Genomic DNA, 71710 nt, shown 5'->3' on the forward strand with positions numbered 1-71710 from the left:
TAATTTTTCACCAGGTGTTTTATCAGTACTTCTGCAGATTTTTTATTTTGATGGTGGACATGATATATTGAAGAGACGCATTTTGCATTCTGCTTGCCACAAGCACTCTTCAGTAAAAAATGTAATGTAAAATTTAGTTCCAGGATTTGAGTGATTTTAAAAATAATTTCTTTAAACATTTAAAAGCACAGAACATGATCCCATAAACTTTAGAAATTATAGTAGGATGATTTTCCTACCACTTTGCAGCCAAAATACAATAGTTTAACTTATGATAATTCAGAATTGCATATAAGAACACATATAGAAGCCAAACCAGATAAGGCTGATATATTGTCATTGCTCTAGGTGAGAGAAAAGCAAAATTAAGCAATACCATACAAAACAAATAGGTCAAGTCCTTTCAGTTTTCCCAATCAACAGTTCATCTGATAGAGAAGCTGGAGGATATTTCTTTATCCTGAAGTACCTTTCTAAGAATAAACAATCTGGAAGGATGCAGTACTCTGCTGTAGGTTTATATTATCCTTGGAGATCTGGGTTGCTGTAACATTCTCCAGTGACTCTGGAGAATGGTTTAGCCAAATGTATTGAGCCAAGTCTGCAGTCTGGCTTCAGGTGCAGAGGGTGTGGCATCCAGGCAGTGTGTAAGGCAAGCAAGAAAGGAGCACATTAGACCTGCTGTCAGCAGATGTTCACAAATGAGGGATTTGGAGTTTGTAGGGCTATTTGGAAATCAGGCCTTGGTTTAGGAGTTAACTGCAAATGGAGATAAGTAGTTTTTAAAGGGTCGTGGAGTTAATGTATTTCTAGCCTTAAAATTATGTGAGCTGGGGAAAAAAATTACTGAGGTATACACTTAATTTTTATAATGATGAACTCTAATCATAAAAAATGGATGGAAGGGGAAAAAATAGGGGTGTGAAAGATACGAGATTACATTTTTGAGAATTTCAGCACTTAAGGACTACACCTCTCCCTGCTGTCAGAGGTGATCACCAAGAAAAATGATTCCTTGCACATGGCAGGTGAAGGGAATGTAGAAAATGTGGTCAGTGTAATATAGTGGGATTCCCATCAGCTGATTTACTGCAGATATATTCCTGATAGCAAATGTATTCCAAAATGGAACTGGATTATTTTTTGGCTTGTTGAATAGTTAGTGAATGTGCATGCATTATTTACATATGAATGTTTCTCACTGTGCTACTAATTGAAAATTTGGCACACCAAAAATCCTTTTAAGTGCTAAGTTATAATTTGATTGCAATATTAAACCAACTGCATTGATGATCAAAACATGGAAAAATGTGCAAAGGACACTTGGCTTAAGAATTTGATTAATATTTGAAAATAAGCTACTTTTAGAGTGTTCTGTTATTAAAAAAAAATATTCCAGTTGTGGAGTACTGGAATTTAACCAATGTGTATGTAATATTTAGAATAGCATTTCCAGTAAGACTTCTCTACATCTCAGATAGTAAACCATGTCTTCTGCTGGATGTAATAATTTCTTACAGCAGTAATGCAACATTGTTCAATACAGAACAAAAGCACTGTCTTTACTTTTAAGGAATCTCTGTTGCAGCCTGCATGCCTTGAAAAAAAAAAAAAAAAGTGGTAATAATAATGGAGGGAAGCTTTCAAAGGTGAAAACAATGTTATACCAAAACAAAGAGATTGAATAAAATAGGGAGTAAACTGATCTAAAGGGAAATCTTTTGCTAGAGGTGAATGCTACACGTTGGCAACTAAGGCATAAAGTGTTATTAGTTATTAGTCTGAAATTATTTAAGAAATGGACAGAATGTCAGCAAGCCTAAGGGACCTGCAGAAAATTTTGGAAGACCTCATTTCACCTTGAGAAAAAAAGGACACAAATATTTCAATTTGCATGAAGCAACAACCCCAGATGGGATATGTTGTGAATTCTACAAGCAGTAAGTTATTGGCTTGTGGCATACTAATTTAAAATGTTTCTAGGAAATTGACATTTTCCAGGCAGTATATGAGAGGCAGAAGAAAAATGCATCTGGAAAACACTGTGATTTTATTTCATGGCTGAACAGCTGAAGGAGTTGCTTGTGACTGTGAAGACTGAATCCACCAGCACCTGAGCCAGTCACCCTGGGCCCCACGACAGTGGAGAAAAACAGGCTCACTAGAGCACCATCCTCATTTCAAAGCACATGCTTGTACTTGGTCTGATAAACCCATACACTTGTCTGTAAAAATCCAGAGTTAGAGAAATTGAATCCAGTTATAGATACCAATAAGTTCCTTAAATAGAGAGTAATTTGGCTCAGTGCAAGCAGTTTCAGAGGCTAAGTTAGGTTTCAGATTTTCAATGCACGGGACTGTTAGGCTCCCACAGCCAAAGCTGGAAAGACTGTGTTGATATTTACTCTGGTCCTTGTTCAGAGCACATTTGTGCAAGGTTCTATATGCACAAAACTGAGGAGTAGCACAGAGCTGCAGTTGTCTGGTAGGGCTGACACACATGCACAAATGTACACTTAGCCTTTAAAGGAGCTTCTAAACTCTCCTATGGAAGTCAACCATTGTCCAAAATTACCTTGCTGACTGCAAGTGAGCTGTAAGGCAACATTAGGAATACTCCCAGTCTCTTACACTGCCTTGTCTGTGAGGCTGGAAACAAGGAGAAAGACTTTTCTAAATCTGTTCTTGTGGCAATGGTACCTAAGGCTTATAGACTTTAACCACAGACCCATCTGTGCATAAACAGCTCGCTGACCAAGTCTGTGAAACCCCTCAGTTCAGTTCAGCGATGTCCTTTCTATCTGTTTCCTAACACTCTGTATATTAAACATAGGTTTTTTGTCTCATTGTACTCCAGTGCTGATAACCTTTATTCATACCGTGCCTGGCACTGTGTATGGTTGGTAATCTGTATTCAACCCTCCTTGAAGCTTCTGTTCAAGTCTCCAAAAGCAGCACTCTGGCGCATGCCAAGATGACAAGATTTGTGGCAAATGGCAAGATGACAAGATTCGCAAGTATGTGAGATGCTGCACTTAATAAAAACAACAGAAGTCTGTGGCTGAGCAGAACAACGTGCTGGTGTTTTGACAGCTTACTGCTTTCATTTCCTCTTCAGTGTCTGAGCACTGTTGACACCACTGTGCTTTAAAGAAAAATGCCCACAGAAGAGGTTTGTATTACGAGATTATTATTTACATGCTCAATGTTATCTATCAGATCTGTTTTCCCATGTGCTGGGGCTGATGTAGGACCCCGTGCCCTCCACCCTTTTATCTCCGTGGGGCTGCGTGCCTGCACGTCATTGGGGAAGGCAGGGGCCACCCACAGAGAACAACCCAGAGGGAAAATGTGCCCCTGACAGTGCCCGACCCAGCAGAGTGACCTAGATGGTGTATTGCAGCATCTGACTGCTCAGCTCTCCTGTGCTCTCCAAAATTGGATGAAGAGGATAATCAGAGCACAGGGACAGTTTTTCCATGTTCATGTCTGCAGTTCTTATTCCCTTGCTAGCAGATCTAGGGAAATCTGTAAGTCTGCTCAATACTTTCAACCAAAACATGAAGCAGTAATCAGAAATTCAATATGTGTGTTACAGTTTAATTGGTCTGGTCTGTGTCTCTCAAGATGGTGGGAATTATTGCTTAATCCTCAGTACTAGAAGAAGGGAAGCAGAGTCAATGGGGATTAAATGTGGTAGCCAATAAAAGTCATACCCTATGAAAATATTACAATTAGAAATGAAAGATAGCCTTTCCAGATAGCTTTCCTTGAGCTCTTACAAATGTTTAGACAGCCTAATCTAACCACATATTTAGAACAGCTATTTTCAGAGAGACCCTTGTGAACTGTGCTGTTAGTTAGCATTCTTGGCCCAGGTTAGCAATGGAAAATATTTCTTATCTGATTTGGCTGTATTTATAAGTGAAAGACATGTAATATGTATTTTGTCTTTTGAAATATTTTGATTTAAAAAAAATAACAGTGTTCATAATGTATCAAAAAATTGCCTGTGAACATTTATGTAATAATCTTTGATGCTATTCTGCAAATCTTTTGTAAGCAATTTATGTATAAATAGCAACATATTTTACATATGTAATCTATCTTTGTATAGCTAGCTTTCCCCATTTTTATAAACTGACTTCAGTGTCTGGGACTATAGACAAAATTTTGTCATTTAACCATGAAGACAGCAATTGACAGTCCAGCAACAGACCACAGAAACTACATTTATGTGTAATCAGAAATGATCTTTCGTATCACAACATTGCTGTTTCCAACCATCCCTTTGAAAAGTGAGGAAAGGAAAAATGATCTCATATGAAGTCAGAAGTTCAATATTTTGGCAAAATTGTACTAATGATGTGCAACTTAGAATTCTCAGAAAGGACAGGAGAAAATAAATTCTCCAAGGAGTATATATGCCCTTTATGAAAAAGGCACTATTGATATATTCAAATTTCAGATTACTACATAAAAAATCCTATATGTAGCCTTGAAAAATGGTATTTAATGTTTAAATGGAGATGGAGTGACAGTGAAGACCAGTAGTCTATACAACACCAAAAGATTTTGGGCCATCCTTTATATCTAGTGTTTGAGAAAAGGCTGGTTGCACATATCTGTCTTAAAAGTAGAGAGAAAAAACCTTCTTCCAGCCAACACTAAGAAAGAGTAAATCTGAATGTATTCAAGAGAAAAAACCTGTCTTGTAAGTATTTTAAATGGATTGTAAGAGTAACATAAATATTTCTGAGGAAAAAAAAAATCACAAGTGTTTAGAAAGAACATACAGCCTGATTCATGCATTTGCTTTCTTACTTAAATGTCTGTTTTATTCAAAGATCCTGATGATGCTAAACAAAAACTTGAACTTCGCCAAAGTGTATTGACTGACAATGACTGCTCAGTTTGAGGACAAGATTTTTCTGCCCTAATGATTGTGGTCTGAAGGACATTTCTGAATAAGATTTAAAATGAGGGTTGCTGACATTGTTGCCATAAGCCATAACTGTTGGTTCATCACCTTCCTGACACCTCCTGACACCTCCTGACACCTCCTTGCAGCCTTTGAAGAATAAATTTTCAAACCTATTCTCAGTATTTCTGATCAGAAAGCTCCTAAATATTCCACAATGGTTGTGTCTATCATTAACTGGTCACATTTTTCTTAATTTTTATGATACACATCAATCCTTCAGCCTCTGCATTAGTTTTGAAGTTGGAATTGTAAAAGGGACCTTTTCTTTGATATCACCAGCATTGATTTCACCTGGACAGATAATTTATTTTAAATGTATTTTGCCATTATAAAAATTTAGCTATCCCAGAAAAAAGTACCTTTTCCTAAAAATAGGACAAAAGGACAACAATAATAGGTCTGTAGTTACATTTAACGTGCTAACTATTCTCCAGATACGTTTCTTTTGTGTCTGGCCTAATTTTCCAGCCTTAGGGATCTTCTGTAAGACTGTAACAGGGAAATAGTGTTTCTTTGGGGAAGCAAAGTAGACAGCCTCAGTCGGTCATTATGATTTTTCATGAACCTACATCATGATGAGATCCTCTCACTGTCTCATCTGATCATTTGCTGTGCTCTGCTTCCTTTTATGCTGAATGCTCTTTATTGTAGCAGAAAAACGGTGGATGGGATGTTATGCATGTCAGAGAAATATTCTGACTGTGAAGTCCAGCTTGGCAGAAAGATTCCTAAATAATTATCTATTGAAATGTGTTTATTTGCTTTTTTCCCTCAATGGCAGAAGATAATTAAAATCAGGGAAGTATCAGCAAGTAACATTGCTTGTATCAAAGGCCAGTGAAGATTCAGATCTGCCCAGAACATTCTTAATAGCACATATTTTATAAGCCTCAGCTAGTCCTTTGGACTATTTGTAAGATTTTGGGTAAAAGAAGGACAGGATCTCTCCCTGAGGACAAGACATTTGTGTCCAGAGTGCTTCAGGCCACCCCATCAGGATTGACGACAACTTGTCTGAATATGGGCTATGGAGCATTTGGCCAGAGTTCTCTAAGCTCCATGTGACGTTCCTGTGGCTTTAAGAAATAATTATCCCTTTTAAAAGACTTTTTAAACATTATTATCCTTAATGACTTAATTATTAGGTCATCATTATGCATGTACCATGCCTTGGGGCATGGCAGGAAGACACTTGTGCATGTTTGAAGAAGCACAGCCTGATTGTAAAGCTCAGTGTGAGGGGAATCCCCTTGCTTCAGCCTTGTAAAGAGATCTCTGGAATGATCTATTGCCAGAACCATCCTTGCGTGTTGCCTTGGAGTGAGCTAATTACAGTGGTCCAAAACAGAACCATGGAGCAAGGTAGCTGTGACTTATGGCAGAGGAGCAGAGATCCAGTACTCAACCCTCTGTCACTGCCTCTTTAATTAACAATCTAGAGATATTCTTGGTTCCCAGTCAATACTGAAAAAATAAATTGATTGAACCCTGCTTATTGGATTAAAATCTGCTTTTTAGTGTCTTTCATGGAGCCTGAAAAGATTTTGCAATATCTTCAGCTCTTTAAAATCTTGCCTGCTTGAAGATGGTTACTGAAGATTTTCTGTCAAACTGAAGGGATCAAAAGAGCTAGAATTGAAGGTGTAGGTACATTTAGGTAGAGCACATTATGTGGCTTTTTTCAGTGTTTTAAAACTTGTTGAAAGTTTGATATTAAGTTAGCTATTACTGTTTCTCAACATGTTACAGCAGTGATCTATTCCCAGAGAGCTTTTGAGTAATTAAGGTTTAATTTCCTTTGGACTCATGTCTGCCCATTTTCTTTGCTTATTTATTTATTTTAATTTTTTTTCTTTAAACAATTAACTCCTGTTTCAGTATCTAAATAGTGTTCCCTTTTTTTTATTGGAAATTTTTATATAAAATTTCTCCACTGTGTTTAAAGAATAATACAGCAGTTGATATGGACTTAAGAACAAATGTCTCATTATTTCACTTGGTTCTTGTCTTTCCCCTTTTCTTTTAAGCAGTGCAGGTTTGCTTTCTGTTCTCTGGCTGCCCTCCTGAACTTGGTGTATTTTGTTATGAAAACCTTGGCCAAAAGGCAGTGCTGGAGGCTTAAGTTCATGGCATATTCATCAAATACCAACAATAGGGTAATTCCCAGATGGATAAGGAGGTCTCTCAGAGCTCTTGTGACATTATAAAACACTCTGGTTAAAACCTTACAGGTTTTTTGTGGCCAAGTGAACTCTTCTCTACACCACTGCTCCTGGTGGGGGATCCATCCATCTTTCTGTGCTACCTGAGCAAAAGTGCAGACTCCTACCCTTGTGAGCAGATGTGGGGGCAGCAGTCTCACCCACAGAAAAACAAGTTTGCATTGGGTGTGAGACCAGCAGGCTCCAAGATGAATGAATGTCAGGGCACCTCTGAGCTGTTTGAGGGCACCTCCTGTCCCTTGAGAAGCCTTGAGGGCACCTGAACCCTGAAGCCTGATGTCTGCAGTGGATGGGCATTAGAGAGAAGTAGTCTGTTTCACACAGGTGACTGGCCAGATGATGATGGATCTGAAATGTTCATTGGATCTTGTATGCAGGCAGAGCTGGAGCAGCACAAACAACGTGGGGATGAAAAAACTCTGTAGAAGGGTCAGTTAGCCAAACCACCTTTTATTTTATCTTCAATGGGAAATATAGAGGGTGAGACTGACAAAATGTGTTTATGCTTACACATTATTGATAGCAATAGGATGTAATAAAACCAGGAAATGGTGGGTTTCTTGTAAAAACACAGAACTGCTTTTGTGGTTTAAGTGCCAAAAAATCTTCCTATCAGAGCTAGAGATGAACTTTGCAATATACACACTTTGAAGCATATATTTTCTTATCTAAACATTCAACAGACATCTCATCTATTCTCCCATGCTGATGTCAGGGAGCTGATTTGTCCTTTTATTGGCCTAGAATCTGAGAGTGTCAAAGTAGAAAAACAAAATGTAAATAATACCCATTTCATACTCAAACTCTAAATTGCACCAGAAGTGTTTCATTTTCATATTACTGAACTGTTGTTATCCTAAAGTGTCCTCAGATATGTGTAAGTCCTGAAATTAACTTTCAGTGCTTTGCAATAGCTGTGTGCACACTTTTGGGATGTTCCCTGCAAAGAGAATTATGCTAAACCCTCTACTGGTTCTCTGACCATCTGCTATGTATATACATATTGCTCCAAGGATGTCACTTCAGGATGCTACAGAAGTAAGTAGGGAAATCACCTGTAGAAAATAAAGGTATAAATCCCTTCCTTATCACCTCCTTGCTGTCCTACTTCCCACAATGTTGTTTCAGTTATCCTTGGACTTGTAAAAAAATTTTCTGCCTCTGAATATTTTAACTTCTACTTCTCTGCCTGATTTCTCTGATCACTTAGTAGCTTTTATTTGTGAAAATAGCTATATGAGGAGCAGAAGACTGTGTTTAGGGGAAATTCTGGGTAAAGACAATTGCTTCTATGACTTTTTAATGCTGAAAGTTCCTACAAAAAGCTGCTTTGTGTTCAACAAAGACAAAAAGTGGCAGGGAGGGTGACTATAGGTATCTTTAAGCTGTCTTGTGTGGAGCTTAGCCTTGGAGTTCCTTGCTGGCCTTGAGAGGCAGGATGATTTCACAGCATCTTCTGGCTGGACCCACTGGGTCAAGAGTCGGGGGCTCTGGCACAGAAACTGTTCCCGTGTTTCTTCTTATTTCATGGCCATATCTCCCTGACAGGACATCAGAACTAGGAAGTAAGAAAAATCTGAGCCCTGGAACTTCATCAGGCACTTGAACTTGAAGTATTCTGTGTTGCATTTACCAATAACTTTTTTTTAAGCAGACTGGATATGATTATAAAGTCCAGAAAAAGGCCAAAAAGGTAATTGTGAGTAGATGTGACTGTGAGACGATTTATATTATTCTGTTCTGATAGACAGAACACAGTTCTGTTCTATTAGAAGATAGTTATGCCTACGGTTCCACCAGCTGCTTATGGGAGCCTGTGGCAAATTCTAGCCTGGTGTGTGAAGTGCAAAGATGAAACTAATCTTACATTTTCCACTCCTGTCACAAAGTCTGCCTCATCTTAAGGAGTGTTGTGATGAGATGGGTGAAGCTCTCCAGAAGCACTTGAAGGTGATTGTATGGTAACGACTGCTTCAGAAAAATGTTCTTGCACAAATGTGCTTTAACTCTCTAGTCCCATAACATATACTTGCTTCTTGACCTCTGAGAATGCAACAGTCACTAGAATAAATTAGGATTTTCTCATGTAAAAGATGTTTCCTTGATGTCTTGTAGCTGCTCTTCTGGCACTATCCACTCTACAGTCACTTGGATTAGATTGCTGTGAGACTCTACTGGATGAGAAGTAAATGTTTGAAGTACAAGCTGTAATGTTGCTCTGCTGTGTAGACTTGTTCAAGACATCACCAGAGACTGCAAGGTTAAGGATGTTGATATCACCTGCAGTCACATCTTTTTCTTGAGAAATGCTGGGCTTGATGTGCACAGTGCAACAAATGTCTGTTCAGTTACACAAGTTGGTGCAAGCTGTGCATACCTCAATGCCCAGAATAATTATTCTCCTCCTTATGAGAACCCATGAGTTCATCTGCTTTGCTTGCAACATCTTCAGGATTCAGTAGTCTGAATACTCACTGTGCTTTGCAGTTACCCTTCCCTTTCTTGCTGTACAGTAGCTGAGGATGAAGCCTCAGACTGAATGTAGCCATTGAACTCTGGGTGTTGAATCCATCCTCTTGGTAACTGCTTCCTGCCTTGGCTTTGTGAACTGTTTCAGACCTGACTTGAACAAGTAGTGATCCTCAGATGTATCTGAACACCAACCACAGGGGTCTGGTTACAGTCAGTGGAAGATGCGAAGGATATCATCCAGTCAGAGTTCCTCCTCTCCTTCCTCCTCTCTATTCTATTTCACCTATCCCCTACCTCCCCACCTTTTCCTTTCCCTTTCTTCTCCTTAAATGCAAGACCTGTTTTATCTTTATGTTCAGCTTCTCCAACTTCTCTGTAGAAAGAAATGAGAACTTGTAAAATAACAAGTGAAATAAAGGCTTATGTAAGCTACTACACACCTTTTTAATTAAAGTTTGATTACTGTTTCAGTTGTGCCCTCATTAACAGGTATGTAAACACAGATGGATGTGAAGACAAGCAGACACAGAACTCCCATTATTGAAGATAAATATGAACAACAGGAATCCAGATAAAGGCCTTGCTCTCTGGATCAGGTATCTCTGTGTAGGTTAGACTTCTTAGAAGTTGGAGTTGCCCAAACAGACACAAAGGAAGAACTGAAACAAAAGAAGCACAAGTTTCTTCATACTTGATATAAAGCTGTTGCTCAGCACAGCATCCATCCCCAGAGAGTTTTTCTCTTTCCATGCATTAGATATCACAAATGTGAACTAGTGAAGGGTAACAAGGCAGCTGTGCTCTTCATGAGGTTGAGGCAGTGCCTATTCAAAACCAGAGCAGCTACATGGTGTTTACATCTCTCAAAAGCTCAACAAACAGTGTTTGTTTGTGATTTGTATCTGCTTTTTGCTGGCAGCGCTCCTCCATTAACAAGGGTGTCCCTCCCAGGAGCAGGGGAGGACTGAGCCAGGGGATGCTGTGGAGAGCTGGGAGTATGCCTGCCCTTCAGCCAGGGGTGTGTTGGTAGCCTGTGTAGACATTCCCAGGTGAACTTTCAGCCAGCTAGATGAAGGTGTGGATAGCAGTTTAGCCACGGCAGCCTGGGGCGCAGCAGAGGCCCCCGGTGGGATTTCCCCTCTTCCCCGGCCGGTTTTGCATCCTGCTGTGAGCTCCAGATTTGCTGCAGCAAGCAGACAATTAAATGATCTAATTTAAGGGCAACTAAAGAATACCCTGAGGAGATGAAGCAGTGTTGGGGCTGGTGGGGGGGATGGCTCTGGATCTGGCTCTGTGGTGCTGTCCCCATCACTCTGCTAGCCTAGCTTTGGCAGAGTCTTCTCGTGCTCTGAATCTGAGATTCTGCACATGGGATTTTTCTTGTTTTCCCCTAAATTCTATCAATCCACCTTAGCATTATTGTGTTGTTTCAAGAATTCTGCTATTTCACTGAAATTTCTGATGCCAGTAGCCATTTTAATAAATATTGCTTTATTTCAAAACAAGTTTTTAATTTAATAATTACTTGATAATTAGTTTAATAATGTGCGCTAAGTGACCGGATTGCCATATAACTGCTATGTCAGGAGTGTTTATTAAATCTCAGTTAGATCCTTGTTTGCAATATTTTATAAACTCTCTCAGTTTTTATTTTTCTATGTATTTTTCAAGAAGACATGTTCTTCTGTGTATGGATTAATTAGAGGGAATGTACAGATCTACTTATAGAATCATCTTGAAAATACTTAACGATCTTCATTGGGAATTATGTTATTCTGAACATTGTGCCATACTGAAACTTCTAATTGTGTGGAGTTTTCAAGTCTGAAGTAGCTGCTGAAACAATACTTTGTTTGAAGTAAAGGCTATGAACTTCCTTTATTTATCTCCAATTTCAACTTTGCAAACTGATCAATTTAATTGGAGTTTATTTAGGGCATATCCTCACAAACCTTCCCTGATCTAAGTAGTCCTATTGATTTATGGCTTACTCTTGTGTTAAAAGTCTGAAATCTCTTCCTTTATTGTTTTATTACATTTTTCCAAATGAATATGCTTTTGTTTGTTGGAGGTGTTCCCTTTTATTTTTTTCTGACTAATAATGACACTAGTACGGGCCTTTCTGCAGATCTAAGGTCTTTTCAGGTTACTGAAGGAATTTACTGTCTCACCTGAAAAGATTTCAGCTTGAAGAACATGAGATGTTCAGCACTGTTAAGAAATTCTTCTGTTCCTTGGGTGTGCACACATGCAAGAAATGCATGATTTAAATATGGTGCTGTTTTTTAGTTTTAGTCATCTGTACTGGCCTTATTCCTCTTTATGTGCAGCAAAGTCCAAATATAGAACCCCCAATGCATCATGGTGAGGAGTTCTAGTAAATATATTGCACGTAGTCTGCCTATTCTATCATAAAAGTACCAAGACATGATGATTAATCCATTCATTTACCAAGTTCTGGGTCATTTATAGGTTCTCTTCCATCACAAAAACAGACAATAGGAATCAGTGATTCCAGGTTTCTGTGCAATGTGAGACTATTACTTTGGAAGAAAGACTCATAATTCAACTGTTATTGAAAAAATCATATATAATGCCTATAGATAGAGAGTTTTAAAGTTTTAATCTGTATTGTTCATCCATTTCAGACATCAGTGTTGATCAACATTAGAAACAGATTTAACTAAACAAAATTTTAAGCTCTTCTTGTGAAGAGCTGACTCATTGCCACAGTATTAATGTATTAGCTGCCTACCCAAAGGTGGCATAAATGTTTGAAATTTCAGTTCATTGTGCAGTATTTAGCATTGCTGATGTCTGTGGAGCTGATTATTCAGTTACAAAAGTAATTTAAATAGTCACGTAAATATTATTTAAGACTCTTTTTCGACAGGGCTAGATTTCATAAGTACAAACCCCAAACCCTGCACAAATTTGAGCAGCTAACTGAGATAAAAGAAGAAGAAACGAGAGTGTGTGTATTGTTAACTTATGTTCATAAATTAAATGAAAACAGAGGTGTCTGGCTAGATGGCAAGTCTGTTCACTGCTGTTGCCGGCAGTCTGCAATATAATCTCATCATACTTCTGAGATTCGACCTCCAACAAAAAAGTATTTAAACTGTTCTCAAACACTAGGCAGAAAAATCATAAGAAAGCTGTGTAAGGAGCAGAGCTGAGGTGGTGCTGAAGGGAGAACTGATGCTTATCTGGAACTGAGGAAAGAGACAAGAACTATAGGGAATGGGATGAGCACCGTGGTAGAGATGGTGAAAACATTTTCCCAGAAATTCATTACCAGAGTTTCTCTGCTGTCCTATCAGCTGGTTTCTCTTTCTTTGCCTTTGCTTTCACTAACAGCTTTGAGCCAGCTTTAGAGTCCTCTGCAGTTAACAAAAGGGTTTTTTTCTTTATTTGCTAGTGTTTGTGTCTGAGTGCTAAGGGAGAGACCAGGTACATTTTGTGTTCTGCCTGCAGCATCTGACTTGCTCTTGTATAAACGAGTTTGATTCAGTGCCTGAGGGTCAGTTCAGTTTTCCTGCCGAAAAGCCCCCTGAAGCCAGAGGTGGGTGACCTTTTCTGATGAATGGGTTGCTTTGAGAAAGATACAGGCCTGGTCTTTCCAAACGTGTTTGTAATTCAGAGCTGAATTTGGTAAGTAACAGCGATGAACTACAACATACAGAAAATACTACAGAGGTGTTTCTCTCCAACATTTCCAAACCAAACCGCCTTAATTTTCTAATGCTAGATTGCTTAGAGTCCCTTAAGGGCAATTTGCGGGCATTTGGCACCAGCCCTACCAGGGAACAGAGCAGCTCATCCCTGAACAGTGCTGCAGACAGGCTGTGTAAGGATCCCACTCACCAGGCTTTAAGGTGTGGAGGCATATATTGCTTCTTGACTCTTCCGTGGTTCCAGGTCTGTGCTCCAGATGATCCCATAAATGAGAGGTGAGTATGGCCAGACACTCCCTCCAGTTAACTGCAGGTCAACAGAAAGTTATTTTCATGTAGTCCTGAGCCCACAGAGGTTATTTTTGGTTTGATCCCTTACTCGGAAGCTGTGCATCCGAGGCTGAGGCATTGCCATTCCTTTTAGCAGGCTTTCAGCTCCTACAAGGGGATGGGTATTAATATCAGAAGCCAACCAGAGACATTAAATGAGGTCAAGGTGACCCTACATAAGTGTTAGATAACACAATAATTTAAAATGATGAATGAAATAGTTTAAAGAATGTTAATTATAATCTACAGTACAGACACAGGATGACCCTTGTAGCGTGGGCTGTGCAAAACTGTGTGAATATCTCTGGCAGCTGGGTGCAGGGGAGGTATGGGGGGGAGCAGCAGGTACACTGACAAAGCAGCTTTTTCACTCTTGAGGTGAAATTCCTGCTGTCCTTGTACTAACCAGTGTGGGGTGGGTGGGGGAGGAAGAAAAAGAAAAGAGAAATAGATTGCTTTCACAAATCAAGTGGGAAAAGACAAAGCTAAAAAAGAATTGAGTTACATATATTTTTTTTAAAACCTAATGACAATTAAGAGACAACAACTGGAAAGACTGGATTAAAATAATTTTCTTGCTAAGGTCCATTTGTGGACAATACTTAAGAAGAAATTATTCAATCTAATAAAGGTAGAAACTATTCAACCTATAAAGGTAGAGAAGAGTAACTTGTATTTAAGACAGCACTTGTTTGGACATCAGAGTTAGGAAACCAGGACTTTGAAGTATTATGTACTTGACTGTTTTTACAGCTGTGAAGTCTGATTCTGCAAACACTAAAACCTGTGAGAGTGGAACTAGTCTCCTGAACACAATATATATGAGTACAGCAATATAGATTTAACATATATAATTATTGGGGTCTTTGTCTCCGCTATAATTTTAAATGATTGATCTCTGTTTTTAAATCTTTGTTTTAAACGGCAGGAATATATTGAGAAAATACATGCTTATCTTGGAGCAGAAATGCTGGTTGTGTTTTGTTGCAATAAAAATATATTTTGTCCTTTTATACTGCAGCTTCATGAACTTTCTTTTAAAAAATCAAAATCTTGTTGTCAGAGATAGTTCTTAACTTTGCTTTTTAAAATTTATTCAGAGACCCCTATGACACATGAGATAGAACACATGAAAGAAAAGTCTTTCTCCTTTCTTTTCCCTCCCTCTTTTTTTTTTTTTTTTTTCTTTCAGAGAAGTAACATAAAATATGTGTGTGGTGTAAGAATGTGTGCTAAAGTTTCATGTTTCAGGTAATCTCCTTTAAAATAATGGGAGTCTAGATTGCATCAGTTAGTTTAAAAACTGCTATGCTATTGGTAGGAAGAAAATGGGATTTGAGCCAAAATTTGCCTGTATTACTGCCAAAGTCTGTATCAGATTTAAGACACATGCTTCTGCAAGCTTCCATGAAGGTTGTGAAAAAAGTTTTCATACAGAGTTGGATTACAGCTCTCGGCTCAAAACACTGGCCATTACACTACCATCTTAAAAGCCTGCTGTAACACCGAGCACAGAATCGAGCAGATTTCTTACATTTTCTGGACCACAGATGGATTTTGAATGTCTCCTTGTGTCTTGATGGAAGATATATTAACTTCATTAACTGGAATCCATACCTGATTGTTTGTGAGTGTGTATGTGTATGCATACAGATATGTATCTATTTAAAACCTTATCATGATTTTATTTCAAGTGTATCTAAGATCTGCTCTAAGAAATTACATTCTCTAGAGGAACTTACAATTGTTTTGAGTAGCAAAGAGACAGATATTTACTCTCAGATGTTGGAATCCTTTGTGAGGTAATGAGAGAAATTCTGGAAGCGTTTCTGTGTTGGTGGCAGAGAAATGCCTTTTGAAACAGACACTTCCAGCTGTACAACGACGACTGCGTAGTAACCTGTGGATTTTAAACATCAGAATGTACAAACCGTGGGCAACTGTGAATATTTTCATAATTTCTTTTCTACATCTGCTGCAAGGATCTGACTATGAGAATGGTTCTGTGAAGGTAAGTGAACTTTATTTACTGTGATTCCTAATAATACAAATTTCCAGAATTAGCTACATTTAATGTGCAAGGTAGTAGGTTTATTGCTGTTTTGGTAATTAATTGTTATTTTTTTTGTTTGGTGATGGTTTAGTTGCAGAGATGTTTAGTGGCCATAGAGGAAAACGAATCTACAAGGAATTTAAATCCATATTCTCTGTTTAATATTTTATTACTTCTTTTACTAGTTTTTAAATAGTTATTGTATACTTTGTTCTTGAGTTAAAATTTTAGTTTCAGTCATCGAAAATAAAAGAAAAATCTGAAAAAGAAGCATGAATCAGAGTATTTAGAATATTTGGTAAGTGCACTTTTTTATTTCAGGTATTTATAATTGCAGGAATTAGTATGCTGGCATTGAAATTTTCCCTGTAAAAACACGTGTTTATCAGTTGTTCACTTGTTTGGCAGATATCAGAGAAACATTTTTCTTTTCCTTCATTAGAAAAAGTTATATAGGATTTTAAAATAAACAACAGCTAGTAATAATAGAGCACATTGCCTGGAAATTAACTTTTCTTCTTTATATAGTACATGAAACAAAATTTAAGCCTCACCATGAGAGTAGGATTTTTCAATTTGGCTTTGAGACAATGTGAGAACATCCAGGGCAATCATTTAGAAAAATCAGAACAAAAACTGGAACAAGTCTCTACACATGCGGTCTGTCCAAAAATTATTAATTCAGTGTGTGGTCCAGAACAAATTATTTGTTTTTTGCTAGCAGAGCAAAACAAGCTAATATTTTTTTTCCACTTCAGAAAATCTCCTCACATTGCTTGCTCACAAGCAATGACCACACACTAGTCTGTGAGCCTGCTGCATGCTGACCTGTGCTTTAGGAAAGAAATGCTAAGTTGTGTGCCTAATTGCAGACTGCTGTTGCCAGCCCAGTAAGTCAGCAGTGGTGAGCAGTGTGTGCCTCAGGATGACTGATGCCTGCTGACTGCTCACAAGCTTTTCATTTACAACCTCAGCAATCAATTCTTTGAAGGCATTAGGACCAGAGTAATAAGCCTTGTTTAATACATTAACTTTGTGCACTGCATGACAAATCACTGGTTTTGTACTTGTAGGAATCACTTCATTTAAACCAGAACGTGCTTTATAATACAGAATAGTAACCATTTCATAATTGGCAGGGGTGATAATTCTAGCCACATGTGGGATGCAAGTTTATTCAGCACAAAAGTAAAACCACTAGAAAGCCCTTTAATTGTAAACTTTGAGTCCATGTCCACTTTGCCTAGAATAAATGCAAGAGCTCTTCTTGCTAGCTTATACTAGCTTATAGTTCATTCACTGTGATAGGATTGTCCAATATAGGGTGCAATTGTGATTATTTTCACTGGAATTTGGTTGCCACTGTCAAGCAGCCAGCTTAGCCACAGGCTACTGTTCTTGAAACAACTCACAGAGAGTTTCCAAGACTATCTCAAAGGAATCTTATAGGTCACACTCAAAAAGGTATCACACTCAAATGCTGTTTTTCACTTGCATTGGCTGCTGATTGCCAAAAGGAAAAGACTTCTTGTTCTGGCTCTTTTGGTATAGACAGAGGTTTTTGGCTAAACTGTTTGTTTTTCTTTTAATGTTTTACATAGAGTGTTAGCTCTCTGGGTTGTTTTCTCCTGTATGACCTGTGAGCTTTTGTGTGTGTACACATGTGGAAATACACCACAAAACGTGCTTCATTTTACAGTGTTGGATGGCACACAGGGTTATGATTATTTTTACTATTTGCACCTCAAATTGAATTTGCAGTACACAGAAATGATGTATTGCATTCACTTACCCTACCTTGTTTTTTTAGAGTTCTTTAAGATCAACAGCAGCATTGCCTGGACCATAAGGTCAGGACCCACAACTGATGAGACCTAGGAATGGTTAAGCACCAGCAACCTGCTCTGCCCCCTGTTATATGAATTCAAGTTAGGTGAGCTCTGCCCAGGACACCTGAAATTTTAAAACTCTTTAGACTTCAAACCATCAGGTGGCATCAGTGTGGTATCATGCAAGAGTTTCAGGGGGTTAAGAGTTTAAATTTTCTCTTTTTCCCCTTCAAATATCCTGATTAAAGGCATGAATGTTAAAAAGCTTATGTACAAGCTGCTGTGAGCCAGCATCTCCATGGCAGTTGGCCTTCCCTAACCCTTCAATAACTCCATCCTCTTCTGAGCACATGAATCCCTTTTCCCCACCATGTACATGTATTCCTCACCCGTCAGAGCTCTTCCTTCCTCTCTCCATTCCCTGTTCTCCTCCCAGCACTTGACCTGTGTTCCCTCACCTCCAGGACTCAGGAACTCTGTTTTCCAATTGGTCTCTTTTTTGTGCTATCCAAGTGTCACCCTCTTTCCCACTTGCTTCCTCCTGGATGGGGACATCCTTCTTCTGTCACAGACCCTCAGGAGTTTTGTCCAATTTCCTCAGAGACAGCCCTAATGGACACTTTTGTTTTCCAGTCATCTCTGACCATGGTTTCCCCTTCCCTTCTCCATCCATAGCTTCCTTCTTTGTCCCTGTGGTTTTAACTGCCCCAATTTTCCTTTTCCTGACCCATTTCTTGTTCTGATCTCCAAATATGATCTCAGCCTCCATGGCCAGGCCTTGGCCTCCTCCATGAGTACTCATTTCCTTCCCTTCCCACAGGCAAATCCAGCAGCTTCCTGTCCCTGGATGCCAGACCCCTGTGGCCTGAGGGGGAAGAAGGGCAGGTCCTGTGCTCTCAACCCCATAGCCTGGAGCTGCATCCATGGGTGGCCTGCAGCCATGTCCTGCTCTGCTCCCGAATGGACTGCAACCAGCATAGGACCTGACTGCTGCAAAGCCCTGGGAGGGCTATGTGGACCTTTTTCAAAGATAGCAGTGTACACATCTGAGGCAAAGAAAAGGTTCCTCAGGTGTCAAAAATTTGCATCTGTGATTCACAGTAGGGAAACAAAAAAAATTTTTTGCACAGATGAAGGAGGAGCTTCATCCTCTACTGCGGTCAAACCATTTTGACAGAGAAAGCAGAAAAATTATTAAAATAATTTTGAGGCAGACATCTGGTATGGAAAGTTTCAGCCTGAACATCGAATGTCTGCCAGTCAGAAGCACAACTGGAGCACAGGCTCATGGTGGGAAGCAGTGGGCAGCCTCAGCCTCAGCCACACAGGTGTCCAACAGGACTTGGCTCCAGAGCTGTACTGATGTCAAGGGCAGCCCTTGCCTTCCAGGGGCTTGGTTCAGGATGCCAACCTAATATATAAAGTCCTCATGGAAGAATTAGATTTCCACATGGGTTTTCTGAAGACTGAGAATTATTTTTAAAGGTTTCTTTTCATCAGGAAATGCTTTAATAATTCCTTATTGAAGTTCTTGTTCCGACAGTCTCTTACGTTTTGGAAGGTCTCAGCTAGAGAACCGCAAATTTCACTGTCTCTCTTTCTGTCTCTCCCCCTCAAATTTTTCCTCTCCTAGAGCAGTAACAGACATAAACTACATTTTCCAGAATTTTAAAATTAGATGTGAAGAGCTATGTCCTATATTCATCAGAGCTGAGGCAAATTTTTTGCCAAGAAAAGCCAACGATCCATCAGAGCTGCTTCTGCCTTCCAACACTAAAACTGCCTCTCTAATGAGGCAGCAAGATTTGATCTTGGAGAATGAAAATCTAATTGCTTTCCTCCTCAATTCTGCTGCTTCACATCATTGATAGAGTGTTGGAGGACACACAAAAGAAAGGAACAACTGGTCACTTCCAAGTTAAAGAGACTCAGAGCCTTTTCCTTTTGCAGAGATGTTCTCCCCATGTTGAACCCTCCTTTGGTTTTGTCTGAGAGAAGCCCACAGTGGATAGGCCTGAGGAGTGTCCCTGAACTATAAAGCTGCTTTCTGATCAAAAGACCAAGGGTCAGGTGGGCTTAGCTGGGAGGTAAACATGGCTGCTCTCTGTTACATGCACTCCTTTTCCACAGCTAAATCTTTTCTACTTCTGCACTAAACATTGTTAAAGCCTCCAGTGGTCGCTCTTGCTCAAACAGATCTTCTTAATCTCCTACTGTCCCTGTGAGCTGCACAGAGAGGGAAGCCACTTTCCAAACACAGCTGGTACATGGTCCTTGTCCACTGGTGAGAGTGAAGCAGCACTTCCCCACCCTCCTGAGGCCCTGGACCACCTAAGTGGAAAATGCCTTGCCCTTGGGAAGTCATGGAAATACTGGAGAGCCATCACACCATGGGCGGAAGAAATCAGGAAGCTCTTTACATCCCCTTTCCGAGAGCCAGCTGCACTCTGTCTTTCTGTACAACTGAAACAGAGCTCTGTGAGGAAACCTGAGCAGCAGAGCTGGCTGTAAGCTTTTGTCTCTGTAATTATAACTGACACTGTTTTTCAGATAGATCTACACAGCTCTCTCAAATCTGCTTGTAAATGTTACTCAGTTTCTAAAAAGTTAAATTCTAAAAATCTTCCATGTCATAGGATCTCTTCCTCAAAGGCAACTCCTAAAATTCCAGCAAAGTGCTCAACTGCTAGAAAAAGCTACTTGAAGTGTCACTGGGAACAATTTCTCTGTTTTAACTAGGCTTTTCATCCTCAAATCCAGCTTCCTTTCAAAGTTAGGAAACACTTCTAAACAAATATTATGAGATTGTGGTTTTCAGAAGTATTTCATTCTCCCAGTTTTGTGTACTGCTTTTGATTCTCTGTGATTACCATCTCTGATAGGCTCGATGAGCCAAAACTGTGTGAAAATATACTTACAGCATTCCTGCAGAAATGATTGTTTGTGTTTTTCCTTCAGAAGTCAGAAGCTATCAGGGAAGTTGTGAGGAAAACCAATTTGTTCTGACTTATCTGCTACTGTCTTGACGAGGTGCACTGAAGGCAAACAGAACAATCCTGTTTTGTTGTTATGCCACAGAGCATCTGTCCTTGGCTCTTATCAATTTGGAAAGGCAACTACTAACACGCTGCTACTTTATCAAGAACAGTTCTTGCTCATGAGAAAGAGCAAAAAAATCCCTCCCAGCTACTGATCCAATCCAGTCCATCCCAGCTAGGATTTTAATGTCTGAGGATAGAGCAGAGCTTGGAAAAGTACACCAGGCTGTGTAGATTATTCAGATGCAGCATTTGAGACATTCACTTATCAGCTGTTTGAAATTAAGCATTAATTAAACTTTGTCATCAGTTGTAGCTCATATCTGAAAGTTTGTGAAACCAAGGGGAGGCAAGAAGGCAGGTTCAGAGGGCAGTGGGCCATCTTTTTTTGATAATTAGTGGTCTGAAAGCAACCAAAAAAAGCCATCAGCTCAGGCTCAGCAAATGTTGCTTGTGTCTGTTTTCTGCAGCCTACTGGTGCTTTCTCCCCACAGGCATTTGTGTTGTTTATAACCAATGGTGTGGTGGTATCAATATAGGCTCCCACAGGAGGCAAGCAGAGAAAAGATCTGCCTGAAAACAGGAAAAAAACAGGTGCAAACTCTGGCTTGTGAGACCTCTGCCATGGTGTCTGCAGTTTTTGTTCTGATCAACACTACCGCTATTCCAGACAAGGTTTACTTGTGTCTTATCTCCTGGGGACACCACACTGGCATTTAGGAAAAATAAATAAGGTACAGTTGTTTTAGGTGATAACTCATTGATTCTTATTGCCACTAAAAAACCCTTGTACCATATTTTTTATAGTTATAACATAGTGGGATCTGTAATTCTTTTAGGTCTGTCAAGGCAAGTAAGTCCAGTTACAAAACTGGCTTTTACCCTTTCTTGGACTTGGCTTTGAGACCTTATTGCTGCGGGGGGGAAAATGACCTGAGCTATGCTGCTGCAGTGAAGTAAATCTGATATGGTAACTTTCCTACAGAAACACTTATTCCTGAGAAATTTCTTATTCCTCTCACTATGTGCCATTCCCTTATCTACTTCTCCACCTGCTTCCTACCTCCCCAGCATGCTTTGCAAATCATCTACATCTCTGTGGGATTTGAGGAATGCAAACAAAATGCTGAGTGCCCCCACTACAGCTGCACAGACCCACTTGGCCCATGGGAAGACCTAACATAATTTTTTTTAACATCCTGGCAAAAGAGTGATATATGGGCTTCTGTACCAATGAACAGCAGAACAACTGCACAGGCTATTTTAGCTTTCTTACATTAATAAAAATTCAGCTTCCTTTTTTTATGAAGGACAGCTGAGTATTTTTTTATATTTTTCACCCAAATGTGATTTAAGGTGTGCCACCACTCAGCTGGTGGTAGGACGTCATCTAGGGTTCTTCTGCTTCCAAAAAGCTGTGCTAAGCACAAGCAACGTGGGATTGCACTCGTGGGATTTGGCAATCCAGTGTGGGCACCACATGAATGGGTTCAGAAAGGGGTGACTGCCTTCCTCCTTCTCGGGATGCCGGCATGGCTTTGCCTGAGCCATGCTTTCACGGGAAGAAGGCTGTGTTGGGTTTGACAATTCACGGTCACCAACTCCAGTGTGGTCACTGTGTGAGTGCAGCTGGGGAGGGAATTCTATTTGAGTCACAATGAATTGCAAAAACGTTGCATCATGTTACTATATCATATGTCACTTTGCACACAGAGAATGTGCCACAAAGACAGGCAAAACTTTTCACTTTAATTAGCAGCATGACTCAGAAACCATGTTAGGATACTTTTCTGAATTGCTAGGGAAATATTACTCAAGAAAAACTACAATTCCAGGAAAATATGTGCGTGTGATTAGGGTAACATAAGTTCACTCAGTGTTGGCAATGGCTTTGCTTTGTTAGTGACATTTTGAAACCCAGCTGTCCAATTGGCTAGTCATACCTCCAAAACATTTATTAAAGAGTCTTGGGGAAGACCCAAAAAACAATGAAAGTGCTAACTGAAGGACCCTTCATCACATTAAAAAATATTTTCAAATATTAGAAGAATACATAGTCATCTGATTTCATGCAGGTCTCTGTTACTGAGCTATTCCAAACTCACTCTCCAAACCCCAGCGACTTCCAAAGAATGGACAAATATTAACAAACAGTGACTGCAGCCTGGACATGCTGTTTGTAAACACATTTAATATGCTATTTTTGATGTGTGCATCCTGTCATAGTGTTGGGCCAGCACCTAACCTGGTGCACCGTGAAGTGATAACGTTCTAGCTGAGCTCTGTCTTGAGCAGCTCATCTGCCTCGACACATTGCAGCAATAGAAGACCATATGAACAAGCTTATAAGCAGAAGCTCATAAAATGTACTGTAAGACTCCCAAAGTTGTCAGTAGAATTTAGGATATAGCAGTGAGTTACCACACTGAACATTTATGACAAATCACCTGTGTTTTTTCACTTACCAAATGAATGTTCTTTGCGTGATCATTGTAGGAGGGACCTAAAGGTAAACTCTCAATGTAGTTGACTAGGCCTGAACAGAAAGAAAATCCATACCTTAAGCAGACCAACTCTTTTCTTTCATATACCACTCCAGCTTTTCCATTACTACCAGCAAACTGATGCACAGTGGATGTTGTTACTTTCAAAATCACAACTGGAGGATGTTTCCTATGAGAGCAAAAACACCTGGCTGTGGGAAGAAGCATTTGTTTAAAGAGAGTTGTAGCTTATACTCAAAATGTTTTCTGGTTGAAAAAAGTGCCTCATTTTTGTGTAAAGACCTAACTGGCTAAAAGTATATAGTTGTGAGAGGTATTTTGATAAAATATTATCAGTCTCTGCTTTGGACATAAAAAATTATATGAAATATTCTGACCAAACCATGTCCAATTCTGATGTTTTCAGTTATTTGCTTTCAATATTTTGGTTTATTCAAGAGAGAATACAGCAACCAAAATATCTAATCTCCAAGGATTTTTATAATGTAAGCATGCTACTAAAGTGCAAGAAGTCTGATTTGTTTGCTGTAGCACCACAAAAGATCTATTCTAGTTCAAAAGGCCATTCAAAATATAAAACAGCTGTTCTCTTGAAGCCCCAGAGAAGTTAATATGATTTACTTGTGAAAACATATAATCTTCAGCTAAAGTAGAAGATGTTTTATTACCACCTTGACCACCAAGTTTAGAAAATGGGTAATTAGGAATCCTTCTTCAGTGGAAAAAAGAGGAGACTGGAGACCAAGAAGACAGACTCTCAAGGAGTGTCTGGAGGAAGCTTTTTACCACACTGAGCATGAGGTGGAGGAGTCTAGATCTTCCTGCTCCTCTGGTTTTGTGAATCAGTCAGATGATGTACTGGCACGGCTTTAGCAGAAGAAGCCCTCAATCATCACAAATGTATCAGTGAGAAATGTGACAGTCTCAGGTCAGTGTCCCCCTGTCAGCCCTCTGCCACCTCATACAACACTTGGCCAGACTATAAGTTTGACCATTTTTTGTTCCTTCCAAACCCACAAGTGACATATCTGTCAGTCCTTCTTTGTGTGCTCTGGCACAGTGTAGAGCTCTACACTGCTCTTCTTACAGGCCAGGGCTCTATGCAGTTTCTCTTCCAGCAGCCAGGGCACACAGGACTTCAGGATGGAGTGCTGGCATCACAGTCACCCTTTCCTGAGAGGATGCACAGCCAAGGCCAACAATTTCTAATTCTCAAGGCAGAGTGCAGAGAAGATTTGCACAGATTGTGGGTGAGGGAAGCAAAATTTTCCTGTGCCTGTTCTTCAGTCCTTGAGCTATTTCAGGGAAGAAATTCCATCCCTTTGTGTATTTTTTTTTTTTTTGCTATATACTTGGACAATATAGCTGTATGCTTTCAATACAACTCTCACTGGAGAAAAAACCCTTTTTAAAGTGACAGCTGGAAATTTGTCTCACAGGGCCCAAACTTGTCCCCACTAGAAACAGAATGCCCCTTCAGGTTATTAATGTAACTGTGATGATCAAATGAATGTTCAGTCTGGACAAGGCAGTGCACTGAGAGAGATTAAACATTTTTAGAAAAGATTTGAGTATTTGTTTGCAATATTTTGAAGGTGAAGTACTGCATGCTCCTGAAATTTCATCAATGCTTCTGAGATGACAAAAATTTTAATAGGCACTTAAAAATCCCATGACAATCCCATCATGTTTCAGAGAATAATTTTAGTAGGAAGTCAAAATATCTAATTCTTTTGTCTCTCTATGGTCATGTTCACTATAATTAAAAAGAGCTTATTTGTGCACTAATAATGTACAATGATGCTTCCAGAGGGAATATAGTCAGGGATGCAACTTCATATATTAGAAGTTCATAGCTGACAGAGAATAAAAAGTATTATTTTTCTGAAGCTGTTGAAAAGCAAACACTCTTTCTCTCCTCGGAAATGAAATACAAAGTGATGATAAAATTACTGTATGCTAATATGTGTCAGACATGTGGCAGAGTTAGATGCCTCATGATAGATATTTATGGGGTGCTGCAGTTGCTTGTTGATAGGGCAGTAAGTCACTCCTCCAAGCCTCACGTTTTCAAACTGCGGAAGATTCTCTCACTATTTTATTACCTGTTATGCAACATCCCAAGGATACAAGATGCTGTATTACAGACAATATTTGTTATGATAAAATTTGGCAATGGTTGAGCCCCTGCTACCTAAAAATCATGGCTCATCGCTCTGAACAATATCTTCTGTGTTTCCTTGGTACTCTTTTTGGATGAATGCCTTCTCTTTTCTCATATATTTTGCTTTGGCTATAGACACCAAGTTAGGTATCATCTCTTCATATCATGTTTTAACCTGATTCCAAACTGATAGGAGACACAATAATGCTAAAAATACTACAAATAATGATGAAAACCCTCAAAAGAGTTCTTCTTCAAAAACTCCACACAAGCTTGTTATTCTTACCAGGAAAATGCAGTTCTTTGTGTTGCCCTCATAATGGCAGGAGCTGCTTCATTTTCCTGCCGGGAGAGAACCAAACTTTTCCACGGGAGCTTCCTTGCAGTTCCTTGGCCACATCAGCTCACAATCTGTGTGCTGGGAGCCACAGCATGGCTGGGCAACTGCACCGTGGCTTTGAGGCAGGGAATGGAGTGCTTTTTTCTGCCAGTGCTGGCCTTCAGCCAGTCCCAAGTCCTTCTGACCCTGGTGCAGTTGCACTTCCTGGATGGCTATATTTGTGTACCTCATAAATTGCTTGTGCTTTAGATTAGGAGAGGTTATTTAATCTCATTTGGATACTCTCAGCTGAGTGGGATTCTGGTCTCCTCACTACAGCTAAGCTGGTGATCTGCGAATTCATCCTTCAGCATCAGTGGAGAGGAAGAGGCATTTTGGAGGCACAGTTAATTCAACAGGGCTTAGAATGGGATGAATGTTCACCCAGTGGCCCTATTTTCCTCCCTCTATGAGAGGAGTCTGAGATAAATAGTTCATATTCATTGAGGTGAATAGAATCATAGAACCAGGTTAAATTTTATTTTTGGTCATTGTGGGGTGGCAGGGAGCTGTAAGCACTTTATCTCCACAAGATGAGCCTGCAACTATAATCACTTTATACTGTGGTAAAATCACCTTGCGGAATGCACGTGGAAGAGAAAAGGAGGTTGTTTTCAGATGTAGCATACATACAAGCAAAATTCCTTGGTATTTTCTTGTGGTGATGAATTATCTGCCTAGTATTTAAGCTGGTTTGAATCTAGTTCTGAGATTAGCCTTCAGGCAGCACTGGAACAGGGGGAATTCACCTCCTGGTTGCATCAACTCTTTGTGTTCTACATAACTTATCTTGAACTGAATGCAGTTGGAGCAGCTGCGTAAAGCACAGAATGCTGGCATAAAGGTTCAAAATGTCCTCACATGCTGCCAGTACTCTTTGTGCTCAGGTGCCCTCATTTAGAGACAAAACTTCCACCCCACTGATTGGTTAATTTTGAAAGCTTTACTCTGACCTTATGTAAAGCCCGTTTGGCCAAGTTTGTGATACAATGGCATTAAGAGAATCATCACTGTGCTATGCAGCTACAATCTGCTTTTGCTGGCAAGATAAATCTGTTACCTCCTTTCTATTGCTTAGCTGCTGAGAGGATGGATCACAAAATAGTGCAAGGTTATCAAGAGGTCCCTTATCATTTGTCCTGGCCCCAGACACAGTGGTAATGCTGAAAATTTCCATTGGTATTTATGCAGCACTTGCCATGACAGTGTCTGTGACCCTAACTCAGAAAAACATTCCTTATTAGAAGAATTCTTACACATGTTTAGCTTTAAGCAGAGGTTTATGTCCAACTGTGGAGAAAGACTGTGAGGCTGAGGCTTAAGGAAAATAATCATGTGTAAAGCTTTCAGGATGTATTCCTGGGTCTGTGAGCATGCTTGAGTGCAGAGTGAAATGCAAGCAGATTGAGCAAAATATAGATTTTTATCCATTTTTATTTTTGCCTTCTCATGTACACAAAGTATTATTCATCTGCATCAATGCAGATCATTCATGCATCTGTTTTCTTAAATACAACCTCATATGTTTTTATGCTATAGGTCCTCAAATAAATTTAGGACCTTAGCAGGCCTTTTTTTTACTGTTGTACTCCACATCTTTCCTCTGTTGTTCAAAATACCTCCAGGAGGTCTTGAAACACATCATTAATGCTGCTAAAAGAGCAGCAGATGCCAAGGAAAAAAAAAAAGGAGTTCTGCAAAGGTGGGTTCTGCTGGCTTTCTTAGACATAATTTTGATTTATTTTTCCTAAGCAGGAAATCTAGGAGCTTGTCAAGGGTGAAGAGATGCAAACTGCAGAGCTGCAGCCCCTGATAGGATATGGTCAATACTCAAGAAAGAGCACAGTTTGAACAGTGCAGGCTGTCTGTGGGATTGTGCATCTCTATGATGTGATGCATAAGCTAAACATTGGACTAGCATAAATCAGTGGGGAAATGAACTCAGTGGCTGATTTTAGTCAGAGTCCAAGGTGGGAAAGGCCACTGAATGTATCACTGCTTTTTCTCTTGTTCCTTTCCAATGCTGACTACTTTTAGGGTTTTTCTGGCATCTGAGATTACTAGGAAGAAGATAGCCCATTATGGTTTCTTTTGGAAGGACAAGAGTTGTAATTATCCAAAAATCACAATGCTAACTCGCGTTATCATTTCCTGATGATTGTTCATAGCCAAAATAGAGGAAAACAGATATTCCTCTTTGAATTGAAGAATCATTTTGGAACATATGAGATGTCAGTGTTTTGAAAAACATGTGACTTCAGTTAATTATGAATCTGGTTTTTATCTTGGGGTATGGGATCCGTTTTTAGATAAGGTCCTTAGAAAAATTACATTAATAGCAGCAGAAACTGAGGAGATAAGAATGAACTACTTAAACCTGCTACTTTGATATGTGTTATATATAAATTCTACTCAAACATTTCTTACAGGGAATAGCATTATGTCTTTGGTGGACTGTGGGATGTACATTGATGGGTACTGAAAATTTAGGACATTTGGAGCTTTCCAGTGATATGGCTCCACAGGTAATTTTTTAATTTTGGGAGCATGGAAATTACATTGCCATGGTCCTTTCCCAAAGACCCCTTGTCTAATTTGTTTTCCTCTTAACTCTTAATGCATATTCTAAGGTTTCTGGGGCCGGAGTTCATGATTTTGCTCCCTATGCGTGCCATACCAAGTGCAGTGAAGTTCTGCTCCACATCTTGGTTGCAACCATTACAACCAACAACTTCCACAATGGTGACAGCTCACCTCAGATGACTACTAAAATCTGTGTCAATGTGAAGGAAAGTTGGATGAGGGCATGAAATGGAAAAAAATAGATGTTCTTCTGGACTAGGAGGCTGAGCAGCTCAGCCTGAGATAGGTTTCACTAGACTCCCACCTAGCAGAATATAGGGAAAGCAGTGAAAATAAACAACATAAGAGCACAGTGGGATCCAAGCAGTTTAGGATGTTGAGAGCAGATCAGAGAATGGGAAGGGAACCTGGAAGGAAGGAATGTAGTCATTAGGGAAAGACTGAAAAAGGGAGATAGGGATATCTGAAAAGTGAGAAACAGCATGTGCAGATGGCTACAGTCAGGGGAAGTAGTCAGTGGTTCTGTTCTTCTTTTGCTTTTTGTGAGGAGCTGGATCTCCCAGAAATGTCAGTGTGACATCTATGTATCTTTGCTCTGCTCTGTGGCTGGTGAAGAGCTCCCCTCCTGTTCAAATGCTAGTTTTAAGAGCTTTCCACTTGCTATCAAGGTGAGAATGCATAAAGTCCTAAATCAAATGACAGGAAAGTTTGGGACTATTGAATCTAACACCCTCCTCCAGTTTCACATTTTGAAAGATTTATTCACATTTCTGTCCAAAGCTGCATTCTTCTAAGTAGGTCTTTTCAGTCAGCCAGAGTATGTCTATATCTAAACAGAGCTTGAATTTAAACAGCAGTATATGAAAGAAGTCTCTAGACCTGCATTGTGCCCTATGGCACTTCATCCATGGTATTATCTGAGATTGCAAGAGGTTCTGCGTTCTTATTTGGTGCTGTCCTTTTCAAAATAGTATGACCAGAAATGAATGCTTTGGAAAGATTTCATGACAATGATCTATATTTGGTGCAGCTGTGCTGTAGGAAGAGGGTGGCCAGCAGAAGCAGTTCAGACTGTAGGGCTTTGTCCTGTTGATGGAGCTGACTCACCTTCTACACTTTTCATTTTTTAAGCTTTTGCTTTTGAATGCTTTTAAGTTGTGGGCAGCCACCTCTGAGGCCAAAGTGAGGATGAGGATGTCCTTCTGGTGGCTTAACTGTCTGCTGTGTGCTCTAGGAAGCATTTAGAACAAGGTTCTAGATCAGAACACTGTATTAGTCTCAAATATACCAAAAGAAACACAAAAGGGGCTTTTCACTGTTCCTGTTTTGACACTTAGCAAGATTGGAACAAAATTCAGTGCTTCTCTTCAGATGTTTTATACCCCAGATAGCTGTGTTATGTTTGACCAAAGATCTACCATGCTGATACCTCTTGTGATCTGGTGAGCCTGGCCCTCTTGGTCACTCAGAAAAAAAGACTTTCAGTGTGATTTTGAATGAATCGTGCTCTAAAAGTGTCTATATTTCTCTGTCTTTGCTACGGAAGGAGCTCAGGGCAACCAGCTCACCAAAAAAAAAAAAAAAAAAAAAAAAAAAAAGATGTCCCCACTGTAAAATCCTATAACTACTTGAGATTCAGACCTCCCTTGGATTCCAGCAGTGTCTTCAGCTCACCATCTTGCCTAGTGTCAGCAATGCTCAGAGGCAAAACCATACTTTATCTCAGTGCTGTTGTTACAGAAAAGGGCACCAGGAAATTCTGTACTGGATAGGGAATCCTGTGAAGAAGTTAAAAAGTCAGCTGTGAAATGTGTTGCCTCTGGGAAGAAGTCAAATATAAGAAGCAGGAATACAATTATCCTTGTGTTATCATGGTAGGCAACAGGCAACCCCATCGAGCTGCAGAGCTTGGATAGGTGTTAGGACACATGATGAGAGAAGGGGCAACAGATTCACTTCAGGGTTGAATAGCTTGGGCAATGTTGAGCAGAGTTGGATCTGACAGAGAAGTGCTAACTCTGTGTGAGTTTTGGATGATCATGGTTAGGTTAGTTAGGATACATTTATGACAATTCTACAATGAGCACTGCTCCTTTCATTTCCTTTGACTATACACTCCAATTTCCAAAATATGAAAAGCAAGAGAAGAAAAAACCTGAATACATAGGCAGGTTTTGTTAGTACCCCTATTATGCATCAATATCAGAGTTTTGGGGTTTTTTAAATTGGTGGAATTCAAATCCTATTGGAGATGCATTTTTGGTATAGAAATGACCTCAACTAATGACCCTTCTACACAATAGTACTTGTGATGGCATATTTTGTTAATTTCAGTGTATTGTGTTCACATTATGGAATTTGTATGTCTCTTAAAATTAAAAAGTCCTTAAAACAGTAAAAAATCTTACTTTAGTTTAAATCAGTGATCTTTGCTTACCATGAGAAGTCATTACTACTTTTTCTGTACTCTTTCATCTTAGGTTTAAACATTATTTTGCTCATATAATAATCAGGGCTTGATTTAGTAGTGAACACAGTGATGGCATTTGGTTGATGGTTGGACTTGATGATCTTAGAGGTCTTTTCCAACCTTAACAGTTCTATGATTCTATGATTAAGAAAACCTCTTGATATAGGAGTAAAAGAAATTGAGAAGCTAGTAATCCCAAACTGCTGACTCTTACAAGAAGTGCAGGGATACATCTTCCAAGTTCCAGAATGCTATCATCTCATTTTACAGGTTCTCTGTAAATTAAGTCTAGTTTAGAAGTCTTGGATGCTGATTCAGCTAGAACATTCTTTTGTACCACAAAGAGAAAGGGAAAAAGTTAATGCTTAATAGAGTTCAGTTTTGATGTCTTTGGTCCCATTACCATGCCAGTTCTGGTCCTACACTCAACATGTTTTGCAAGACCAAGGAGACAGTTTGTGAATGGGAATGAACATAAGCTGCGGTTATTAGAACAAATAAGTCTTGACACACTGACCTCAAGCTGAATTTCAGCTTTCCTGGATCAGCAAAATTCTGGGTATCTTGTTTGTAAAACTGTCTAGAAAATCAGTTACTGGTGCTAAGTATTCACATTCCTTCTGAGCTATTTGTCCATAAGTATTGAGATGGGGTTTCTAGTTTTTACCACATGTGAAATGCATGAGAAATCATTCACCTATGAAGCAGCCATCTCTATAATGAAATATGGCAACTTGCTAGAGCACAATATAATGTCTGAAGGCATAAAAGGAGAGCAAACAACTTTTTTCTGAGTTAACTACTTAAGGAATTTTAGGTCAATGGAAGGTAATTACTCAAAAATTAACTTGGCCCATGTGTACAGGCTAACATCTGTATTGTTGCCAAGTAAATGCCACAGATGTCTTTATAAAAAGTAACAGATGCACTCAGTGCTTTGGATTTCAGATCTCACCTAAAAATTTTCCTGTTATAGGTGGTCCTTTCTCTCACACCTTTCCCAGCCCTACACAGAGCACTCGCTTGCTACTGGTTCAGACTGCTGTCTGCTACACAGCTCATTGACAGCCTCTTGTACTACAGCTTTGCTTGAAAGAGCTGGAATTTTATTTATGACAGCTGGCACTGCAGCCTTTTGTTTGCAAGTCAAAAAATACAGCTCACTGTACAGCCAGAGAGTACAACTGAGAGACACCAGCCCCACTGTAACACAGACATTTACAAAGATAACCTCTTACTTGTGCTGGAGACAATGTTTTAAGCAAATCAGTGGAAATAAATACTCAGTGCCTTGATAAAGGCACAAACACAGATGTCAGAAAGCAGCAGCCAAAGAAAGCAGTATTGTTATGGGATGCTGTGCAATATTACGTGTTAAACAGCTATTTTTAAAGTGAATATTAACTTCAAAGTGATGGTAGAGGTCTTTATAGGGAACTTTCTCCAATGGAAGCAGAGTGGTCATGAGCATCACACAGGTGGAAGATGCAATGACTGTGCTAATGCTGCTGCACAGCCACAGCTCTGAGGCTGGACATGGGCAGGACCCAGGTGCAGTCACAAAGGGAGATGGCAGATGCATCCTGCACTTTGCAGCATGTTGAATGAAGTGCATGCAGGCTATATGGATGGGCCCCTGTGTTTAGTGCAGCTTCCAGCTGTATCACCTGCCCTGCAGCGCTGTCTCTTGGCTCGAACCAGAGTTTTGGCACCCGAGGTGGCTGGTGGCTGGGCTCACCAGCTGAACTGATTCAAGTTGCCTGTAGGGTGACCTGGGATTCACTCTGGCACAACTTGCCAGCTCAAGCACAGCAGTGATGTGACCAGTGTCTACCAGGCTCCCTGGAGACCAGGGACACAATAAAGTCTGCAATTGTCAAGTAGTTCTGAGGGCTGTGAAGAAGAGGGTGAAGAAGTGGGCATCTCCCCTTCCCAAGCTATGTGGGCACAAATCCTGCAGATAAGTCTGGTGCTGGGCACTCTCAGAGCCTGGGACAGCTCTGTGTGCTGCTGTTTTCCCAGGCACACTCATGTCCTCAGTAATGTGCTGCCCTTTGGTACAAGTGCTCCATGTGCTGCACTGGGGACAGGCTGCAAAGCACTGCCTTTCTGACTTCCCCCTTTCCTTCCAGAGGACATCTCTGTCAGCATTGGAGCGGTCAGAACAGCAGATCAGGAGAGCATCCAGCCTGGAGGAGCTGCTTCACATCACTCACTCTGAGGACTGGAAGCTGTGGAAATGCAGGCTAAAACTCAAGAGCCTGGCCAACTTAGACTCCCGCTCTGCTTCACATCGCTCTACCAGATTTGCTGCTGCTTTCTATGACATCGACACACTGAAAGGTAGGTGCAGGTTTGTGGCCAAGTCTGATCTCAGCTTCAAGGCCCCTCCCTGATTCTTGTGCAGTAAACTGTGAAGTAAGGGGTTTCCTAGAATATACCCATCCTGGAAACAACAGGGCATTTCTGGAAAATTGCTTTGTATGAAAAGGTGTCAGGCAACAACCTGAGTACACCTCCCTCTTTTGTGGCAAATCAGGCTTATTTTCTCTGCATACTCTCCAAAGGGAAGATGTACTGTTCAGGGATTTGTCAGTGCACAAAAGCAAGAGAAGTCAGTGTACAAAAACCAGGTCAGAATGACTGGATGAGAGGCTGGAGAGCAGCATTGTGCTACATCTCAGAACTTGCTTGCAGGCAGAAATGAATAAACTTTACTGCAGGCATAGAAATCCCTTTTTATTAGGTGCTCTCTGATACAAGGCACTGCACCAGCAGCAGTGTATGTGTGGGAATTGAGAGAAAAAGGGTATTGCCCTAACCTTCCTCTGTTTGAGGAAGTTTCTCCAGAGAAAAGAAGACCTCGAGGCAACCAACCAGCAACTAAAAGTGGAGAATCACAACCTACTCCTTCCATCTGGAGCAAGTATGAATATTGTTCCTTGTAGCTGTTATGCTCAAGAGGCATTACATATTCATGGATGTAAAACAAAGGATCAGTTACAATATTTTGGTCCAGCAAATGGACATCCTACAGCAAAGCTAAACTGTAGGCTAATGAAGGACAGGCTGAGATAATCTTTGTTGTCTTTATCCTGCTGTGATATTATCATATCACTTTCCTTTTGGGAAATCAGATATTACTGATCCTGTTCCAATACCACTTTTACAACAACCCCAGCCTTATTCACACACTATTACTCAGCTAAATTATGTCTGAACAAAGGCCTTAAATTGCTTCTCTGAGCCACAACACAGAAATGTGTATACAAGTTCCTGTCTGAAGAGGATTTTCATATCATAGGCATGGCTTTACGCTTTTCACAGAAATTTTGTACAGAAAAGAAGTTAAAACAAATACACACATGAAGAACAATTAAGAAAGCTTTTAATAGTGATAAACATTTTTCTTATATAGCCTTGCAATTCTACTCAAAAACATTAAAAATCCATAGAGTTATTAGGAGTACCCAGAGTCAAGTGGTGTAATCCTCTACTCACTGTTGCTCATTTAGTGAACACCAACATTTCTGCAAAACTGAAACATACCTTTTGTCAAAACAGCATGACAAAAGGGGATGTTATTAAATGTTACTGAGGCAGAGAACATTGAAATGGGCATTTTTCAATGGCAGAATAATGTAACTCAATATTTATAACATAAATAATGTTAAGATAATAAGGTCACTATGACATTTAGTGTGCTGTGAATTATTTGAGATGGTCACAAGGCAGGAGCACCTCTCCTATGAAGTCAGACTAAGAGAGTTGGGACTCTTCAGCCTGGAGAAGAGAAGGCTCCATGGAGATCTAATTGCAGCCCTCCAGTACCTAAGAGGGAGCTGCAAGAGAGCTGGAGAAGGACTTTTCCCAAGGGCATGTAGTGAAGCTAAAAGAGGGCAAGTTTAGACTAGATATTAGGAAGGCACTGGAACAGGTTGCCCAGAGAAACTGTGGATGACACATCCCTGGAAGTGTTCAGGGCCTGGCTGGATTGAATACTAAGCATCTTAGTCTAGAGGAAGGTGTTCCTGCCCACAGCAGAGGAGTTGGAATTAGATGATCTCTAAGGTCCCTTCCCAGCTAAACTGTTGTGTGGTTCTATTTTACTGTGGTCATATTGATGAAGTTTTCTGCTTGGAACAGCTATTAGGTTGCTTCCTACTTTCCCTTTGATAGTCTAAATTTAAACACAGAGATGTCAGCTTTCTCATTAAAAGTCAGGATGCTGAAATTCAAGTTTAAAAAAGCCCATTGGGGCTGGCCATTCTTCCATTCAAAGTGGAATTATCTGAGGACAGAAAGTACTTTTGTTCTAATATATTAATATGTCCATGGTACTAAAGCTCCTTTAAAAAAAAGACAAGCCCATAATCATGTATTTCTTTCCTACACCCTTTCCAGTCATTAAACAGTGACCTTTCTGCTAAGGCCATCTGTTTTGCTTTAATAAAATGTTTTGATGAGAAGGCTGGGTCAAGACTTATTTTTTTCACTAGAGTAACTTCCACAGCACTCCAAACTCCATCAGGGAAAATTCAGGACTTTGTTCCTCCTTTCTAAAGCTTTAACAATGAATTCACTGAAAGTTTGTGTCACTTCATCTAACAACAGTGACTGAGCTGCTGGAGACTGTATCACAGACAAATGTCTCAGAAACTGCTCTGTGCTTGGTGTCAGAAATGACCAGGGTGACAACAGGGCTTCTGAACAAGATGTGACACTCAGTTGCTTGGCAGCCACCTCCTGTAACAGCCCTTCTGCTAAAGAAGTGGTTAATAAAGTGAGGATGTGCGTAGCTGGAAAGGTCATTGCTGCTTATGCTCATTGAAGTGACATCTGAAGTGATTACTTGCACATGCACTATTGAGTTTGGCAAACACTTTACTTTCTATTTTAATGTTAGGATGAGATTGGTGTTTTGATAGAACTAACAATACTCTAGAAAATTATATTAATTGTAATCATTATTATTCTCTGAACTTATCCCTCTTCTTCACAATTCAGACATCAAATTCTTATTTCTTGTACTCTCTTCATGACTGAAAAATGGAGCAAATCAACCATGTTGAAGGACTTTGCAGGAGTAAACAAGATTATTTAAATATACAAAGTCAGTTGAAAAAAAAGGTAAAAATAACAAAAGGAAAGTCAGGAATGAGAAAAATAGATCTTCACCTGAAGGTGAGGTATAGCATGTAGGTTAAAAGTATTCCAAGATTTCTTTTTTCTCAGAACTTCACTGTAAATGTAGGTACTGCTTTTGCAATAGTAGGGAGCTGGGCTGCGCTGAAAGATAGAGCATTTTTTAATAGTATAAAAGTTGCTTTTCATCTTTCACAAGCCTGATGTAAGGGGTAAAGAAGAAAAATGTTTTTCATCATTTTAAGAAGAACTTAAAGCATAAGCATTGATGACTCATGAGAAAATCCATAACTTGAATCAAGTAAGCAAAAGGCAAAAAAAGGAAAGCCACCTCTTGAGAAAACTCCATACTGTATTATGTTTATTAGGCAAATGTAACTTTTTTCTCTGTCTGGTTCAGGCAGTTAATGCATTATTCCTTCTCACAGTCAGAATTTGACAAATCATTCAAGCCTAGTCTACTAGTCTACAACAATTCAGAATTTGAAAGATACCATGCTGTTTTGAATAGACGACTCGCTTGAATTCATATTCCAGTTATTCAGCCTTGAACCCCCTGGTGGTACTGAGGTGTGAGACTGTTTGTCTTGGATTTCACTGGGCATTTTGGAAACTGTGCTCTATGGCTGACATCCACCAGGAGTACTCAAACCCTCTGACCAGAATCTGGTAATCATTAATGTGCTTCTGCACTGAGGCCCAGGCCCTGCTGGGTCCATGGCGGGGTACACTCAGAGAGAGGATAAAGTGACAGTAAGGAAGGCTACCCTGGAGCAAAGGGGAACAGGGTGTGGGGCAGCTTGGTCAGATAGACACTGTGGAGCTGGGGACTCTCAGCTTAGGAAAATCAATGCAGCTCTACCTGATCTGCTGGAATTAACAGAGATTTTGGTAATTTGCATTGAAAGCTAAAGGCAGATAAATGCAACAACTCTCTGCCAGTGCAGCTGGCGTAAGTTACTGGGATATTTTTGCACTCAGACTCCCTCTGGTCCTTAGATTGATCCAAATAAGTGCAAATTGATCCAAGTAAATGCAAATGGCCTGCCAGCACTTCATTTTTATTTATATAATGCTTCTGCTTCACTAATCAAGAGGTTTAACTTTGTCATGATTGTTCATAAAAATGCTGTTTTCTCCAGTCATAGATGAAGAATGGCAAAAGACTCAGTGTGTGCCGAGGGAAACCTGTGTGGAAGTTGCCAAAGAGTTGGGTACAACAACCAACAAATTTTTCAAGCCTCCCTGTGTGAACGTGTTCAGATGTGGAGGCTGCTGCAACGAGGAGAGTCTCAGCTGCATGAATACAAGTACAACTTACGTGTCAAAAACGGTAAATGAGGCTATTCATCTGTTTTCTTTTTACCCTGGCTCACCAAAAAGGGAGGGGAAGGAGGATGTTTGGTTTCTGAGATCCTGTTATGAAAGATCTGTCTCCACTATCATAACAAACAGAAGAATTAATTTTTTATCCATGTGGAGTGAATGCAGGAGTGTGCAATAGCATTTTACTTTCATGTTGCATTATTAAAAATTGTTTATATATGTGTAGAGATGGAAAATTAGGTCCTGAGAAAGTGACTGCAGGCTTATGATGATCAGAAGTTAGATCCTTCTTTAATATATTGTTACTTGGGGACCCCTTGAAAGCACTGTCTCCTAGGAATCCTCTATATCCAAGCTTTAACCCCAGGAAATTTTGTTGTGTTGGGCTGTTGCATTTCAGCATTATCATCCGTGCCAAGAGGGCTGGCTAATAATTTTGGTGTGTAATTTTGTAAGCCAAAAAAAGAGACATATTCATCAGGAGAGACCAGATGCTCTTAATTAGCATGCCTCAGGATCTCAGTGTTTCAAATCACACACCTCTAAGGGAAAGAAAGGCATAAACCAGTAGTCAATTACTAAATAGGTGCAACAGGCAATACCCAAGTTTTAATGACCAGTCCCAAAAACTGAGCATAGAGTAGCCAGACAGCTTTTTTCTGTAGCCTCCCACTAGAGGCTATGTACAGAGATATCTTGCTCCAGTGGGTGACTGAGCAGAGCTCCAGGTTTAGCATTTTCAATCCACTCTGTGGATGAAATCATCCATTGTTCCTCAGCAGTCTGGTCTAGTGGGTGGCACCCCTGCCCATGGGAGGGGGTAAGGGGTTGGAACTGATCTTTAAGGTCCCTTCCAACCAGCCTTTCTATGATTCTATGATTCATACCCACAGATGAAGCACAGGACACTGGTCGTCTTTGATAAACCTTCATCTTGTGCATTTCTATTTCACTTGGCATAATAAATGAAATTCTACTTATAAAAAGCCTTTTCTTTAAATCATAATAAAGATCAAGGGCAACTGTTTCAAAAAGAAAATTGAAGCCCTTATGGGGAACAGGTCCAATTCACTTCTGTATTTATTTTGTGTTTGTTGGAATGTAATTCCACTGTGTCTGGTTGTAGTGGAATATAGCTGGAGTAAAATAAATCAGGGCCTGTCCTTCTTGCGTCAATGATCATTAGTTGCTTTCATTCCACACCAGAAGGAGAAAGCTGTTATGAGCTGTTGGCCACACACAAAAGACATCTGATCAGCTCAGGGAGCTAGGTCAGGCTAAGAAGTATTTATTTATTTATGTGTTTTTTGAGCAGCAGTTCATAAGTTTGTTGAAAACTGCAATTTTGCAGAGTGTAACATTCCTTTAGCATCCTTCAAAATAAGCATTCCCTCAAAAGTCCCCAGCTAAGTTCCATTTCTGGATACACCACCATTAGTTCAGATTTATTCATCTAATGGAATTATTTCCATATTCCCATATTACCATATTAGTGAAAGGATTTTTTCCCTTGGTATAAAATATCGACTGGAGGATATTGATGCCACCTGAAGTTAGACACTGCAACATCTAAGTTTTAATGCCTAAGCAGTCTGCTTAGGAATACTCAGTCCCTGCAGGTGGATGCAGCTTTAAGCCAAGACATGCTGGCACACCAAGACATGCCCAATGCTTTGGTTTCCATGGGAAGGAAGCTGGTTTGAGAGGCAGAGGGAGTGTGGATCCCTACACATAGCTGCCCAAGGAACCAGAGCCTCCTCAGGCCTACTCAGAAATCACTCAACAATCTGGATGCACTGAAAGCAGACTGCTTTTCTCCTCAAGCTCCTGCTGTAGTCAACAGAGAGACATTTCCAGGATAATTCCCTGCAGAAACCCAGCTGAAGCAGAATGAACTTTCCTCTATTTACTCCTGTTTCTTCCTTCTCTGAGGAGGCTGTGGGGGTTAAGTCAGGTCCCTACAGATGCATACAGTGTTTACACCCAAGGACAGTTAAGTAGCTGTCTCTGTAAGTAGTAGAGATTCAACTGATGGTACAACCAAAAACAAAGTTCTCAACACCTACCTCTTTCTCATTTGTCCCTAGCATCCAAAAGAGGTTTTCGTGTTTGCTTGCAAATAATTTTGAGTAGTCTTGGGTGTTTACTAGCTGTAATACAACACTAGGATGCCCATTCTGGCAAGTTCCTACCTTGATGGGCATTGCTTACTCTTCAAAACCTCCAGTGCACTTCTGCTCATTTATATTTATGGTAACTATCTCTAGATAAGAGCAAGGGTGGGAAAAATGGTGGAAAGGAATACAAGATTTTTCTTTAAAATTGTCATTATTAATAACTATTAACTGTAGAATGGAAACTGAAAAATCAATGTTATTTGTGCCATCTAGCTCTTTGAGATCTCGGTTCCCTTGACAAGTGTTCCTGAGCCTGTGCCCATCAAAATTGCCAATCACACAGCCTGTAAGTGTACATCAAACACCCAGCGCCACCAGTACACCATCATACGAAGATCTGTCCAGTACCCAGAAGAAGATGGGTAAGTTCCCTCATTTGCAAACTTCTACACATGTTGAAATTGTTTTGTCCTGATTTGCATGTTATAATGGTCCATTCTCTTTCTGCTATCCCAACAGTTTTTCTCAATAACTTGTTATCACTCAGGGTTAGAAAGTTCACCCAAACCATGTGAATTTTGAGTGAATGGTCATCAGAATCCAACAAACTGTAGGCTAGTTTAGCAGCATCTGGAGTCACTAAGATGTTTAAGTTCTTTAGCAGGGACTCAAAGTGCTCATATTGGCACTATGCTCCACTGGAGCTATTTGAGAATGCGTGCATAGATGTTTTCAGCCTGACACAGCAACTGTGCTTGTTCATTATTTAGCCAGGGCACACTGAGTTCTGTGCTCAAGCTAAAGCCCTTTGTCATACTTTATGGCACCTTGGGTCAGAATCAATGTGAATCTTGGCTTTTCACTTTTTGATCCAGTCTTGGTTTGCATCTGTCTAGCTCATGGACGGGAGAAAAGTCACCTCACATCTCACTCCAAAATGTGGCATAAAATACTAGTACTCCTGGTGAGAAAAGGCTACATAAATTAAACAAAGGCTCTAGAAACTGAAATAGCTTGAATGACTCACTGGAAGTCAGCTGGAAAATCTCTGTCAAGCCCTGCATTCGGCTTATCCCCATCACTGCCCTTCAGTTGGACATTGGGGTGGTGAGAGGTGTCATTTCAGCAAAGCCACTCCAGCCCTCCCTCAGCCTGCTGGCCACTCTGAATCCTCTTTCTTGACAAATATAGAAGAACCTCAGTCTTTTTTCAGTTTGTGAGTTTCCTTCCCAGAGCAAAGGGCCTGAAAGTCAATCTGTTCTTCTGACACTGAAATAGTCCCCTGTGCATCCATGAGCATGGGCAAATTAAACTGGAACTGAACCTTCTGGCAGCAAGGCAAAATTCAGTAAAGTTGCACAACATGAATACTGCAGGACAAAGACCACCCTGACTGGGGTAAAGCGAAGAAAAATTGGAGCTTTTTATAGGGAAAAGTGGACCTGCAAAACTGCAGCTTTTTCCTAGGGCTGTAATCTGAAATAGGTGCTAAACTTCCTTCCTGTGTCACTGGGAGCCAGAGAGCTCCCCTCTATCATCAGAACCAGCCAGACCCTGTTCCTTCTGTTTGAAGCAGTAATGCACACAGGTGCCAGGCCTTCATGTGGGACAGGGTGGCAGACCCAGCACACCAGCAGCTCATTTTGCCAAATGGCTACTCCAATGCCCCTAATTTTATTTTTTAATTCCTATCTCAATTTCTTTTTCTTCTAGATGCCCCTTTACCAACAAATTTTGCCATAATGGATGGATCTGGGATAGTGACAAATGTGAATGTGTTATAGACACACAGCACTCCAACAGACGAGAAGGTAAAGATGGAGTGACAAAGAAACACTTTTGCATAATATCTCCAAGCTCTTTGTCTCTCATTCTGGTCTTCTCACTTTTTTTTTTACATTGAGAGAGTTAAAGTTTTTATTCCACATCCCTAGATAGACTTGGATTATGGTTTGGAAACTCACCTGAAAATAAACACACATACATTCTTCCCCCATCTCATGTTTTTTTCTTGGATGTTTAGTCTCTCTGTATCAGCAATCTGAGTAGGACATAGGAAAGTATTTATAAGATTTTGTGAAATAGGCACCCTGTACAAATTTTTATTTCATGTGTGCCTTAAATTGTATGATGGGCATTAGGCAAACTTCTTAACTGCACAAAAAATACCCTAGAATACATTGCATGGGGCAGGTACTATTTTTTTTTTTAATTTTATTTTTAGTTCTTAAGAAAATAATTAATAAGCAATAAGATACATAAAACCAGTCCTGCACTTAGTTGTAGTCAGTGCAAAAAATTACATAACCTTTCAAAACATTTGAGTACTTTTAATGATAATCTTAAGTTATTTAGGAATCTTTCAAACTCATATATCATACATACTCAGGAACATGTATGTATACTTCTTCAGGTCTGTGGAAGGAAATGGAAAAGGATAAAAATTGTAGGAGAATAGTAACTGCCTTTCTTCCTCAGCTTCTCCTGTAAAATTTTAATTTCTCAAAGACAATTGCAGGAAATATTCTGGGAGGTGATTGTGCAAGTCTAAACATACTTACTAGCAATAAATATTCAGAGAAATAAAATTTTCTCCAAGTCCTGTGTAAGGTTTTTAAAATTTTTTTTTCTCAGGAAATTGTATTGGTCAAAATAACATGATCATAGCACTAGAGGAAACAGAGAAGGAAACCTTGCCTTTGTGCTTTAAGCTACATTCAGCAAGAGAAAGAATATACCATTCAAGGCAACAATACATCAATCTGGCAAGCAATTCCTAGACTAGCATACTAAAATAAAGCTAAAGAACCTCATAAACTGGTCTACTGATTGCAATATCCTAATGTTAATAAACAGGAAATAATTTGCATAGTGGTTTCACTCTGACCATCAGGTTAGGCAGTCAAACACAAATTAGACTTTTCAGTCCAGAAAAGCTTAGTACTCTATTTTAGACTGAGTCTGAAGGACTGAGACTAGCCAGAGCCCTCCTATCTCAGAGTCTTTTGAAAAGTCAGCTTGGAGCATTAAAATCTGTGGCTTGTGTAATTATGGCCTTTGTTGACATAGACTCAATACTTCCTCAGAAGAAATATCATTCTCTGAAGTACATTGTGTTTGGCAAGAGGCTGGGACAAAATAACTTAAAATCTGTCTTTGATGTTGAAACAAAATGAGATCGAAACACTCAACACCATTTCAAACATGCCAAATTTTATCACCCTAAGGAAAGGGTTTGTCTTCCAAGAATTTTGGGCAGACTTCTTCCTTACTTTCAATAGGCCTTAGGTTTTATTCTGTTGAGGTACTGGTTTTTCATCATTGAGTAAATAATAATGAAAGTTTCTTTCAAGTAAGGTGCAAGCCTTTTCTGCCCACTGAGATCAGGGATCAGATGGCAGAGGTGCAGTTACATTTCACATTCCATAGGTTATATCCAAGAGCTAATTGTAAAGCCACAGGAAATTACCTTCCCAATGACACCTTATATGCCACGACCTTTAACCAGGGTTGTGCTTCTTGCATTTTAATAAAGCTTTCACAAAATGTGTTCCCTTTTTGCTAGGATTAGCTTCATATTGTACTCCAGATGTGCATTTTCAGGGAAGATACTAGACAGTGAGTTCCCTTGGCTGTTTGGGCTTTTTTTCTGAAACAAAGTATTTTCTTTCATCTTTGACAAATATGAATGTGCTCCTTGTTGAACTGCTAGGCCAGCTTGCCTCTAGTAGACATAGTATTACTGCTTAAAAATTTCTGCAGTGACTATGTAGTGAAGTACACATGTGGTGGGTGTGGTACTTGGCATGGACGTGCCTTTTTGTCATGGGTACAGACTAAATCCTTTTTGAGATTATCTTTTTAAAATTTGTTGTCCAGTAAATATTTGTGCATTCCAAAACATAAAAGTAGGCTCTTGCAATATACATCCCTCTTTTTTTTTTGTGCTAAGTTCAGCCCACAAAAAACAGCAGTATTAGAATAAAGTGAAATGATCAGCGCAATCCTCTTGAGTCCTTTTCTGCACAGGAAGTTGCAACAGAAATTGTGAAGTCTAGAATCTATCAGAAAGTACCTGTGTGAGTTCTAATGAATATAGAACATATAGAGTCTCTTCAAAAGCAGAATTTAGTCATGTAAAGCTTACTGCTAAAATATGTATGTGCTATTGCAGGACTCCCTCCTCTTGCTGAGCTGGCTATGTGTGGACAACATATGGAATTTGATGAAGAAAACTGTGAATGCATCTGTAGACATAAGTGTCCCACAGATTTCTTTCAAAGTAAAGAGAACTGCAGCTGCTATTTGTGTAGGGAGAGCCAGGAGAGCTGTGCTCTAAAACACAAGATATTTCATGCTGAAACCTGCAGGTAAGTGATCCTTGCCATTCAGTGTCTACATTGCAAGAGCTGAATTAGAGGTGCCAGTGCTTAATTGGCTGGGAGGTCCACTTGGGATAAAATACCTTGCTGAAGCTAGGGAGATAATAATAATAATAATAATAATAATAATAATAATAATAATAATAATAATAATAATAATACTTACAATACTTACCATATAAAAGGAATCTAAGGTTTCTTTGTATTTTTAAGAAATCTGGACAAGGCCGCTATTCAAGTGTCAATACTTACTACCTTTTTTTTTTTTTTTTTTTTTTTTGCTAATCTTTAGGGAATGATGATTAAAACTGTACTACAACTGGTTTTAGTTTTTGCAATGAGATACCGAGTCTTGTAGGTAGGCAAAGCCCATCCTATGACAGCTATTCTCTGAGCCAGCTGAAGGCAATCTCATGGATGGTTAGGACAAAGGCTTCCTAAATTTGTACACAGAGCACACAGCACATTCCTTATCCAGTTTGTCCTCAGAACAAGTAATTTTCTAAACCTAATGCAATTTTGTACACATATAAATCTACTCAACCAGCTCTGACTCCACTGAGAAGCAAGGAAATTGTTCTGGGGCTACTATACTCCATGAATTTCCCTAATCTCTTTGTATTATTAGTTTTGAGGTTTCTGTGTCAAATCTCAGATAGAAAATGTCCTCATGGATTAGTTAATTTTTTTTTTTAATTTTTTCAGAAAGCTTTGGTCCCATGTAGAGACCCAGGAGCATGCAGTAGGTTAGTCTCAAAGTTTATATAAAGATAGCATCCAGTTTCCCTGGGCACCTTGGCAGAGCTGTAGCTCACTGAGTGGTCACCCACAGGGTCCACTCCCAGTGGTTTCATAGGTTCATTAACAGGGAAGATGCTGTGGAAGAATTGGCATTTTTAACTTCAGGTTCAGCTCTGAAAACAAGAACAAACACAAATTAGTTGGCAAGTATAAAAATAGCTAAAACAATCGTCAGAGCTAAAAATGAGCATGAAATAATTGGTTATTTATATGTTTCAGAGAGGTGGGAGGGGAGCAATGTAATCATTTGTTTACATGAATTTGGCATCTAGAAATTCTTGTAATCTGGATGCAGGACCTCAATTCCAGATTTCCATGCAGTATTTCTGGAGAAGCAAAGTTGAATCATGAAGTGAGATCAGCTATTTGCTGAATCCAAGGGCAGCAGTATCCAGTGCCAGCCCTCGGGTCTCAAGAAAGGAGAGTATCACTTAAGTTGTGAATCTGGACAAATGGACCACTGCAAGACATGTTGCTGTAGACAGAAATTGTGAGGCAGTGCATTCTTGTCTCCCTATATTTTAGGATGTCAACACTTTCCCAAATAGTGTGTAGGGAACATTCCAGTGTTCAATGATGAAAAAGTTGAGGAATGTGACAGTGAAGAATTTTCATATTAAAATGCTTTTCTCTTTTGTCTTCTTTCTCCTTTATCAAACAGTTGTGAAGACAGATGTCCATCCCAACCCAGAACATGCCCAACTGCCAAACCAGTGTGTTCCAGGCATTGTCGTTGTCCAAAAGAGAAGAGAGGTTCTCATGGGTCCCAAAGCAGAGAAACTCCTTGACTGAGCTTCCCCTTTTCTTTGAAAATCCACTGCTTCGCAAAGTAGCTGTCACTGACTTTCAAACAATAGTAAACACGAACATCTTCCACATTAATAGCAGAAGAATTCATCCAGTCTGCATTTATTTATTAGAGTAATCACTAACTGCAGGTGAATCCTCTGAGACACTGGTAATTGTTCTCTAAGAGGTAACAACAGCTGATGAATTTCTGGCAACATGGAAGAAAGATTGGAAAGTACCGGTACAATGTTACATTATGGAAGATGAAACTGTGTATTGGAAATAGAGTCACAGTCTCCAGCCAGTCATTCAGAAATTGAGACTTGATAATCTTAGCCTCTGAATCCTTAGCTAATGCAGCTCCTGGGTAAAACTTTCTTCAGAAATTCAGTGTACAGGATTTGGCTTCTAATAGGTTCAGCACTGAGTTATTTGATCTACTGTTCAGCTTTGATTATAATTTTGTGTTTATTGTACAACTACTGTCAGATGTGCCATATTTAAATGTATATAAGAAAATAAATACATCAGTTATTCAAGTGGATTTGATTTTTCTATGTTATTTTAAAACTCTGCCCAACAAAAAGAAAATAAGAAAAACCCCAAAACCATTTCAAGTACAGTTTTCTTACATTTGTTCCACAGGGACTGGCTCCTGCCCAAACCCAGGTCGAAACAAGGTCACTTGACCCAACAGTTTCAGTAAAAAAGAAGCATTTTTTCCTATGTCTGCCTGACAGCATGTGTGATTTATTTATTTGTTCCTGGTGTAGTGTGTTAATCTTTCTAAGGGGATAACAGCACACTAGTACTAACTCTTCAGTGATTTTTTTGGAAAAGCATTGTTCACTAGAAGATGGTTTTCATCTTAATCTACCACACAATGAAAATATCTCCTTTGCACTGAAATTCCTCTGCCCATTGTGAGGCCTGAGTAACAGTGCTTTAGCCAGATCAGAAAAGGGCAGTTTTATTTTCTGAGCCACTGAAGTCTAGTGTGAGCTAGTCCAGAGAAAATATTATGAGCAATAATCCTGAACTAGAAGTGATAGTCTTGACATCTGTATGATTTTTTCCCAGTTGCTGAATTCTCCAATTCTACACTGCACTGTGAACAAAGGGAATAGGGTATATGAAACAAATGCTACAGAGATGGAACGTTTGACACAACACAGGGAACAGGAAATGGATTTCTGATGTGCAACTTAGATTTTTTTTTTATTATTCATATAGGAAAACCAGATTGCTTTATAATATAATTAGAGCCAAATCCTGTAAGATTGTTTGAATGGCTGGACAAAGCACCAAACAATTAACCATGCCTTTAGTCTCAGTAAGTCATTTAGGATTTGATCCTGAGTGTTGAGAGTGTTTCCTAAGCCAGCTGGGACCTAGGTCTGTGCAAACATACCTGCAGGCTGTTTGTGCTACCTGTTCTGTGAGCTGGCCTGAGATCCTCTGACTGAGCAGCACAGTCTGACCTGTGAGTATCCTGGTGGAGCCCCTGCAGCAGGGTTACCCCTGGCTGCACTGGGCTCCTGCTTGTGGGTGCTCCTCCAGAGAGAAGGACACATGCCACCAGCATGAACTCTGCATGGACAAGGGGAAGGTGATCCCAGTGCAACACTAGGTGAAGCAGCCTGGCAGCAGAAGCACACCCTTACATCTCTCCTTCTCCTACAAGAGGCTCTAAATTCAAACATCTGTGTGATTGTGAGGTCCCTGAGCTCCACAGGGGAGTGAAAGGAGTGAGTGAACTTCCCCATCACTTCTCTATCTCATCTGGCGGCACCCTGACCAAAACGCTGTGCTGCCAATAAGTTGCACCTGTAGCACACTCCCCAGAAAGCCAGGGAGCTGCAGTGGCAAACCTGACACTTAACTGGTAGCACCAGAGGTATACGGAGTAAAAATACACCTTTATGTAAAACCACACAAAAGTATTTGTAAAGCAAAAATCTGTGGAAAGAAATCAAGCTTTTACATTTCCTGGCTTATGCTGGAGTTTAGCAACTGGACTGCTATATTAATTACACCTGTGTCTTGTCAGTGTTGATCTGTAGAGGCTTCCTTAGTTTCCTGCCCTGACTAGTGAATATATTAACTTCATTTTTCAAAATAGAACGTTCTTGCCAATGAGACAAGTAAGTCTGCTTCAACCCCAGAAGGCTCTTAGATAAAGCAGTCACTGAGGGGCTAAAAACCATGTTCCAAAGCTTTTCTTACAGAGATAGAGAGGGATTTGAACATGAGCCACCTAACCTCCAGGAGATTACAATGGCCATTAGAATACCTAGGCTGGAAAGGTGCCATCACTGACTACCACTGTGAACCCTGCTCTGAGTTTTTCACATTTCCCCATTCCACTGAAAAAGAGACCAGTGCTTGGATGTCCAATGCAGGACTGAGGGTCCCAGTGGGATGGAGTGAGATGAGATCTTGCTATATCCATAGGCTTCTTTCAGTCTAAGCCTCTGGGTGAGTTTAACCTTTAACCTCAAAATTTTGCTCTTAAATCTTGTGGATCACTTTGTTAAACAGGCAAATATTTTTGATAGTGTTGTGGTTTAACCCCATCTGGTAACTAAGTACCCCACAACTCATTTGCCCTACCACCACCCTAGTGGGGACATGTGGAAAGAAAAAGTAAACCTAATAGGTTAAGAACAATTTGATAATTGAAACAAAATTAAATATAACAGCTACAACAACAATAATAATGCTACTACTAGTAGTAGTTGTAATGGAAAGGGGAGAGAGAGGAATAAAACCCAAGAAACACAAATGATATACAACAGAATTGCTCAGCACCCACTGACCAATGCCCAGTCCATCCCAGTGGTGATGGGACTCCCCTTTGCTAACTCCCTCAGGTTGTACACTGGGCACGATGTTCTATGGAATGGGATATCACGCTGGCCTGTTGAGGTCAGCCATCCTGGCTATGCTTCCTCACAGCTTCTTGTGCATCTGCTCTCTGTCAGAGCATGGGAAATTGAAAAGCACTACTTAGCAACAGCCAAAACATCAGTGTGTTATCAATATTATCCTCATACTAAAAAGAAGAAACAGCACTGTACCAGCTACTCAGAAGAAAGTTAACTCTATCACATCCCAAACCAGGACAGATACAGACATGCTCAAGCAACAGAGAATGTGTGATCATCAAAAACACACCTGGAGGTCAATGTAAAACTCAGTGTTATTTTCACTAAATTTACCCCCCCTACAGATTCTTCTGTCTGTGAGGGATTTCTGTTTTGCAGAAGCAATGTGCCTGAAAGCTTGTGGATTAAGAATGGTTCTTAGGCTTACTGTGAAGATGGAAAAGGAAACAGCTTGTGATGGCATTCACTAGCAAGCATGACCTAAGCAGCCAACATAGAGGTTTTTATCTAGTTTATAACTTGGATTCTCCTTAGGGGTTCTCAGCCCTAGTTTCTAGAAGCCGTATGAGTGTACTTCTGCATGCTTCAAGCAGGATTGTCAGCTCTGGTGCAACCTACAGGCATCTGGCAGCTTAATTTCTTTTACAATAAACTCCTACCCTTGCGGATCATCTACTGCTAGGGCCCTGTGCCAGTCTTTATTGTAGGGTGCTGCTCTTTGCTACCCTGCTCTCCTAATCATTAGAAAATTACCAAACCCAGAGCATGTAGTGCATATCTGTAACATTCACTGAAACACTATGTGGAAAAGCTCAAGAATTTAAGCACAGTGCTGTGAATGACAGTGCTGTGTGATGGTCTTCACTGCCACAGCCCCAGGAATATCTGGATGTCACTACCTCTATGGTGTAACCATAAATCCTCTCTGTGGAAGACCAGGACTAAAAGGAGGCTCTGGGTGAAGATGCAGATAATTAGATTTTGGTGAGTATCTATAAAAGTTCAATGCTATTTTGTTGGTGAAATTCTGGATTTTTAATTTAAGAATGTTCAACAAACTTTAAAATAGAAATGCTTTATGTTATTTTTCATATTGATACATCAGATTGACTTTTAATTAGGATATTTAATATAACCATTCAGAAGAATTAAATGAGGTATGTAAAATTCATAGCAGATCTGTTTTTTGACTGATGCCATTAACTCTTAACCTATGACTAAATGACCCTCAGAGAGAGAAGGTTATTGAGCAGTGGAATGTTCTCTTTGAAGTTTGAAAGGCCTTTTATTACTGTGTTCAGCATGACTTGCTATTTAGGCATATGGACATGATTTACAGATTTCATAGGCAGAATAATAGTGCTAAAAATTCCTGTTGCAGTGTGTCTTAATTTTTGTATAGTGAGGGATGTCTTTAATGTGATATTTGTGTTATGTATGTAATAGGAATGACAGTACTCAAAATAAACATACATGAAGTTTCTCAAACCATCAATTTTTATGTGTAGGTAATTTCTACTTATATGTGCTTTCTTCAGGAAGGGGACAAGGAAGAATATGAATCGAGAAAATAGCTAAATATGCACACTGCTTGAAAGAGTCAGGAATTATATATATCTGCTTGCAAAAACCATACTTGGCTTCCAGAAAGACAGAGGTACATGTAATCTTGCCAAATGCTGGTGACATGGAAGAAATTCAAGCACATCCTGAAAGCACTGCTCTCATTTACTTCAAAAGCTATCACAGGTCATATGCTGTAACATTGTTTATAGCAAGAATTATTCATCGGAGGGTTGACAGAGCACATAGAAATCCTGTCATACTCATATACACTGCAAACATATAAATCTGTATGAATCTTTGGGCATCAACTCCAGCTGACTCATAAGGTCTCTTCCTGTGTTCCAGTGAAAACAAATGTGAATCTGCTTAGGTTTATTTTTTGTTTTCTTGTACCACTCCAAGTCAGGATTTATGTGATGGAAGTTATTTTGCTTTACTGTAATGTAAAAAAAAGGAAAGGAAAATCTTGAGAACCCAGAACTGAATCTGAGGAAGCTCCTTCAGCTGCCTGTTTCCTCTGTGTTTTCTAAATAACCGGTAAAAGCATTTCAACTTTAAAATACCAAAGAGGTTGTCATCTTCTAATTCTGTACTTGTGGAGTGAATTGTTCTTTCTGCAAGGAATTACAAGGTGGATACCAGGCCAAGTAAATCTGTGTTCTCATTTATTAAAGTCTACATTAAAAGAAACATACAAGCAAGTATGTGTAAGTGATGTACTGCCATTCATTTTATTTATCAAACTCCTACATCAGCAGTTACTTAAAAACCTCACAAAAAACTTTTAACTCAGGGATAAAAAATCTGTCTTAAATTAAGATAAAAGGAAAGTGCTCCTTAGGCCAATAAAACAAAATGAGTACACAAAATGATGTGTCAGGGCTTGGTCTGCATTTTGACTTGAAGGCCATTAACACTGCTTTGTTTCCACTTTCATCATACTTTACAATACTACTCAATGTGAAAGGTCATTCCAGGCTGAGAGCAGTGAGTGGAGGATCCATAATTTAACTTGAACTGTTTCCTCTCTTAAACATCTAAGGGTACTTTTAAAATGTTTATGGTTGAATAATCAATGATTTAATTCTAGCCTGCATTGATATATACCATAGATTTAAAAATACAACAGTAGTTTTACAAAAAATATCTAGCTATGGAGTGTGATTACAAATAAAGTGCCAAAAAATAAGGTGACAAAGTAGGAAGCATTTCACTTAGCCTTTTTGCCCCACTTTCTTACGTTAAGTGATATTTTTAATTGGTGAAGACTATCTCTCATGTGTAGCTTAGGATGACAGGTCCAGCTGAAAAGGTAATGCAAGATACCCAGACTAACCCATCAGTTTCTGTTCGGTGACTCATTGGCATTTATCCAAAACTTTCCCTTGACCCCAGATCCCACTGTCTATGCATACTCATATGCGTCCTTTGATCTTTTTCTTGGGAAAGTGTATCTTGATTCCTATTAATGGACTAACTTTTCAGAATTGCACTTAAACATTCAAATACAGTCTCACAGTGGTTATTTTGATTCAATCCTCTGAAGAAAATCACCAACACAAGCGATGAAACACAAGGAAGACCTTAACACATCCACAAGAACTATGCAATGCTTCTTATCAATATTGTCTTTGCAATAAACATCAATATTTTCCTGTAGCTGAGTTATGAAGGTATGTCATGAAAATCCCTTAAAAGTCATCCAGTCTCTCTGTTCCTCCATTTCCCTGTGCATCCCACTTTAAATCTACTCACAGCTCCTAAAACTTTTCAGAGCTAAGAATGCCTACACTTCTCTTCTTGTTCCCTGGAGTACAGTCACCTTTCACCTTGCCCTGCTCCACATCAATTAAATTTAACTCAGAGCAGCACCTTCCAGCCCCACACCCTGTGGCTTCTGCTTCACACTTTGAGAATGGTTTGCATGCTTCTCTGAGTTTTCTCAATTCTAACAATCAAATAAAAATTACTTCTTCCTCCATAGACTTTACCTTCTTTTCATCTCTAGATATTCAAGGCTACAGTAACAGTATCAATTTAAAGAAACCCTTGTCTCATTTAATGGACTTTAAAGTACAATTGAAGTTAATTATTTTTGCCTTACAATTTAAATCTGGATTCAAACTATCAGTATAGAGTTAATTAGAGTATCAATATATAGAACTATAAGATAGTTCATGCTTATTTTTTATAAGAAACTCAGTTTCCTTTAAATTCAAACTGTAGAATGCAAGCAGGTACTACTCAGTTTGGTATAATGACTACAGAGAACAATGCTAAAAATGTTCTGGAGCATTTGTGGGTAGGGGGATAACTAGTAGGAAATAAAACATACCAGGTTAAGGTTCTTCAGCTTTGCACAGAGATATTTTGCAGCACCACAGGGATGAACACATTTTAAATTTCCAATAGCTCCATCTACTGTTGTCACTGCACCTTTTTTTCTCATCCACCAACACACTTAACTTTCAGTTACACCCATTTTAAAGCTGAAGCCCACCTGACAGTTCTGCCACTCCACTGTGTGCCAACTCATAGAACTTTACATAAATTGCCAGGAGATTTTAAGACTCTGTCGAGTACTATTTTAAAGATACAAACAAATACCCCTAGGACAGGCCTTCCCTTCTAGCACAGCTCATACATCAGTATTAAAGTACTCTGATTTGGCCCCAAGGCTGCAAAAGCAGAAACAGATCTGCAACTAGTAAAGTTGACCAAAAAAAAAAAAAAAAAAAAAAAAAAGCAAAGTAGATCCAAGTTTAGTATGGTTAATATGCTGTGGCTTCATAACTGACACCAGACTTGTGTGTTACTGTAAATAATTTGATCTAAATCAGACACAGGCAGAACTGTGTTTCTGTCAAATTTGTCAGATGGCTTGTTAGAGAGTTGTTAGTAGTGGTATGCTGGCTGAAGGACAGAAATCCCCTGGGTCTGCCAGTACAAAACCAACTTCTGACAGACTTAAAGTGTCAGGATAAGCACAGACACCACTTTGGATTGTGGGCTCAGGAATCTTTTTCTGCCCTATTTGGTGAGTACTTAAACTGGAACTTCTGGGAAGGCAGAAGACAGGCACCATCCAGGCTTTGTTTGCCATGACTGCTCCTGCTAGGGACCAGGAAGGAGCAGAGAGCAGTGTCCAGGTACTGGAATGGATCCTGCCTGGCAGTGGTGAATGACTCACTGGCAGGTGGTGTAAAAGAGGATTCTTCTCAGAGATTCTCAGTATTCTCAGGATTACTGAGAATACTGCGAACACACAGCTATGTCCTGTGTCCTGCTAAGAGATGTAACTTGTTTGTTAGCCCAGAGGACTGGAAGCTACTCCTGGTGTATATCCTTTGACTGCTCCCAAGCCCTCATGCTCTTCGTCACCTTCACTGACCTGATTTGACAGGGAAGGGAATGCTCTGGGCTCTGGGGTGGAAGAGCATTGTAACATGCAGAGGATGACCAAGTGATTGAGACCTCAGGGCATGCATGAGAGGCACAGATCACACACGTGTGAGAGCTAACACGCACAGCCTTCAGCCTTGCCAATCAACTTCTCCCTTCTGTTAGCAAATTCATGTCCCACAGATCAATTCCAAACTTCTTGGAAGGGAGAAGTGTCTGTAAAATGGAAAACTAACTTATTTTCTGGCATCTAAGAGAGAAATCTGGCTTCAAGAAAAGAAGCCCTTTCTCTAGTTCGCATTTAGTGGTAATTTCCTTCACAGACAGCACTGTGGTTTGTTAAGCCTTCAACTTGAAACCTGTATTTTAGAAGTACATTAACATGTAATTTCAGCAAGCTTCTGTGGGATTCCATGAATAGTAAAACCCAGGTGCTTTAATGAGAAAAGCATGATTTTTCCTGGCTGCTTTATGGGAGGTATTCCTGCCAGGTAATAAGATTGGCTGTATGTGGTAGAAACCAGGAAAAACCAACCTTTCTATGGTATTATAGAAATCTATTAGATCCTGTTGCTATTTCCTAGCAGCAAAAACAACTGCTGAGGAAGACTGTTGGAATCTCACTCCCTCTATGCAGGAATCTTAGAAGTGACAGGCTCTTCAGCCTTACCCCGTAAAAGTAAACTAAATGGAAGGACAATTAGTCCTCTTTCTTCAGAGGAACAATTCCAAATACTGCTTTTCTCTTTGTTCTGAAGCCTACTTAATTCCAGCAGGATCAAAAACCGCAAACACTGTCATTTTTCAAACAAGGTGTTGGGCTGTCTCTGGCTGTCCTATTTGGTTTCACTGACCAGTCTCTGGTTATGATACATCTACAGGCCACAGTTCTCCATTCAGCAGTACTATTTTTCACTCATGTACTTCATTTGTGGTTTCCAACAGTTTCTGCTTTTCTGGATCATGAAAAAGAAATGTCCTTCACTTCAAGCCAGTTGTGCAGTCTCACACCACTGTTCCATGTCATAAGATTTCTTTTCCAGAACTGTGGCTCTCTTCTCATGGCATCAGGCGCCAGAGCAGCAGTGCTTCACAGCTCTTTTGTGAAGTACTCTGTGAAAAACTGATAGCTTGTTTTTGTCAGTTACTATTGTTTTTAATAATAAATGTGCATGCTTTAGGCTTATTGAGTGTAAATAAATGCATTAATTTAGTACACCAGCTTAGCCACTTCACCAAACAGTGATCGTTTTTGCTCCATACAGACATGGAATAAGAGCAATGTCATCCAACAGGCTGGGGGATAGAATGGCAAATTCAGCCTGAGAGGAGGCTGAGTGGGAGTTGAAAGTGCAGAGTACTTGGCAGAAAGTTTTCCTGTATTTACAAGAACACTGAAGAGGTCTCCTTGAGGCACAATGACATCTGCTACCTGAACAAAGACACAGGAGTCTTGGAGTGTCCTCCATCTTCCCTCTCCATTAACTCAATTTATGAGATGTTTTAGAGAGCATTCAAGGACCAGGCTTGGAAGTGGCAATTACTCTGCTGTCACAGATTTTACATCTTTACTCTCTACTCTATTTATCCTACAGTCTCACTCTGACCTTGTATGTGCTCTAAGTGAGGGAGTGAATATACTGAGTGCAGGATTTAGAAAGTAAGAAAATCTGATTCTTTCTTCAGCTGTTGGTCTCTTCAGTATGGGCTTCACCTCAGATCAGGCCAGGATAGACTCTGGATATGACCAGGATCTGTGACCATTTTATGAATACACAACACAACACCAGTCAGTGTAAAGTGAATGTTATCCCATCCTTGTGAACCAGCTGTGGAGACAAAATTTAGCAGCGTCTTTTTCAACTTGGCAGTGGCAAAGATTCCTTTCCTTTCCATTAAGGTTTGTCCTAGGCTCCTCGGATGACAAATTTTTCAAGTTCCCTTGAACACATCAACAGGAGAAGGCTGCTGATACAGGGGGATTTACTGGACCTCTGACAGGAATGACATTAAGCTCAACCAGACACATTTAATGAAGAACACAGATGTCAGACCACCAAAGCCAATGTGCCAGGCCAAAGGCATGAAGGTTGGCCACAATCCCTGATTTCCTTCAGAAAGACATCCAGAGCCAATGACCAACTGCTGAGAAAGTAAAGAAAGGGGCTGCTATATAATGTACCACTTACGATTTCTCTTCAGTTTTTTTGAGTTTGCATACCAAAAATTACAACTTCTCTAGAAAATACACACTAAGAACTAATCTAAAAAAAAATATTTCAAAATAGTTAAAACCATAACCATTGTTTTTCTGACAGCTAAAACTGGAGTGATTTGACAGCTTGATTATTCAGGGCAGTGTAACAGCAAGGGATGCCACCACTACAATTTACCAGAGCTCACATGAGGTGCTGCACTGGAGAACCACCAAGTGAATTCCTCCGTCTCCTTGCACTACTTTGGTGCCTTTTTCCTAGATGTAATTGAAGGCCACAGCTTTACACTCAGGCTACAGTTTCTTCTGAGAACTAGGATCCCTACAAACTCCTGCTTCTCCAACTCTTCTTCTTTCACACCCTGCTGTTGCTGGTTAGAAGTTTCCCCTCTTCTGGCCTCACACTCAGCTTTTCATCCTGAAATTCACTTCAGAGAACCACCTGATGATGAAATCATATTTGCCAGAGCTGGTCCCATCTTTCTGAACACATGAGGAAAAATTCGATCAATGAGCAATGCTTTTCTTAGTCAACACAGTAGAGGTTTTCACATCTTTCAGTCCCCAGAATGAAGTGCCTGCTTTCCTCCTTAGTCTTTCTTGGGATCAGTGTCTCCAAACCACATCTGTCCAAGCTTCAATCTAACAGGAATCCAGCCAGAACTCCAGCCTAGGTCAGCTTGTACTGTCAGTCACAACAAGCACATTTGCATAGGAGTCATGACAGACTCAAATCTGACAAAATTCGTATCAGAAATCTTGGCAAGAAGAAGGAACTGCTAAACATAATTTTGAGAACATACAGGAAAGACATGAACACCCTTCTTGGCAGCCAGCAGCAGTCAGGACAGTGTTTGAGCTGCCAAAAAGGCTGATGGTAAGGCTCTTTGAGAAGACCAGGAATACATAGCCAAGTGATGCCAACCCAGCTCCTTTCCCAGTGTTCAACCTCCCGGACTGTCTATAAAAAACAAGTTTTTTAAAATTAATTTTTATTTAGAGACAGCAAGCTTTCAGCATTTGTGGCAGAAGAGTCTAGAACATTTCAGGAGCTCCAGCTGCAACTGAGCCAAACACACCAGAAGAGCTTCTCCACTGGGGGCAGGGCAAAGCCTTTGGAATTTTGAGGCAATCCCATCCCTATACGGCATTTATGTCACTTTTCTCAGTAGCTCCGTACTACGCTTTTTTGACAACAACCGTCCGGGACGAGCTTCCCACTACAGCAAGGACATCTCTGCTGCATTAGCGCCGTGTCCTCGGTGTCCGGCGCCGGGAGCGGGGCGGGACACCGGGCTGCGGGGTGCCGGGAGCGGGACGGGATCCCGGGATAGGGAGCTGGGGCGGGATGCCGGGATAGGGAGCCGGGGCGGGATGCCAGGACAGGGAGCGGGGCGGGATGCCGGGACAGGGAGCCGGGGCGGGATGCCGGGAGCGGGGCGGGATCACGGGACCGGGGCTGGATGCCGGGACAGGGAGCCGGGGCGGGATGCCGGGCGCGGGGCGGGATCCCGGGACAGGGAGCCGGGGCGGGATGCCGGGAGCGGGGCGGGATCCCGGGACAGGGATCCGGGGCGGGATCCCGGAACAGGGAGCCGGGGCGGGATGCCGGGACAGGGAGCCGGGGCGGGATGCCGGGAGCGGGGCGGGATCCCGGGACAGGGAGCCGGGGCGGGATCCCGGGACAGGGAGCCGGGGCGGGATGCCGGGAGCGGGGCGGGATGCCGGGACAGGGAGCCGGGGCGGGATCCCGGGACAGGGAGCCGGGGCGGGATGCCGGGAGCGGGGCGGGATCCCGGGACAGGGAGCCGGGGCGGGATCCCGGGACAGGGAGCCGGGGCGGAATCCCGGGACAGCCAGTCACCGTCCTGCGCAGCGATTGGCGCTGGTTTTCCCGCGTGACGCCGCGCCGGGCGGCGATTGGCCGTGGCGCCGCCCCGCGCGGGCGTGGCCGCGGCGGTGACCGGGAAATGGGGCCATGGCGCCGGGCAGCGCGCAGGGAGCGCCGGCCGCCGGCAGGTACGTGCACGCTTCCCCCGCCCTCGCCGCCGCCCGCGCTCCCCCGGGGCGGCCGCCGCGGGGACTGGACTCTTCAGGGGGCCGCGGCGCCGCCCCTCCCTGCGTGCGGCCTGCGCGGGACGCACGGCGGGCCCGGCGGCGCCGCCGACACTGAGGGGGTCGGGGACGTCGCGGGCGGCCGCCGGCGAATGATGGCGCCTTGTGATTCCTTCCCCCGGCAGGAGCGGGCCCGGGATGGAGGGCGGAGGCCCGGCGGCGCACAGCGTGTGCATGGTGTCGGACTTCTTCTACCCCAACATGGGGGGCGTGGAGAGCCACGTGTACCAGCTGTCACAGTGCCTCATCGAGCGCGGCCACAAGGTCCTGGTGGTCACCCACGCCTACGGCCACCGCAAGGGCGTCCGCTACCTCACCAGCGGGCTGAAAGTCTACTACCTGCCCCTGAAGGTGATGTACAACCAGTCCACGGCCACGACGCTCTTCCACAGCCTGCCCTTGCTCAGGTACATCTTCGTGCGGGAGCGGGTGACCATCGTGCACGCCCACAGCTCCTTCTCGGCCATGGCCCACGACGCCCTGTTCCACGCCAAGACCATGGGGCTGCGGACCGTGTTCACTGACCATTCCCTCTTCGGGTTCGCGGATGTCAGCTCGGTGCTGACCAACAAGCTGCTGACGGTGTCCCTGTGTGACACCAACCACATCATCTGCGTCTCCTACACCAGTAAGGAGAACACGGTGTTGCGAGCAGCCTTGGACCCTCGGATAGTCTCTGTCATCCCCAACGCTGTTGATCCCACCGACTTCACTCCAGACCCTTCAAGGAGGGATGACAGTACAATAACAATTGTTGTTGTCAGCAGACTTGTTTACAGAAAAGGTAATAGGGGATCAAATGTAAGCTTGTTTTAGTTTTCTTACTTTGGAGAGGTCTTGGTCAGGTATCACTTAGGCTGTATCTGTGGCATGGATGGAATTTTCACTGAGAGTGGTGAGGTGGCTGTTCCAAGCTTTGTGTTAGTGAGCTCAAGAAGAAGAAATGTACATTTGTTTTTGTACATGTTGGGTTCAGAGGTGTGTTTCCTTTGTAATACTGAAGAGACAAAAAACTGCAGTTTGTAAAGTGGAAGGTTTGGCTCGCATTGGACATAAGATTTAGAGCCTAATCTATATATTAGATTAGAGCCTAATCTATATATCTATAGATTCTGTTAGAAATGTTTTAATTGTTTTTTATTAAATCAAGTGACAGCAGCTTAAGTGATTTTTTTTCCCATTTTTTTCCTATGAGGTCCCAAGTTGTGGTTTGTTTCATATTTTTATGTACAGCAGTTTAATTGTCTTCAGGAGACCTTTTTTTAACTTCTTCTGCTTTTGAATATAGTTGTAGATGTAGGCTGCATCATGAGAAGTTCTGAAATCAAATGCAATAATGGCTTGCCCTAAATTTTCTACTCTTAGGTATTGATTTGCTTAGTGGTATAATTCCTGAGCTCTGTCAGAAATATCCGGAGTTACATTTCTTAGTTGGAGGAGAAGGACCAAAACGAATCATACTGGAAGAAGTCCGGGAGAGATACCAGCTACATGACAGGTTTGTTCTGTGGGTGTCCATGACCCTTCAAGGTACTTCAGGGGTGGGGACCTGCCTGCCTCCTTCCCTCAGATAACCCCAAAGCTTGAGACTGGAGGCCTAAGGCAAGGCAGATAAACCAGACACTGAAGACTTTGAGAGCTGGACTGTGGTCCAGCAAGTTAATTCATATTTCTTTGAATAGGCCCTGAATGAGCCTTCGCTCAGGTCATAGAAAGGTGACTTAGATATAAGTTGATCATGCTCCTCTCTGCAACCATGATGCTTGGATCTCATATGGCATCAGTTGTTAACAGCTCGTTTGTGCCATTGCATGTGATGATGACTGCTAGTAATTTATTATTTCAGTATGAAAGTCTTCAGCATAGTGCTTGTCTCTTATGTTTTCTTGTCATGCTACAAACATGTTCCCTGGTGCTACCATGTTACTGGATTGTTGCCATTTATGTATTTCTCTTGGGTTTTCTTGATCAAGAACAGTTTCATATTCTCAACTGTTTGTTTTCTTTTCTAGGTTTTTTTGTTGCCTGTTTTGTGCTTTAGTCAGTGATTTCCCCAATTAAAATTGTCAGTATCATTCTCATTTTACCCTTTATTTTTTTCCAGTGTTTCTTAAGGATGATGGGTCCTGATCATTGTATCTTAAAAACTTTTTCCCTTATCAGACTCAGATTGGTCAGACCTCAAATTGAAAAGTCAGATAATGCATTTGACAAATCTTAGTTATTAACTGAAGGAAGCCATTTTGTTTTGCAGAACTAGAAGGCTCAGTACCAGTGTTCTGGAGGCAAATGTCATTAAAACAGCAACTTCTCCCACCAACTTTATTATCAGAAGTTTCTTTCAGTGTGGCAATAAAAAAGCAGGGTCTTCTCTATTGCTGGAAAAACTTAGATAAAATTAAACTGAGGTGCCCTTCTTTGTTCCTCACTATATAAGTATGAACCATTGGTACCTTTTTCAGAATATGTGGCATTTTTATGGTCCAAATCTAGTGTTTCTCTCTGAGTTTTTTTTTGTTTTTTCCTCTTGTATGCAGGGTGCGTCTTCTAGGAGGCTTGGAACACCAGGATGTCAGAAATGTCCTGGTCCAGGGGCACATTTTTCTTAACACTTCCCTCACTGAGGCCTTTTGTATGGCTATTGTGGAGGCAGCAAGTTGTGGTTTACAGGTAAAAAAAAAAAAATCTCAGTATCTAGAAAGCATGTATCCATTTTAAACAAATTTCACAATGGAATAATATGTGCTTATCACATTTGATTTCATCTGAGGCTCTGTCTTGACAGAGAAAATGTCAAGAAAATGTTATGCCTATTTCCAGATCAACTGGAAGCTGAGACAGAAGGGTTAACTCCAAGAAGAATTTTGTGCAGAATTGGGAATAACATGTTGGTCTCCTCTCAGTTCTCTGAACTAGCCAGACTGCCTCTCCAAAATACTATTTTGTATGTACTCTTTTACAGAGCTTTGGGGTAGTTGGTGTTCACAAAGGTTTACTTTGACAGTACTTTGAAAGGAGCTGCAGAAAAATTGCCTTCCTGTGTAGGAATTCAGGATAAGTTGGAGAGAGAGAGAACAGTAAAAGCTCTAACTAATTTGTAACTCAGATTGACAACTCAAAAATAAGTTGAGTCAATAGCCATAAAGAGTTAGTTTCACAATAAAATATAAAGAAACCTTACTAAGAAGACTGATAAGAGTACCTAATTTACAGTAAGTATGGAAAATGTGAGCAACTTCAGTTTTTTCTTTACTTCAGTATCCTTTGACAGCAGTTACTACCTCGTAGTTATTCTTTTGCCATCTCTTCTCTAGAGGTGAGGAAGTTCTGCAGTTTCTTATTGCCCAATGTTTAGAGATGACTGCACAATCTAAGTCTTAATAATATCTGATTTTCCTTTAAAAATAATAATTCAAGTTAATATGAATAAATTTTTGCAAGTATTCAGTAACCTAGGAAACTGAAATTTTAAGTATGTGGTAAAATTATCCTCTGCAAATAGAGGTAACAGGTTTTTTTTTGAGATACTGTGGAGGAAATGTCCAAAATCGGATTAGACAGAATTAGTTGGGTACTGTGGCAAACACCTTCAGGAATGGTGTCTCATAACCACTCATTAGAGCAAGTCTTCTGTTTTATCATGGCACCAGAGATTCATTCTGGACAGTGTTGAAGGTCATCTGCTATGCTTTGTCTTCTCTGGGGTTTACATCTTTAGTTCACATACAGGTCGAGTTCCCAAACCATGATATTTTCCTATTCTTTTAAACAATGTAATAGCACTGCCATCACACAGGTTCATTTTTTGTGTTGCATGTGTGCTGTTTCTTTTGTTTGTCTCAAAGGTGGTGAGTACAAGAGTTGGTGGGATTCCAGAGGTACTTCCAGAAAATCTCATCATTTTGTGTGAGCCCTCTGTGAAATCTTTGTGTGATGGACTAGAAAAAGCTATTGCCCAGCTCAGATCAGGAACTCTGCCATCTCCAGAAACTGTTCATAAAGAAGTGAAAACATTTTATACGTGGAGGAATGTAGCAGAGAGAACTGAGAAAGTATGTATAATCGATTCTTTTAAAATCTCTGAAAGCAAATTCCTGAAACAGTTCTTGGTTTGAAATATTACTATGCACATTCACTGTGTAATATTCCAGTGTAATTTTTCAGCATATTTTCTGTCAAACATACATGGTTTTAAAAGGTTCAGAAAATGCTTTTTTTTTTCCCAAATACATTCCTGGATAGGTGTTTTTTTTCTATTTGTGTTTTCTAACATGCCATAATTGCTGGTAAATATTTTGAAGAAAAGGCTAGATCATTAGATTTCTACTCTTTATTTGTTCAAGTCTTCACATGAAGTAACTTTTCTGGCATAACTGGAAAATGTGCTGCATAACGTGTATGACAAGGTAAGAACAATTCATGACAAAGCTTTACCATGTGCTAGCAAGTAGTTTAAAATTATGAGAGGGAGTTCAATGCTGGAAGGCTGAATGCAGCTGAGCTTACATAAGCTGTGGTTGTAATGAGAATTTATTTTCATAGTTCTGAAATCGTATCTCAGAATTAGAAATGCACTACAGTAGAAAAACTCTGCCTTTAGTGAAGAATGTTGGCTGCAGCAATGTTACAAACACCTGTGGAGCTGTGTCACTTCTGACTTCACCTCCTGTGTTTTAGGAAGGAGAGAGTAGCTGAACCCCATGCCTCTTACATAGATTGTACTGCACTCAGTTACGTATCTCTCACAAGCCTCCTTGAAGTGCCATGTACAACCAGTTTATTTTATTATTTTCAAGTGGCACCAGTATCATTCATTTTATAATTTTGTAACTGCAAGCAACATCTTAAAAAGCCACCAATACTTCATGAAGGAAAATGGTCATAGAATTGATAGAAGTATGCGTAGATCTTAAAATGTACAGAAGACAGCTGTCGGTTAGCAAATTAAGTTACCTGTAGAATGGAGTCTGTAACATTCTCAAGGAAAAAAACGGTGTCCTTCACGCCTTTTCGGAGTGGTTTGTAGTTGGCTGTGGTTGACATGTATAGTAAGTCACTAGTAGCATGTATTTGCTTTGTGCAGTAATTGAACTACTGTTTCTTTAAACAAAGATCAGGAGCCTATTATGATTTGGTTAATTGTTCAAATACAGAGATTTGTAATAGTGCCAAACTCACCTATGAGTTCATGCAGCTTTGTGTTTAAAATCTAGTAATTGTATGTTCAAGCTTTTCCTGGGACTGATGTGACTTTGAGATTAGAACCCATTCATTCAATTAAAACCCCCAACTCTTTCTGTATAATACTACATGAGAGACAAATTATGCAGACTTTCTAGTTAATTAAATACTTTTGACTCTTCAAAAGTAAAAGAAGTGAATGTTTCATATTTCTCCTTAAATAAATGAATGAATTATCTAGAACAAGACTCATAAATCAGCACTTAGGATCTGCAAAGGTTCTTTGTGGGGGTAATATTTGTCCCATCTGGTAGATAAGAATGGATCATTTATTTTGTGCAGTGATGACAAAGCACTGCCTGATTTTTGAGGTAGAATCAATGTGTTTCTAGGATGTTACTTTCTGTCTCCTCTCCATTTAGGTGTATGACAGAGTTGCAGATGAAGTGGTTTTACCAATGAAGGAGCGACTTGACAGACTAATGACTCACTGTGGTCCAGTGACTGGGTGTATTTTTGCTTTTTTTGCTGTTCTGAACTTCCTTCTCTTAGCGTTTCTGAGGTGGATGACTCCAGATTCCATTATTGATGTTGCAATAGATGCTACAGGACCTAAGGGTGCATGGACTAAACAGTATTTTTTGGGGAAAAAAAGAAGAGTTAAAGAAGAACTTCCAAACTCCTAAATTGCTCAAGTGGAGAGGGATGAATGTGTCGGTCACTAAAGGTTTTAATGCTTGCTGACAGAGACATTACTCTTAAAACTCTTTAGTTTCTTTCTGAAGTTCTTGGAAAGAAACTTAGTTCAATGTGCTACCTCAATTTAGGATGATGTTCTTACAACAGTTCAGTTTTGGATTCATGCAAATTTATGGGCATCTCTTTTGCACTGAAAGCTGGGAGGAGAACATGTGTTTTTATATATGTCAGAAGCCTTGGAAACAAAAATACAAGATTTTTCTTGATAACTTGAACATTGCAGAAAGGGGCTTATGGTGTTTGGGAAAGCAAAACACAACAATTATTAGCTTACTGTAGTTCCTTTTAATCCCTGATATTTACTGTAATTTTTATTTTAAGACCTCTTTCAAAATAATTAAAAGCTCAACAAAATACACCTTTTTTTTCTCCTAAGATGAAAATGGCACTTGAAATTATTCATAAAGTCCATTACCATGTAAATTTCAGAGACTTAGTTCTAGCAGTTGTGTCTCAGTGACAGTGTTTTGCCTGCGTAGCATTATTATTTTGAAGTTGTTCCCTAGTCAGAGTTGTACATCCTGTTGCTAAATCAACATTCCATAATGATTTTCAGAGGTGCTAAATTCATCCTGTTCTCTTACATGTGTGAAAGTGATGTGAAGCTTATAGTGGTTTTGGGTTTTGTTTTTGTTTTTCAGTACGTAGGCAAAGAAATAGTATTAGAGATAATACAGCCTTTAGAAACATCTCAGGCCTGAGTACTTCCAGCAGTCTGTGCCAAAGTGAGAAGTAACGTGTGTGAGAGAGCAAAAACTGTGAAGGGCTTAACAAGCACACTCGTGCTTACTTGCTCTCTCCCACCTCCCACCCACCCATCCCTTTTTTCCCCCCACTTCTTTCTCCTTCCACTTACTTATGACCAAAGCGGCATTTCAGTCCATCTCTGGGAGGGACAGCGTTCAGGGTGAATGATTTCACCTCATTCACATCAGAGACACTGGCTGGCAGGTGCTGCACATGCAATCTTGGGAAGGTATCCCTTAAACGGAAATAACAATGGCTGTGCTTTTCATGGAGAGACAGAGAGAAGGAGCAGCTGTGAGGAGTCTGACTGATGTGTATGTGGGGCAGGAGGCAGCACAGCATTGTGCCAGTGTGTGTCAGGAGTTTATTTCATTTGTGTCAACCATCTGTAAAATTGCCACTTGTTTGATGCACTGGGTTAGTTTCTTTTTCAAGCATCACTAATGATTATCAGCTTACTATTTTATGACTCTGGAGTATTGTGTGCTGTTGGACACTGTATTGATACTAAAACTGTGCAATATTAAAACACTGTTTCCAAACCCTTGAAGGGTAGTATTTAACACAATACTTCTGCCAAATTCATGTTGTTTGGGTAGAGATATAATTACACAAGCATTTTATAATTTCATTGAACATATTTTCATGAAACACAAAGATAATGTAAATAATTGCCATATATAAAGTGTATTTTCTTTTACTATAATTTTTAGCCTTTGATATGTAACATACAGCGTGTAATATTACAAATTGAGTTTTTCAAACTGCATTAAAAGTGGAAGCCATCTAAATGGTGCCACAAGTTTTAAGGATAAATGGGTAGAATTAAGCTACTATTCTACTTTTCTAAGTTATTCTTTTTTTTTTTTTTTTTTAATATTCAAGCATTCAAAATTCAAGCATTCAAATTTCTATCAGCCTTCTGAAAATACTGATTGCCACTCCAGGGAAATGTTATATATATATACATATGTGTGTGTATTTGTAGTAATATTTTGTTTGTTCTCTTTTAGTTCTGTTTGGTTTCCTGCAACATCTGCAAACACAAATCAAAAGGAATCTACTCAAAATAAGTTTTCTTTTGTGGAACATTGTGTACTTGTGAATAACATAATAAAACCTTGTTATAGTCTTGTTTACAAAACCAATGTAAAGTTTATCTACTGTTCCATAAAGAATGGATGCATTTTATTAATATGTGGGAGCATATAATTAGAAAATACAGAACTACAAACCCTAATGCTGCTTTTCACCACTGATTGTTGGAGTTCTTATGGCAATGTTTTTTTTAATATTCATCTTTCTGTACAAGCTGCCATAAAAACTTAACCCATACCTGGTTTTTCAAATAACACCACTTGTATTATGCAGAACTCTGTGGGAATGATTTGCTCACTGGCTTTGTGCAGTGGCGTAAGGGTGATGCCACAGAAACATTTACAGTTTCACAAAATATCAGTGGGTAACATGAAAAAGGTTAAATAAAATAAGCAGAATACTAAAAAAAAAAATACTGAGATAATGAGTGTGGTTAGAAATTAATAAAATAACTTGTTAAAAAAATTAAAATGTTTCAATTGTGCTTGCAGGTAAGATTATTGTTGTGACATACCAGTGTAATGTTACGAAAGAGAGAGTGACACTAATTAAGCAATGTCTTGCACAAAGCAGAACCTCTGGTGTGTAGGAGGAGCAGGAAGACCTGTATAGAATGTTCCCCTCCCAAACTGCAATGAAATTGCATCCCCAGGCACAAGGAGAAATGTTGTTTCCCATACATTATGTGCAGACGCTGTGAATTAAGGTATTGAAAATTGTAAGTTAAACCATACAATATACCATACAAGCATCAAGTAAAGTGTGGATATAAAATTAGTCCTTTAGACTGTGTTTTAGTGGGTGTGGATGTATCTGTAAGAAGGTAACTACTGTAATTTACTTGTTTTGTGGTCAAGTTTTTTTGCATCTGTTTATATCTTTTCCCTTTTTATTTCTCTTTACTAGTCCCTTTTTTTCATATATGCTTAGACTTTTAAAAATTAATTGTAAAAGTCTTTCTGGTGCTTTCTGCTTTGCTAAAATTCAGACTATGTAAATAGATAAAAGAATAATCAATCTCAAAATGGTTTAATAATTTGATTTTTTTTAAATTAAAAGTATTTCAATATTTTTATGTCTAATTGCTATCATTAAACTACTCTCATGATATTTGCTGTGCATCATGACATTCAGTAGTATGTTGACTTCCAGAGTTTTCCCTAATGCCTTGAACATTGACAGAGCTAAAAAGTGGGTATTTTTCAAGGGAATAAAATTAAAGATAGGATGTGATTATGTGTTTAAATTTATTATTTTACTAAAATTATATATTTTTCTTGTAAACCTAGCAGGTAGATTAGGTTGTTTTCAGATCCTGACATGCTTGAACACTGTAGTAACTCTAGAGATGCTACTTGTGCAGGGTTCATTGAACTTTAGCTGTGCATGGCTGGTTGTCTTGTACATGCTGGTTCTTCAAGCTGCTTGTTTAAGCAGGAGGGACTGGTGCATTCCCTGGGAACACAGGCACTGACTACTGCTGGAATTTGCTGCGCAGGCAGCAGCAGGAGTTTCAATAACCAGACCCTACCCGGTGTGATGGGTGGCAGATAGGTGAGATGAACCCCACACTGGCTTGAGAGCAACCAGTGAGTCACTCTGCACATCTCCTTTTAAAAGGAGTGTTGTAAGTGTGCTGACCTAAGGTTGCAAACAAGGCAAGGCTTTTGTGGGAAGTAGTGTCATTTATTAGATCAAACTGATAGAAAAGAAATAGCCTGGCTCTGTATGGACATCTTTGTTCTCATCTCTTCTGTTTGTGTTTCTGACTCCTTTTTTTCCCCAGTTGCCTTGCTTTGATTGAATACACTTGATACTCTGATCCCAACTAAATACATTAGAAATACACTGCTGTAATTCAGAGTGTGTGTAGCATAAGAATAGACTTTGAAGTTCTTTGAGATGAGGATTCCTCATCCCTTTATTTCCTTGCCAAATTCTTCAGGTCACATCTGATATTTCTCCCTAGAAGTTGGATAAAGTTAAGGTGAACCTTACTGAAAATGAGTTGTTTTTCTAAACTGGTTTGCCCTTTTTTACTGCTTATTTCTTGCATTTACACATTCAAGAAATAAGCAGTAAAACATACATAACCATATATATATACATTATATAAACATATATAAACATTACTTTTTGAGTTTTTTGGGGGATCTTGCTAAACTACTTCTATTTACCTTCTCATGACAATTTTTTGAACGATTAATATATTTTTTGGATATTTTGATTTAACAATTTAATAATTATCCTAGAGTTAAGGAAGAGTGATTCACAGAGTAGTTTGGGCATCTTGCAGAAGTTCTCAGTGAGGTGTGTTTTTTCTGCAGGGGGCTGACTTGTTCACTCAAGTCTATCAATGGAGTTGCATAATCCACCTCATTCAGCTCACAGCAATGATGCTCAAAAGAGCAAGGGAGGAACGATGACAATCCTGTGTCTGCACTGTCATTGCTCTTGTGTTCTGCCTGTTCTCACGCCTACACCATGTTGCTCATCTCTCTAGTTTCAAAAATACCAGAGATTTCCGAGTGATAACTCCTGACCTTGCTGTTGTTTGCCTGACTAGCACCCTCACCAGTATTCATACTTTCCACCATGCTGTTCAGCTGTCTTCCCAATGATAATTTTCTTTTACATCCACTGCATTAATTTTCCTAGTGCTCTTATACACTAAGAGCAGATTAGGAGATTACACAAGTTTTTCTCAAATGACTCACTGAATAATTTGACTGAAAATCTTTATTTGTCTTGCTCTGAAGCCAGGAGGGTGATTTTGCTGCTACACAAATAGAGTCACTCCTTCTGGGAGAGTCATGTTCCAGTGACTGCTCCCAAGCAGTCAAACCTTCTCATGATTTTCTAGAGCACTTGGAGAGCTTTTTGATATTATTCCATTAGGGATAAGAGAATTTCAGTGGAAATCACCTGATTTTCAGTTTCTTGTATTTTTCTCATTTTTATAGACATTTACAATTCTATATACCATCTATTAGGCTAATTGGGAAGGAAATCAATGAATTTCCTTTGCAACCAAAAGCCCAGTTTTCTGTTTTTTTTCTCAAAAGGTTCTCTTACTTCTTGCTTGTCTCCTGTTGAGAGCCACCTTTTGTAAATCCTACACAAGAAAGATTTCTCTGTTATTCAGGCTGACTTTACTTTGTAATGGTCTTAATATTTTTTATGTGTTCTTTTTCTCTGCATCCAACATTTTGTTCTTTACAGTTTTTACTATTCCTATGGCTCCAGGAGGAATGTTTTTTTTTTTTCAGATTTTTCTAGGCTGACCATTTTGTTTTTAGTCCACCTTTTTTTGCTAATTTCTCCTCTGTTTCTCAGCTGAGCAGAATTAACTGCCAACAAATCAATATGTTTTTCTGTGATTCTTTAACTGAACTTCTCTTGTCCTGTAATCCATATCTTCAGCTGTCTGTGGCAAACTGTATTAAAGTGATTAAAAAGAAGAATTTTTCCTCTTTTGGATTCATAAGTATTATAGTTTCTGCAGGTATTTAATATTACTGTGTAAGGAAAGGTAGATGTAATACTTTTGTAAGGAGTTAAGTTATGTAAGAATATAATAACTTGGTTTAATTCAGCATTTTAGAAAAATTGTTTCACTTGAGAAAATTGCTTGGGGTGTTTTTTCTCTGCACATATTTTATATAGCATTTTAGTGCACCTGGGAGGACTGAGCACCAAAGACAGCAAGGTACTAAACCAGCTGTATTGCTATAAACCAAAAGAAATTGCATCTACAATGCCTAGAGAAATAATTTGCTGTATAATTTCCATGTGCATATCCACCATCTCTTTGGAATCTCTAAAAGAGGAATTATCCTGCTCTTTTCCTTGACAGATGTTGGAATGAAAGGCTAGGAGAACCTGGGCAAAGAGGAGAATCAAGTAAGAATTAAATCCTTCTCCAGTGGTACATATAGGAAAACAGGAATAAATAAAAGTTTAAAATAAAATGAAATGGGGTGTTCTACATAGATTCAAATAAATACATGCAGAAAAATCCCTTTGTTCTCTATGGAAAGCTATGTGCCTTCAAAATTAAAAAAGGGCAGTTAAATAAAGGGTGCATCTTGTTCAGTTTCAAATAGTACACCTTTGAATCAATGGAGGATAATGTAAAAATATTTCCGAAACAGACAATGCTGTTTGCAAGAGATATCAATGGACACCATTCTTTATCCCTGAGGAATGGAAAATGATATGTGAAAATGCAAATCGCGGAGCATCAGATATATGTTTCTTTTTCTGCAATTTCAATGTATTTTTCTCCTCCTAGAATAACTTTGACTTCTTAGCCCTGGCTTTGGCCACGTGGATTTATTTCAAATTCTTTCATGATAATGGTTTTCTTTGACATGTTTGCCTTTGTTCTGTATCTGAGTACCAGCAAGACCTGTTCTCAAGATGGAAAAGACAGAAAAGTATTCTTTTTGCAGCATCTCTGAAAAATTTCTGCAAGTTTATCTATGCAGTTGTTGTAAATGGAACTTCTACCTCTAAGAATAAATCTAATGTGGATGTATAGGCTTTCAGGTGGTATGGAGAGCATCTGTCTGAAAATTTATCCTCATTTATGTAGGTTTGGAAAGGACTTTCTTATTTGTTTCCTGTATGCAGAGATGTTCAAAATATCTTATCCTTGATATTGTTATTTAGCATCAAACACCTCATACCAAATAAAACCAGGATGTATTTTTGGTAACTGAGGAACAGCAAGTCCTGAAGGGTTTAAGTAGATGACATATGATACCGAGAATAGCCCAGTGCAACTTAACCAACCTGAGCAACTATTCAAAGAGCAAACCAAAATGGAGGGCAGCTCTATACTCCATTCTTTCACTAACATTTATTTTGCCATTTTTGCTTTGTTTTGCTTCAAGCTTTTAATTAAGATTTCCTTGGCTTTGCTGACACATTTCTATATTGTTAAAGGCAACAGAAAAGAAGCTGCCAGGATAGCAGAAGAGATCTATGGAATAGTCCCAGGTAAAGTAAAAATATGGACTCTAACATTTAAATGTTTATTTGCCACATTTTTGTAACTTGAGGATTTAAATCAGTGAGTCACCATGAAATGAGGGATTTTTTGCTAAATGAAGGGGTAAATGTGTTAACCTGAAGTGCCTCCCATTTCTGGGGTCTTTGCAGTGTCAGTATGTGTTGGCATGGTTTAGGTGTGCAAAATATGAGACTCCAACAATTACCCAGCTAGAATGAGGACAACATTTGGTCAATGCACTATAGTAAATAAAAATACTGTTCTCAGATACAAGGTGTTCTTTATCAGTGGTTACAGATAGTTTTACTAAACATCCAGTTTTACTGCCAGAGAATATTTAGGGAAAAGTTTTAGCACATTGATTTTCTGAAAGGTGATGCTAGGAGGATATAACTAATGACTTTATGAATCCAAGCCAATAATCCTTGTTTTGTTAAATCAGATTATAAAAATGAATGCAGCTAAAATTGTTCTGAAAATACACAGCTCAAGAATATGTTGTATTTTATAGGTTACTTAGCAGATCATGGTTTTGTTTTTTTTCAAGTGATTTTAGTCCTTCACATCACTGCTATAATAATGAATAGGCATGTGTTTGCATTCCTGTTAATTCCAGTAATTAAAATGACATGGTATTTTCAATTTACTGCTAATGAGGGCTTATTTTCCTAGCTGAAGATTCTGGTCAGCATTGTGACATCACACATTTCTATGTGACTCATTTGTTGGGCACTTGCTTTGTGATTGTGGCGTCATGAACAGGCACAGGAATGGCATCAGAACACAGATGATGTGGGATGGCCACCCAAAGCAGGGAGATTAAGATCTGGCCAAGAGAAATACTGCAGCCAAGCATTTTTGACAAAGCCTTTATGAAGCCTGTATATATACAGGCATGTCTTGGTTATTAATTTATTTTTTATTCTCTAGAATATAATTCCAATCATTTGATACTGTCCTGTTTTTCCAAGCACCTTTATGCAATCATAGTCTGACACGTGGCGAACAGCAGTTTTTCCTTCAAGCAGGTTCTTTTTGAGATGCCTTGAAATTCAGCAGGCCATAACATATTTTTATCTGCAAGTTGCCATTTGCAGAAAGCCATTAAGGATAATCTTACAAAATGCAAGATCATGTGATATTGTTGCTGGGGCACTATATCATATTACAGCCAGAGCTTCACAACCTTTTCTCTTTGCAGTGAAGTAGCACAGCAGCAGCAGCAGTGCTGCATAATTTATCTGTAGGCATTTAAAAAGAGCACTTTCAGTCATGTCCCTCCCAGCTGAGCAGGGGAGATGTGCTCCGTATGGGAACTATATTTGCCACACATTTCAGGGAGGTAGGTTGTGGTGGCTGGCGTGGGAGTGTGCAGCAGTGTGTGTTGTCCTGAGGCTGTGTGTGCATCCACATGCATTGGAAATGCCCTGGAAATGCATGTGAGAACACGCACTCGC

At 39.9% G+C, this 71710-nt stretch overlaps 3 protein-coding genes across 9 annotated transcripts in view; all 3 read left to right on the forward strand.

The window, feature by feature from the left end:
- Positions 1-14877: 14877 nt before the first annotated feature.
- VEGFD (vascular endothelial growth factor D) lies at positions 14878-45802 on the forward strand. Of its 2 annotated transcripts, XM_068180003.1 has the most exons (8): positions 14878-15696; positions 28082-28177; positions 32838-33048; positions 36993-37183; positions 39567-39715; positions 41007-41104; positions 43468-43663; positions 45138-45802. In XM_068180003.1, exons 1-8 carry the CDS (start codon positions 15607-15609, stop codon positions 45262-45264), a joined length of 1158 nt encoding a protein of 385 aa, XP_068036104.1. In that variant the 5' UTR covers positions 14878-15606; the 3' UTR covers positions 45265-45802. The 2 variants fall into 2 exon arrangements, with proteins under 2 accessions (XP_068036104.1, XP_068036106.1); XM_068180005.1 differs by lacking the exon at positions 28082-28177 and having other exon boundaries at positions 14882-15696.
- An 11413-nt stretch (positions 45803-57215) lies between these two features.
- PIGA (phosphatidylinositol glycan anchor biosynthesis class A) lies at positions 57216-64233 on the forward strand. 2 transcript variants are annotated; one of them, XM_068180006.1, is made up of 6 exons: positions 57216-57355; positions 57577-58235; positions 58817-58949; positions 59989-60121; positions 61297-61503; positions 63055-64233. In XM_068180006.1, exons 1-6 carry the CDS (start codon positions 57315-57317, stop codon positions 63316-63318), a joined length of 1437 nt encoding a protein of 478 aa, XP_068036107.1. In that variant the 5' UTR covers positions 57216-57314; the 3' UTR covers positions 63319-64233. The 2 variants fall into 2 exon arrangements, with proteins under 2 accessions (XP_068036107.1, XP_068036108.1); XM_068180007.1 differs by lacking the exons at positions 57216-57355; positions 57577-58235 and adding an exon at positions 58307-58346.
- A 5793-nt stretch (positions 64234-70026) lies between these two features.
- Positions 70027-71710, forward strand: part of ASB11 (ankyrin repeat and SOCS box containing 11) — a 15715-nt gene continuing 14031 nt past the window's right edge. The window contains exons 1-2 of one of the 5 annotated variants that reach the window (XM_068180010.1): positions 70979-71388; positions 71468-71595. In XM_068180010.1, coding sequence (XP_068036111.1) covers positions 71526-71595 — 70 coding nt within the window. In that variant the 5' untranslated portion in view covers positions 70979-71388; positions 71468-71525. Of the gene's footprint in view, positions 70241-70978; positions 71596-71710 lie in introns of those variants that run through there. The other 4 variants (XM_068180012.1, XM_068180011.1, XM_068180008.1 and 1 more) reach the window with 4 other exon arrangements.

Source organism: Anomalospiza imberbis, chromosome 2 (assembly GCF_031753505.1).
Source record: "Anomalospiza imberbis isolate Cuckoo-Finch-1a 21T00152 chromosome 2, ASM3175350v1, whole genome shotgun sequence".
NCBI lineage: Eukaryota > Metazoa > Chordata > Aves > Passeriformes > Viduidae > Anomalospiza > Anomalospiza imberbis.

Coding starts and splice junctions, on each gene's coding strand:
- PIGA (XM_068180006.1), top strand. CDS start 57,315: ATGGCGCCGGGCAGCGCGCAGGGAGCGCCGGCCGCCGGCAG. Junction 57,356..57,576: donor GGAGCGCCGGCCGCCGGCAG/GTACGTGCACGC, acceptor TTCCCCCGGCAG/GAGCGGGCCCGGGATGGAGG. Junction 61,504..63,054: donor TAGCAGAGAGAACTGAGAAA/GTATGTATAATC, acceptor CTCTCCATTTAG/GTGTATGACAGAGTTGCAGA.
- VEGFD (XM_068180003.1), top strand. CDS start 15,607: ATGTACAAACCGTGGGCAACTGTGAATATTTTCATAATTTCTTTTCTA. Junction 15,697..28,081: donor ATGAGAATGGTTCTGTGAAG/GTAAGTGAACTT, acceptor CATTTCTTACAG/GGAATAGCATTATGTCTTTG. Junction 28,178..32,837: donor CCAGTGATATGGCTCCACAG/GTAATTTTTTAA, acceptor CTTTCCTTCCAG/AGGACATCTCTGTCAGCATT.